This window comes from Helobdella robusta (genome assembly GCF_000326865.2).
Source record: "Helobdella robusta unplaced genomic scaffold HELROscaffold_111, whole genome shotgun sequence".
In the NCBI taxonomy this organism is placed as follows: Eukaryota; Metazoa; Annelida; class Clitellata; order Rhynchobdellida; family Glossiphoniidae; genus Helobdella; species Helobdella robusta.
Genome location: NW_008703624.1, coordinates 103,003 through 164,750, shown reverse-complemented (window position 1 = coordinate 164,750; position 61,748 = coordinate 103,003). Strand labels below are relative to the sequence as shown.

The window sequence follows — 61,748 nt, the reverse complement described above, 5'->3', positions numbered from 1 at the left end:
ATATTGTTATTTCCTTTGGTTATCAGGTTGGTCAGTTTTTTTATGAAGTTTTAGTTTTGATGATGAATCTATCTTTTATAATATTGTTATTTCCTTTGGTTATCAGGTTGGTCAGTTTTTATGAAGTTTTAGTTTTAACACCAAAGTTAATTTTTACAACGTCAAAGTTCATCTTGACAAAGTCAATATTTCCCTATATATACAGCAAGGAGCACTGATGATGATTCATTCGGAATCGAAATATGGCCTTATTTGCAGCATGAATTCGAAAAATAAGTTTATTTTGAATTTTAATAAACTAAACGTTCACCAAAAAACTTTAGTGAGAAAAATCGAAAAAACGAACTACAAACTTATTAACGCCAAACATTCGGTAGAATTTATAGAACATGTGTGTGTATATATATGTGTGTGTAAGTGTGTGTGTGGTGTGTATGAGTGTGTGTAATAAATTCTACCGATTTATTTAGTGTTTATTAACTTATTTTCAAATTTTTATCTGCAAAATTAAATCTGTTCAAAACTGAAACTTTATTTCTATTAACAAACATTTTATTAAAATTAATGAAGATATATCTATTTCGACGTTAAATTGTCATCATTCATAATATTTTCGGATTCCTTGTCTACTCTATCAGCCCTGAAGCAATACAAACCTCTAAATCCATTATTAATTCAAATGCAAAATAAGATTCATAATATCCAGGATAGCAACAAAAAAAAATATTTATAATGTGGATCCCCAGCCACATTGGAATTGAAGGAAATGAAAAGGTAGATCAGATGGCTTCTCAAGCTCATTCGATGCCATTATCTAGAGTACCAACTCCGACCAGTGATTTAAAAAATTTAACAAACAACCTTATTGTTGAAAAATGGCAGCAGAAGTGGAATAAAACATCAAATTTTTTAAAATTAAGTATGCCATCAGTAAATAACAAAAAGCTCAAAAATAGTTATTTAAATCGTCATCTTCAGGCTGTTATCAATAGATTAAAAATAGGACACTCAGCAATCACATATTCCTGGATCCTCAACAAAACAAGCCTGTGACAAAAAACTGTCTATTCAGCATATATTAACTGATTGTGAAAAATACGATCAGATCAGAAGGAAACTCGGGGTTCCATCAAATGTAGAATTGCTCTTCCAGAATAGAAGCCATGTCTTGATTTCATTTGTGGAGTAGATAGATTTCATCAACAAAATTTGAAGTTTTTTAGATGACACAGCAAAATAATCAGTTTCTAATGATTAAAGGGCGTTAAAATAGCCGCATCATGCTGAAACGACGTTAAGCTGCAATAAAAAAAATTGTCATCGTCAGTGCATTATTTATTGATTTACAACTATTATTATTATAGTTTTAATATTAATAAAAATATCTGCAATAAAATTCAGAAAAGGAACATGAAATTGTTATGAAAAAAAATGTTTGTTCATCAATTATGGTCTCCTTCCAGCCTTTACAAAATTATCTACGATCAACCGGCGTAAAGCTAAAAATTCGGTAAATTATATCAAATATATATACATATATACATATATATTTATTTACGATTTAGACTACCATAAATACTATTATTTATAAAGATCATTGCGTTTTTAGCATTATTCGAATAATGCGAAAACGCAGTGATCTTCGTTTGTAACGTTTGTAACAGCGGTATTTGAGTTCATTCAAATTCTATTATTAAAATTATATAAAAATTTTTGGCAGCTAATATATTCAAAATGAGCAGAAAAAAATTATTTACTGTCATCACATTTTGTATCGCAAATTTTTTCAATGGTCTGTTTTACTCTATATTGGCTCCATTTTTTCCAACAGAGGTTAGAATTTTTTATTTTTCTATAAATTGATGACATTATAAATAATCATAATAATAAAATAAAAAATAATAAAATTAATAATAATAATAATAATAGTTATTATTAAAAAAAATTGTAAGTTCTCATAATAATAATAACAATCGCCTTAACCGTCTATCATTGCATTTGCATAAAATTATAGTAGTTATTATTATTATTATTATACGATTATAGTTATAAGTAATGATAAAACGACCATAGTCATAATGATATGAATTATATGATGAACGGTAGTAAAATTACGTATGTAGAAAAGGATTTTTATGCCTCCAGCAAAACGGCCTTATTTGTAAGGGTTTTCGTACGTAAAAACAAAGATTATTCCATGACAAAATTTTCAAGAATAATTTGATAAAATTCATTTATGGGCGGATCTAGACAACATTGACAACGGGGGCCAAAAGCTGGGAATACTTGACAACTTTTCTTTTTTAGTTTATCACCCAGTTTTGTTTCAATTGTTCTGTTTAAAAGGGTGTTTTCAAGTATAAAAAAATAGTTTTAATGTATGAAAAGTAATTCAAAAAGATATGTTGGCTAATTTTTTAAAAGATGTTAACATAATGATTGTTGAGTGTTAACGAGAGCCTAAATCCGCCATGGCTGATATTAAATGAAACAAATTATTAAGTTTCTAAAGTAACTAAGAATAACCATTAAGTATGTACATGTGAACACATTCAAATATACTCACAGTAAAATGCCAGCAAAATAATGACTGGACACTTTTTGAATTATGATAACGAAGTAGGTTAATAAAAGTAACATAAACTAACAGGTAAAACCCTATGTATAAAAAAAAGAGATAGTTAGCCATCAAATTAATACCAGAAACTAAAAAATCGATGTAATTCATAGTAAATTTTTTTTCAACTTTTCAATGTTTTTACGTGGTTTAAGTATAACAGATTGCAAATGTTAAACAAGCGTGAAAATTTGTATTTGTAATAACAACTCAGTTCCAAGCAAGCAGATGATTTTATTTTATAAAACATAAAATCAAATGAGGCTAAATAAAATAATAAATTTTTTTAAAATATAAAAAGAGTGTTAAAAATAAAGGACAAAAGTTTTTTTTACAAATTTTTCACTTCTTACATTTAGTAATTTTTAGTCTTCATGATTTTTCATATTTGACCTTTACAAATAATGGTAAATCTATTTATAATTAAATATAATGTTTTACTAAAAAACAATTATTTTTAAAACGAAAATATAATAAAATCGCAAACTAATAATTATGCAATTAAAACTGCTACTACTTACACTATTAAAACTACTACTACAAAAATACTATTAATATTTACTACTGCTTTCACTACAATTGCTCCGATTACTATTACTTCTACTACTACTACTACATCAAAATTCTCAAAAAATGTAGGCAAAAAATTGAATTAAACTTTCGATTTAAGTGCATAGTTCTTGTGACTAGTTTTAGACAGCAAATCTGTTATTCATCATGCGACTTCTTATGTTCTTCACATATCATATATGACTGTTCCATTAATTAATTATTCTTTCATTCAAATTAAATATTTATAATTTTTGAAGATGTAGTTCATTTAATCATATATAGTTCAATTTTTCATTTAATTTTAATTAGAAACATATTTAAAATGAGAAAAAACAGTTATTAGTATGCCAAATTTGTATAGCGTTTCTTGTGTGATGATTATTGAACATTTTATTAGTAAATATTTATTATTTAATAAACAGTTTTGAAGTCAAATATTGTGCGTTGAGCCATGGTGTGCTCCAAGGTTCAGTGCTATGACATCTATTCTACGTTTAACATTCAATAATTCTTATGAAACAGAGTCTCATTAATGATAATGTCACTTTATACAGCGTCACGGCAAGCGCCTGAGGCGCATTATTGTTATTACAACAAAACATACTGTGCATACTAATCCACGTGAATCAACGCATCACCAACTTTCGCATTTGACAGGCGGGGATCTTTTCACCATCGAACACGAACACTGTATCAACAATTCCAGGCACCTTAACCATTACGCCCTCTCACAGCCCATACTACCAGATAAAGTGCATTTTTATGGCTTCATTTCGTATAATTCAATGTGCGAACTATTAAAAAACCTTTTTAGATTTTTATTTTTTTGCCAACATTTAGAACTCATTGCCCGTTGATATAAAAATTAGAGTTGCTGCAGACTGTGTGGTTTATTAAAATCGTAAAAGAATCGTTTTTTAACAAAACAAAGCACGATTAGCGGCATTAAAGTTGCCCTCTCCAAATGTACATTACAATACATTTTATAAACGTTGGTTTTGCAGTTGATTTTAAATCTTCAAGCTGTGCAATAATAAAGATTTGAATGAATTTATCATAATGTATTCTGACACCCAATGTTAACATAAGCTAATAAATTAGAATATGAACAAAAAAAATGAAAGTAGTGAATTAATTATAATTATAATGAGTGAATAAATTGTCCGTTTTTAAAATTATTTAGGCTCAGAAAAAGGAAATAAGCTCAACACAAGTTGGCCTTGTTTTTGGATCATTTGAATTAGTTCTCATCATTGTTTCACCATTTTATGGAAATTATGTAAGTCGCTTCTTTTGTAGAATATAATATTAATGTTATCTTGTTTTCACTATAACATAAACATTTTCTGTTTAGTAAAATGACATGGCTGGTGATGATTATAAGGATAAATATATATATTATTTTGCTTCTGCTTCAATGTTAAATTGCAAATTGTGAATTAAAAATAATAAAAAACTCAACAAATTCAACGAACAAAAATGTATATTTTGATGATTTTTGTAAAATTTTCCAGCATAATGTGTGCAATTATTTTTAATGCATGTATAACCTCCATGCAACATCTTTATTTTAATGAAATTTTTTGAGATAATAATTGAAAAATTAAAAATGTATTTTCAACAACAATAGTTAAACAAGATTGGAGCAAAGTTTATGTACATAACAGGAATTTTTGTCTGCGGTGTGTGCTCTATATTATTTGGGTTTGTCTACAAATTTTTCAGATTAAATTAACCTAGTTCTTATTCAGTGCAATAGTTCTAATATTATTGTTTTAATAAATAATAAAATAATATTTCAAAAAGAATTATGGAAATCTTTTTAAATTAAATAACCAAATTAAATGCAACGTAGCATAATTGACAAAGCGCCCAATGGAACCCCTTATTTTGTTCTTTGCTTAATCGTTCGAATGTTTGAAGGACTTGGTGCGGCTGCATTCGGAACTGCAAGTTTTGCCATAATGGCCTACAATTTTCCAAAGCATATAGCCACTATGTTTGTTAGTTGGTACTTACATAAAAATTGAAAAATAAAAGTGCCTTTTTTGACGATTTGATTTTATTAGGGTACATTAGAAATGTTTACAGGGCTTGGATTGATGGCAGGGCCACCTATAGGAGGCGCACTTTATGAAGTAAACGGTTTAAATTTTTCAATATAATTTTAACTGATGTTGAAACTGATCAATTATCAAGCGAATATCATTAATTACGCAAATAAAACTTAAAATGTTTATTTTTCGTTTTATGATGATAGTTAGGCGGTTTTGCTTCTCCATTTGCAACACTTGGATCTTTTATACTGGTGATTGGACTTATAAGCATTTTCATGCTGTCGCCATACAGAGGTGTTTTATTAGTCAGAGCATCGAACTGTTATTTTTTTCGTTTCGGCTTACAGTTCGGTTCAATCAGTAAAACGAATTTCGGTTTGGTTCCGGTTTTCGTTCCTGAAATATCGTTTTTTTTTTGGTTTTCGGTTCCGCTCCGGAACTTAGTTTTTTCAAGCATAATTCCTTGAATAAATGTAATGGACATCCCACTATAACCACTATGTCAATTTGAATTAAATTTTACAACCTAAGAATAATAAGAAATCAATGACAAAAATGATTTTCAAATGTTGTTGTTAGTATTGAAGGAAACGTTTCTAATATTTTTTTCAACAAATTAAAAGAATCACAACAGTGATATTTTGAAATCACTCATATAAATATAAGACCGTTTTAAAAAAAAAGATGAAAATTTTTTCTGATTATTAATATATTTTCTAAAATGTTTTCATTTGAACCACATCTGCAGTCTCTGTGGATAAATTTTTATCCAGAAAAAGATCATTCCACGCTCACTTGCGTAGCTGGAACTCCAAGCACTACCTTCGCTAATTTTTATAACTGAGGATATTTATCTTTATTCTTAACACTGAATAACACATTTTTTTGTCTAACCTCTGCACATTTTCAAACTTTTTTAAAAAATATTCTATATCAACATCACCAGACGTTGGAGAAAATTATGTTAATATCTTTTAAAAGAGTTTAAAAATAATAAGAGTTAATATTAGATATAGATCTTATTATTTCCTTCTCTTTATTTTTTAGAAATTCTTTAAATTCATCCACAGGCTCATCAATTCACTCACTTGGAGCTATAAGTTCTAATTCATATTCTTCTAAAAACACTAGTTTATTTTAAAGTAACTTTAGATGTTGCACTGCTTCCATTTTTTTTGACAGAGAAAGCAATATCTAAAATCTTAGATTTAGATAAAGTGATCTCAACAAGCTTTTATTGTTTTAATAACAACTTTTCTTTTACATTCAAATTTTATTTTATTCTTTTACATTCAAAAATTTATTTTTTTGTCTCAACCAGTTCCATAGTTGTCCACATTGAGAAACAATAGGAGGTTGGTTGAAGCAAACATATATAATATCAATTTAATTATTGTCACAGTCAATACAAGTAAAAGACTTTGGTGCTTTTTTTCTGAACCCTGGCAGGCATTATGATACCACCTCAAACATGTGACCTGTTCACACTGTATCCAATTTGTTCTACTTGTATCATCAGAATACTTGATCCCATATGTTGAACAAGGAGTCTGGTCTTCATAGGTTGACAGTGCATTTTTTCTATTTTTTTTTTGTTAACTTTCTTAGGATCTGTTATAGTAAAGTCCTTTAATAAACATTTTTTTGGTTTTGTTCTTCAATGTAGGTGTTAATTTTCTATTATTTGTATTATTAGCTTCCAGAAGAGCTTTTTCTGGGGTGTCAGTAGCCATGAGACTTCTTCCTTTTTTTTTCTACCTATGTTGTTTGTTTTTCTATTTCCTGCTTTTGGATATCCCTTAAACTGCTCCGGCGTTAAAAATGTAACAGGTGCTAGCTGTCCAGTATAGCTAGACGTTGAACTTAATTTATTATGAGTAAGGTCCAGATTAAAAATCCTAAAAGGATCTGCCAACTGTGGTGATTTCAGGAAAATCTTTTCTAAATTTTTATAAAATTGACCAATGTTGTGTCGGTTAAATGATGTAGCCCGTGAAAGTCTGCATTCTTTAGGCTTCTAATACTAAGAGATGGATGCAGCTTCACGAACAACCTAAACTACTCTAAACCTGCGCATTCTTCAGTTTTCCATGTTGTTGGAAATCTAATTCTATTAATTTTGGCCATCTCGTATGCAATTTTTCTACACTCTTTTGTTGAAATTCCATACATCATTTTTGAACTTGTCAAGATATATTCTTCCAGACTTTTTTCTGTTCTGTCGTAAATATTCTCCGAGTTGCATAGTTTGGTTTGAATTTGACAATTTCTCCAGGATGCGCAGCTGATGCTTTTGTGACATAGCGGGCCAATGTTTGGAATGACAAGCCATGAACATGAGCTACCTTTTGTAAAGAACCACCATCCATTACTTCGCCTACAGCACGACGCATGATTTCTTCCGAAAACATGTCATTGCTGGTTTTTCTTATCCTATTTCTCATTTTTGTCTGCAAATCAATTATTATAATAATAATATAATCATTTAATAATTATTCTATTAATTAAAAAATCATGTTTAACATCAGTTTTGTTATTGTCTCAAGGTACCCCAAACGTCTCACTGTGCCCCATCGTTGACATAATTATTTGACGTAGTGCCGAAACCAATTGTAATAAAAATTTGGCTTCTATATGAACTAATTCCTTATTGAAACGTCAAAGTTTCATGCAGGAGTGATTACAGCATCATTACAAACAATTGAACAATTACATTCCAAACCAAATATTAACATGTCTAGGAATCTGTCAAAAAATCAAGAATCAGAAATAAAAAACTCAACTCACGATTTTCGTCGCAGAAAATTATATTGTCAAATACCGGTTCTACTAAAATACAGATTAGGTTAACTCTAAAGAAAAAATTATGTGCCGCTTAACAATTATTTAATTTGTCTCACTGTACCCCATGTCTCAACGTATCCCACCCTCCCCTAGTGACTGAATAAATGTGCTTGATGTCCATGTTATATTCATTCAGCATTTTTTCAACCATATTCTTAATGTAGACTCAAGTAACTCTGTCATTCCCAAAGTAAAGTTGAGTATTGATCCCTAAAATTGACCTATTTAGACGAGTGGTTGTATCAATTTTTAAAGGAATCATTTGATTCTTAAGAATACAACTTATTTTACCAATTATACTAGATGCAGTTTCTGGGATCATTAATTTCACATTTTCTGCATTTATGGACAAATTGTTTTCTATCGCGGACATCACTGGATGCAGAATTTTTTTTAAATCCTGAATAATCCATCATTTCAAACGAACATTCATTAATTGTCATAAGTTCAATACACGCTTCAACGACTGTTACTTTATTCAACTGAAATTTGATTTTACGAATTTGTCTAAAGTTTCTATACGATTATCTGTGTGATTGGTGGCAATTGTTAAGTTTTAGGTTTTATTTTAAAACATTATGATTTATGATATACATTTATTTTCTTTGGACCAAATGTTCTTTGCTTTGTATGTAACTTCACTTTTCCTTTTCGGTTGATCCGGTTGATAATAAACAGGTCAAAAACGTTGCTTAGTTTATTTCTCTTCTTTTAATGTCTTTCAATATTATACCAATTAATTAAACGATCTACGTGACAAGAAATTTAACAGGTTATGGGCCCAGATAACGTTTTTCTTAATTAATTGGTTTGACAAAAAAAATTTAGAATAAAGAAATATCGGAAGACTTCTTTGTGAAGACTGAAGAAAAAACACTTGCTTCTTCATTCTCTGAAAGTCGATATTTTACTTCTAATTAAAAGTTCATCTTTTGAAAGACAAGGAAGAAATGGATCTAACAAAAGTGCAAATCAAACACCTAGAAGGCAAAAGTAATTGGTTGAACTGGAAGTCGAGAGTTTGTATAATACTACGCGGCATTCCTGATGCAATGAACGTAGTAAATAGCAAATTAAAAGTTCCAGATGAATTAAACGATGACTGAAATAAAGATGAGATAGCAAAATATCAAACTGTTTTGAACAGATTTAATAAAGCAGATTGTAGTGCTATGATTATTCTGTCAACCAACATGATCGATGATACGTATGAAAAAGTTCGTTCATTCAGTAATGCCAGAGATGTTTGTTCAGAACTTCACAGGTTGTATGATAAAGTTAATGAAAATAAAGCATACAACTTATGCATGAAGTTCTTTAGTTATAAAATGGATGAAGGTGATGATGTTGTCACTCATGTTACAAAACTCAAGAATCTTTGGAAAGATTTAAAAGTTGAGTTAGGAAAAGATGAAAACAGTGACTTGTTGCTGATGTGTCAGATAATTGAAACTCTGCCAGAAAAATATTTTTCATTTGCTGCAAGTTAGAAATTGTTGAACAAGACTGAAAGAACAGTTGAAACACTCGCAGATCAATTGTGTAGCTATGAGAGATCTTTGGAAGGCAAAGCTGAAAGTAATAAAGTATTATTTGTCAAAGCAACAACTAAATGGTCATCATCACTAAACATGAAAGGTCAAAAACAAGATAAATTTGTCAGCAAACCAAAGCGGCTGATATGTCATTATTGCAAATTGCCAGGTCACATTGTAAGAAATTGTAAAAAATGGCATTCTGATGGTAGACCAGCAAAATCAAAAAATAACAATCTACGCGATGACAATAAGTCACTACTTGTTATGGAATCAAGTATTTTTGCAATTGATGAGTCAGCAAACACTGATGAATGGTTTTTTTGACAATCGTGCAACGTGTCATCTAACTTTTCGAAAAGACATATTTCAGTTTTGAAAAATTTTCTCAACCGAGTAAATTATATGCTGCAAATGGTGATGCTGTAGAAGCTTTTGGAAAAGGAATCATTCATTTTCAAGTGAAAGTGAATAATAAATGGCAAACTGTTAAACTCACAGATGCCTTGTATGTGCCAAAAGTAAAAAGAAATTTGTTCTCAGTACTTGCAACTCAAGATAAGAACAGAAATAGCTCTTTTGTTTCAACCTCAAGAAGTTGTCATCTACTTATTGACAATGTGACAAGTGTTGTTGAAATAAGAAACAACAATGGAGGTTTGTTCAAACTTGTTGCAAAAACTGTTAGACCGTTGAATTCTGAAGTTGAAGTTAACTTTGTCAATGATCAAGATGCATTGCAGTTATACCATGAACGAATGGGACATCAGAATAAGAAACGTGTTAAAATGCATCGATCAAGAGATGTTATTTTTGATGAGAAGGTTGTCAAACCAAATTCAGTGATTTTGCAAGAAGAAAGTTGTTCAGATGATACAGTTTCGATTGATGTTGAAATCAAAGATGAAAATAAAAAAACTTTGATTAAAGAAAATATTTCAACATATGAAGATGTTCACAACCGTAGTTCAGTTTCATCTGATTAAAAAAATCAATCTGACTGTTTTAATCAAAAGACCAAAGGTATGGTTCTACGTGACAGGAATAATATCAAAAAGCCATCTCGTTATGATCCTTTTGTTATGTCTTCATTATGTGAAGTATTTGAACCAGAGGGCTACAAAGATGCCATTCAAAGTGATGAAAAAGATGAATGGTTTAAAGCCATGAACAGTGAAATGCAGTCATTAAAGGAAAATCAAACGTGGGATTTGGTAAGTCTTCCAAAAGGTCATAAGGCAATACCACGCAATGGGTCTACAAGGTAAAACACAATCCAAATGGTTCTGTTGAACGTTTTAAAGCCAGGCTAGTGGTAAAAGGTTTATCTCAGAAAAAGGGAATTGACTATGAAAAAACATATAGTCCTGTGGTCAGAAGTTCAACTATAAGAACACTATTAAGTGTTGCTGCAAATGAAAAAATGTCACTCATGCAGTTTGATGTGTCAACAGCATTTCTATACAGCAAACTAGACTAGATGAAGATATTTACATGGAGCAACCCGAAGGTTTTAAAGATAATTCAGGAAGAGTCTGTAAACTCAAGCAAAGTCTCTATGGACTTAAACAAGCTCCAAGATGTTGGAACGAACGCTTTGCTGAATTCTTGAAAAGAGACATTTCAAACAAAGAGATGCAGATACTTGTTTGTTCATTAGAATACAGGGAGAAAAGAAACTCATACTTGCACTGTATGTTGATGATGGACTAGTTGCAGGAACCGATAAAGAAGAACAAAAAATTTTTGAAAAAGAATTAAAGTCAGAGTTCAAGATAACATCTAAACCTGCAACATATTTTCTTGGATTAGAAATTAATCAAGATGAGAAAGGAAATATTAAAGTCAGTCAGTCATCGTATACTAGAATGTTTCTTGAAAAGTTTGGAATGAGCCAGTGTAAATCCTGTACAATTCCGATTACAAAATTTGAGGAGTTAGATGAAAACAAAAATGAACACTAGGAAATTAAATTTCCTTACAGATTTGCAGTTGGTGCATTGATGTACTTGATGGCGGGAACAATACCAGATATTGCATATGCAGTTGGAGTAGCATCCAGAAGTTTGGAGAAACCCAGCAAGTCCAATGTAGCAAATTTTCAGATATTTGCAAGGAACACCTGATGTCGGTATTGTTTATAAGTCTGGTCAAAACAATACAGTTATAGCCTACAGTGATGCAGATCATGGAGGAGATAAATCTAGTGGAAGATCGACATCAGGTGTAATCTGTATGTTTGGAGAAAGCTTGATCAGTTGGTTTAGCCAACGTCAATCCTCAGTTGCGATTTCAACTACTGAAGCAGAAATCGTTGCCGAAAGTGAAGCAGCTCGTGAAGTGATATGGCTCAAACGATTGTTGAACGACATTGTAGATCTAAAGAAAAAGCCAGAAATTTTTGTCGACAATGAAGCAGCCATTCGTTTAGCACATAATCCAGAACTTCACAGAAGAACAAAACATATCCACATTAGACATTTCTTTGTCAGAGAAAAGGTTGCAGAAAAAAAAGTTTCAGTTGAACTAGTTGCGACAGAACTTCAAGTTGCTGATGCCCTCACAAAACCAATGGTAGGACTAAGACTTAAGAATCTGATGTATGTGATGGGCCTTCAGAACATTTATGTAAAGGTCGACTAATGTTTTAAATAAAATGAGAAGGTGTTAAGTTTTATGTTTTATTTTAAAACATTTTGATTTATGATATACATTTATATTTTTGGACCAAATGTTCTTTGCTTTGTATGTAACTTCACTTTTCCTTTTCTGTTGATCCGGTTAATAATAAACAAGTCAAGAACGTTGTTTAGTTTATTTCTCTTCTTTTAATGTCTTTCAATATTATATCAATTAATTAAACGATCTACGTGACAAGAAATTTAACAGCAATAGCTGTCGTTTCATCATACTTTAACTTTTTTCTTTGCTGAACACTATCAAACTTCTCATAATGATAACTCTTCAAATGACGCTCCAAGTTGGCAGCGTGATCTCCTATTATAACAGCTTTACAAATATTATAATTGTCCATTTTATCATATTTAAAAATTCTCGGTTGGCGTATTCTCGGCTTTGTCCCATTCTAAATTTAAAATATATTAATATAAAACTCGTCTTTAAAAATTTCTTAAAAGCAAAATTTGGTAAACTCGGAGATAGGGGCTCCTAATTGAAAAAAACATTAAAATGTTTAAAATAAAAAACTTCTTTGTTTGTTTTTAATATAATTGTTTATTAAAGAAACGTAAATTGAAATATTAGAAGACACGTTAGTCGACAAAAAGCGAAAAGCATACACGTGCAAGTTAGTCAAGTTAGCAATAATGTAAGATTGTCTGAAACTATGGAAAGTCATAAATATATTGAAACATATATAATATACATATATATTATTTCAATATAAAGAACCCTTACCACCCTTAAAAACTTTCACTTTTTATTGTTATTGTTTTCATTAAAGTTGTTAAAATATTTCCTTTAAATTTTAGCATCAAACCGTTATTTATTTCGTTACGGTTTTCAGTTTCAGTTAAACTAGCAAATAATATTTCGATTTGGTTACGGTTTTTGTTCCGAGCTAAATTTCGGTTTTTAACGGTTTTCGGCTACGGTTCAGTACCGGTTCGATGCCCTGTTAAAAATATAAATTTTCATGAAAAAATTAACATCAAAATTCTATTTGCTAAAAATTTTATTACAGTAAATGATTTACCAAGGAAAGACAGCGTTTTTAAATTATTGAAATACCCGGTCATTACGTTGACGTGTCTGTGCTTGCTAGCCGGTTCTTGTAGTATGGGTTATCTTGATGTTTCATTGTCGGTACACCTTACGAAAAGTGTAAGCATTTGTTTATTAACACATTTTTGATCAATTTTAATGTTCACATTTACACACACAAATATACAATAATTTGAATATTTTTGGGGCGTTGTCATTCTAAAGTTCTTTTTTATAACAAGTTAGTTCTTATTTAACAAGTTACTCTCAATCGTAGACCGATACAGTTTATTACTATTATAATTATAATTACTATTATTAAAAGACCATTTATAATCGCCTTGTAAAGAAAATATTAAAAGCAAAATAGATATGGGAAAAAATCAGCTTTTAGAAAAGGTAATAAAATTCATTAGTTGATGCATTGAAAAAAATCAGCGATTTAAGTTAAAACGCAAGTTAATTGACGACAGAGACATGTCTTCGTGGTTGAAGACATCCCATAATAAATATTTTTGTAGGAATTAAGATTAAATTTGCCAAAATGTATATAAATATTTTATTTTCAAATTGGTTCAGCCAGCCTTTTAGAGTCCTAGCAACAGTATCATTCGATATAATATAGCTGGTTTTAATATGAAAATTAATGAAGCTAAAGCAAAATAATGCTCCTTGATCTAAATAAGTTAGAAAAGTATTTCTAAATTTAATTCATTCACTGTTAAACGCAAAATATGTTTCAACAAACAAAAACAATACAAAAACAATAAGAACAGAAATAGAAATAAAAACAAATCTATAACAAAGCAGATTGCGTAGATGATAATAAATCATTAATTGTGTGAGACTTGGAAATTGAGAGGAAAATAATAAAGAAAATAAATAAATGAATAAAAACGAAAAAAATTGTTGAGATAATATTGCTTTCAAAACATATCTAATAGTTGAGTAGAAAAATAAGAAATATAAATGAATTAAACTAGATTTATAAGTAGATGATGCCTTGTTGGAGGAAAGAGAGTAAAAATGGTTGAATGAATATAAAGTTTTAATGGTGAAATTTAGTTAAGTGTGCAGCTAGCTATTAGCCACAGAACTGGATGTAAATTGTAGGTATCATATTAAGATAGTTTATGTTTCGTTAGTGCCGTTTCTTAGAAAAAAGTTACTATTTATTGTTTTTTCCCCCTATACTTTTTCAAACTAAAAAGTTACATTAAACATGGCACGAATTGATTTGTATTAAAAACATTTTTCCAAAAAAAAAAATTATGCATTGTTGTAATTGGCTGGTTTGATGACGAGTTTGTTTAATCCCAGTGAAAAATGGTGGCAATATAATTTTCAAATTATCGATTTATTTATTTACAAAACAAACAATAATTAATTAATTAATTATTCAATAATCAACTTTAATTATTTTCACTAATAAAAGTTAATGTTCACAAACTATCGCTTTCCAAATAACAATTCACTAACTTTTATCACAAATACAATAAAAACGCAGTCAAATATCAAATATCGCTTTCGACACTGACAATCAATCGCTTCTAATGTCAAATACTCGGCAACAACGACCACCATTAATTATCTCGCGTGCCTTTATTTACCCGTTTCACCGACGCTTCTCGAACTTCCTATATATATCGCCGACTGAATTTTCTAGTCCCTCCTCGAATTTTATGCGTTCGTAGTGACAACTAGCCCTCTAGCAAATATATTTGTGACGGTTGTAACAGTACGTTTTTTTTATAAGCACGATATCAAACCCGATAACGCTAGTCGTTGAACATACACTCCATCACTATCTCACTGGTGCCCAATTCACGTGGTGTAGGTAGCGTTAGTGAAACATAAAAATGCTCGAGGTTTGAAATATTGAGTCTATTTGAGTTTAACATTATCACGTAAATATAAAGGATAGTGAAGTGCTAGCCATTTCTGGAAAATGATCATTTTATACTGCAATCCAACATACTGTAAGTTTTAGTAGTTTTTATATTAGTTGCCTTTTTCTGAAACATTAATCAGTCTCAGGGTGGCGTAGCCAAAAAATTGTGTAAAGTTGTTTCAAAAAACAGTGGTTTCTTGTTAAATTTAACATAATTTTATTGTTATTTGGAGACTGAAACAATATCCACTCCTAATTTTTATAGATTTATGTAAAATATTTGTTCAATTTGCTTTTATTTAACACTAGCTACATATTGTATTGTGGGTGCTTCAGCTCCAAGTCCCCCCTTTGACCATGCTTTTGCATTTTCAAGACTTTCAAGACAAGCAACTTATATTATTGCATTTTAATCGAAATTTTTTCGATGTCGTGTTTAATATTTTTTTCAATCCCATTAAAAGTCTGATTCTTCTGGGTTTTTTTGAATATTGAAAAACAATTTTTAATTTATAACAAATTTTCTACTAGAATTCAAATGTTTTCAAAATTTATCGCAATCACGTTTTGTACATCTACTCATATCATTATGTCTTCTTCTTTTTTGTGCTTTATCCTTTCAGGACATTGGCAATCATCGACCTCCACAAAACCCGATCTTTAACACTCTGTAAGAGTTGAAATGTGGTGATATTCAACAAGTGACACAAGGACTTAAGGATGGATTTGGAGCCAGAAAAGTTTAGTGGTGGGTTGCTTCGGTCCACATCTCTTTTCTTATTCAAAGGTATAGCCAAAAATTGTTATTGGAAGGGGACTTAAAGTTGTTGCAAATTTGCTTCAACTATCCCTTAGCTACACCTCTGACCTTATTACTTAATCAGATGTGTAGTTTAAAATTTTGACCGCGATCTCTTTTCCCTGCAACCTTTCCAGTAGTTGTTAGATTTTCAATTCTTTGTGACCAAAAACTTTAACTGCCCCCGTCGGATTATCTGTAGTAATTTTTTTTTTCATAACCGGACTGTTTTAACATATCCTTATTCAAATTATAAGAGGTTTAACAAATTTTTATAATTCTTCTCAAAAACTACATCTCAGCAGCGTTAATCTTTTTTTTCATTTTTTTTAGAAATTGTCCAGGACTCATGGTCGTAAGTTAGCACAGAAAAAATGTAACGCCCTAACAGTTTTAATTTTGTTGATATTCTGATTTTACTGTTGATGAGGATGTTTTTCATTTTAGAATATGCATCTTTTGCCATAGATATCCCTCTTTTTGATGTCCATATCACATTTACAACCTGAGGTAATCAGACTTCGGAAATAATTGTAGCTGTTGACTTGTTTCACTTGTTTACCATTAATGATTATGGAGCAGATCGGGGCGGTTTTGCTTTTACTAATAACCATGCACTATGTTTTGTTAATGTTAATTTGCAAGCCTTTCCTTTAATTCTCAAAAACCAGTTTGGAAACAATTGTTTGCAGTTTTTCTATTGAATTTGCTATAAAAGCTGTATTATCAGCATATCTTGCTTTGTTAATATTCACGCCTTCCATAAATATTCCAGGTAGATCTTCTATTTTTTTCATGATGATCTCACTATAAAGACTGTGCATGTTTGGATAGAATACACAGCCTTGCCTAACACTTTTTTTTATTTCGACAAAACTGGTCACCTGTTACCAACTTTCATCGCTGCCCTTTGTTCCCAATAAATGTTTTTGATAACTCTAGTGTCATTTCCATTAATGTCCAAATTTTTTCAATATTTCCATAATCTCCACGTGTTTCACGCTATCATTAAAATATAAACAAGTCTTTCTTCATTTCAATCACTCGTTCACTAATTATTAGTAGCATAACAATAGCGTTTTTTATGCCAGAATCCTCTAAAAAACCACATTGGACATTTGAAATTTCAGATCTGATTTTGCTTCGGGCTCTCATCATCAGAATTCTTAAAAGAAGTTTTGTAAGATGACTCATCAAGCTGATTGTTTGATGTAATTTACATTCTATTGCATTATGTTTTTTAGGCAATGCAATAAATACTGACTTGGATAGATCTTTAGGAATTTTGCCGGTGTTATAAATTTTATTAAAAATTTCTGTCACTTTTTCAATGCCAAATTTATCAAGGCATTTAATTTCTAAAGTATCTCTTTGGTCCTTCTAAGTCTTTTTTAATGGGAGGCTTTTCACCACGGAAATCATTATTAAAAAGATTGTTAATGTATTTAGTCCATCTTTCAAGTACTTTTTCTTTCTCTAAGATTACTTCACTGGATTTAGCTTTAATGCATCCAGTAACGGTACAAGCCTGTTTTCATGTGAGTTCTTTGATGTTTTTATACATTGCATTTATATTACTGTTTTTTATCTTTTTAAGGATTTTGCACTTGCCATTTAATCATTTTCCCTTTGCCTCTAAGCACATTTTTTTTATTGTTTTCAGGATCTATCAGGATTGCAACTTTTTACTTTTCTTTGTTCATCCATCAAAGATTCGATGTAATCTGTTATCCATTTCTGACCTCTTCTTTGCTCCTTCACAGGTATAACTTCTCTTACTGATTTTATGAAGGCATCTCTAAATATTTTATATTTAGATTAATTTACGTTTTCCGTCAATAACTAAAAACGATTCCGTACTTCAACGTTATACTTGACCTTTATCTCATCATTTTGAGACAGACCGACAAAATTCAAACATTTTGGAGCCACTTCTCTCTTAATTTTCTTTAACTTAATCTTAATTTTACAAACAACTGGGTTATAATTACTGCCACAATCAGCTCCATGGTAATCTTTGTATTGTAAAACAGCATTTTGAAATCGTCTACTTATTGTACTGTAATCAATCATATTTTTTACTTTGTTTCCGGGACTTTTCTAAGTATATTTTCTCTTTGGGTGATTGTCAAGCCAGGTTTTGGTAATAAATTGATTATTTGTGACACACCATTTAATCAGCATTTCTCCTCTTTAATTTCTTTCACCTATACCATGAGAACCAACCACGTCATGCATTTTTACTAAGCCAACTTTTGTTTTCAAGTCACCCATCATAACAACAATTTCTTGAGATTTACATGTTTTTAAGGCATCATCAAGATCATTGTAAAAAGCATCAACGTCTTCTTTATTGCTTTCAGATGTTGGCGCATAAACTTGATTAACAGCTTGATTAAAAAGTTCTGCGTGTATTTTAACTAACAAAACTCTATCTGACACCACCAAGAAACAATTATGTAAATATATCATTTTGCTATTTTATTAATTCAAATTAGTTCAACGCAATTACACCATAATAAAAATCATTAATATAACATTTTAAACGCAAAATTAAAGTTTTCGGTAATAAAAATTAATATATACACTCGCATTCAGTTGAAATGGATTTTCATATTGGCTAATGTTCAATGAATAAAAAATAAAAAATTGATGAGACAGCCCTGTACTAAAGACTATAATGTAGATAGCACTAAACAATCTTTAATTTTGAACATCTTATTTATGAGTGGGGAAACAAACCTTTAACGGGAGCCAGACCAACAATAGCAAAACAAAATATGGCACTAAAACGCTCCAACATAGCACTAATGATACTGCAAATGTTCAGTCTCTAGCGGCGTTTTAATGAACTATCATTTTTAAGCCCCCACTCACACTTTTTAAGTAAGACTAGCACTAACGAAAATTAGTACAGCACTAACTATATTGCAAAATTAAAGACTAGCGGCATTTGAGGGCTCCCATTTTTCTATCTTTTCCAGCCATACCTAAGAGGGGTGACTAGCGTAGACAATAATTGATACAGCACTAAAGAGCACTAACGTGGAAATAGACCTCAGTGAAAAGCCTAAAATGTGGCTCATCGACTTTTTGATACCGTATAAATAATATTATTTCTAGCTAATGATAGACTTTTTTCATTTAAAATAAACAAAGTCACATAATTTGATATATCACAGAAAAATTCTACTCGTAAAAGAACATTCCAAAATAATATGTCAGTAATTTCACTCTACAATTTTTCACTAACTTTTTCAATTATTAACAACTGCATAAAAATTTCTTACCCTACTAACAGTTCCATTTATCTCCATTTTGGGTTGGCTTGGTCTTTCTCGTTGAACCACTAGCTTATTCTATAATGTCGCCAATATGGGGAAGAATTGTAGAATATAAAGTAAGAATATGCAAAATTTTAAATTCTTATATTAATTTTTTTCATCGTTTGTCGAATTGTTTCGTTACAAACAATTTTTTTCAATTGGTTAATGAAAAAATTTAATTTTATTCAATCACTTTAAATCAGTTTTGTTTGCATTTAATTTTAACATTGTTACCAATTTTAAATAATTTATTTTATTTTCTCTTCAGCATTTTTTACAGGTATTAACAACAAACACACAGTGCATTTAAATTTTCGTGGATCATCGTATCACATACACTGCATGTGATAAGCGGGGATTAGCATTCGAACCCGGTTACTGCAATAGCAGTGACAGGCACCTTACCACTGCAGCATAATGATTTCACCATCAAATATGTATATGCTACTATTCAATGGTGTAGCTTGAGTTTGAAAAGCTTAGTCCAGGTTAAGGTCACTGATAAAATTTTATTGACTAGTGTAACTAATTGAAATTTAGTTCTCTTTCAGTGGAAAACACAGTTAATTTAATTGATTAAAGATCAACAAATCCCATTGTTCCTCCTAAGTATTAATCAGATATATTAATTGAACCTAAACGCCCCGGTTTACGATCGTCTTCTTCTTCTCGCTTTTTCTTAACTCGTGTTAAACACCCTTTTGCCAAATTTACTTTTGCTTTTTCTGGTCTTTTTCTCTGGAACTCTCTACCTACTTCTCTGACTACTTCTCCATCACTTGTGAAGTTCAGAGCGGATCTCAAGACCCATCTGTTTTCAAAATTCATTGAGGAGCGCTGTTGAACATCGCGGAAATAGCGCTTTATAAGCTGATTGATTGATTGATTGATTGATTGATTGATTGATTGATTGATTGATTGATTGATTGATTGATTGATTGATTGATTGATTGATTGATTGATTGATTGATTGATTGATTGATTGATTGATTGAGGTGCTATATTGAGTGTGGAGGTGAATGTGATGCCTAATATTTTTAATTGACTTGTGCGAGTGATTGATGGGTGTTCAGGAAGTAGGCTAATGTTATTTTTTACAGCTATTGTGAATGATGAGTTCGAATGATTTTTTGAGATTAAGTGACAGGTTGCATCGTTTTGACCATGTAGTTAATGATTCAAGTTCTCATTGGATGTTGTTTGAGTTTGATGATAGGATGATAAGGTAGGCGTCGTCAGCGTATTTGATGATTTGATTATAGCCATGAAAAGTTTTGAGAGTAGAAGCATTGATGATAAAGGTAGATGGTCCAAGAACAGAACCTTGAACTACGCTAGGGTTAATAGGTAGAGTAAATGAAAGAATAAAGCTAAAAAAAGTAGAATGACTTCTATTAGATAGAAAATTTATTACGATATTGTAAATGTTGTCAGGTAGAAGAAGAGAGGTTAACTTATTTGAAAATGAGATGTGATTAAGAGTGTCAATAGCTTTAGAAAAGTCGAGGGCAATAAGATGAATATAGTTATTATTTTTAAGGAAAGATGTTATTGTGGAAGTAAGAGAGATGATATCGGATATAGATGAACCTGTAGGGCAAAATGCAAGCTGATCTTGTAATAGTGGTTTGATGGATGGATGGTTGAACCATGGATAGATGAATGACCTAACGATTAATTTTTCTAGAATACGTGAGAGTATGGAGGTGATAGATATTGGACGATAATCTATTGGTGATGATAGATATTTTGTTTTAGGAATTGGATATATTGTGCTGGATTTCCATTGTGATGGGATGAATGAGTGCATTAAGCAGTGATTGTAGAGTGAACTTGAGGTGCTGGAGATGAATGGAGCGATGATCTGTGAAAACCATGCTTGTAGATTGTCTGGACCTGTACCGGATGGGCGAGCCTTCGCTAGCATGTGCAGGACGGAGTATAGGGTAAATTGTTGATGTTGACGACTATTTGTAGGACGGGTCGGTTGACATGGAAGCAAATTTGGTGTTGAGTGTGTTGGCATCAATTTGCTTTAAGGTTGACGTGTTGAATGATTTGTCAGAGCCTCTAATCTTGTTTACTTGGCCCCACATGGCTTTGCTTCCACGCTTACTGTTAGTGAAAGTTTTTGAGTTGAAGTTGATGATTAGTTTATTGATGTATTTGGTAATTGCTGCGGTTTTGAGGATGGATCCTAATTTCATGATTTTATTTTTTTTGGCGAAATAGAAATTTGATGAATGGGCTGATAAATGGAAAGTCTGATGATCTGATTGTGATGTTTGATGCTGGGCAGTACCTATTATAAGTTGAATTGATGATTTTATAAAATTTATCAAAACAGTGTGGCAAAAAATTGTCAATAGAGTTAGTTAAGATCGTATTATCGTTAACATTGTTATTATTATTATTATTGGCACCATTGTTAATATTATTTTTATTGTTACTATTATTATTATTCTTAGTAGGACTATTATTAACATGGTTAGTTTTAATATTATCAAAATTAATTGTATTATTATTAAAAATTGCTGGCAGAAAATTGTTGGTGGTGGTAATGTTGAAGTCGATGATATTATTGAAGTCGATGTTGTTGAGATGTTGAAGGCAGGCGCTACTCTGCGAAGGATGACGACGGCAAAATGAGATGACATTTCTAGTGGTGTTGTTTCTTGATGTTGAGTTAGTTGGTGGAGGTGGAGGAGCAGCAACCACCCCAAGATGATGTGTTGAAACATGCGACCTATAAATGTAAGTGATGTCCAGGTTTACATTAATCCCATATATCCTGTCAAGGTTGTGACCTTGGTGGGTGGGGCCCCAAAATATAGGGTGTAAACCTGTTTGAAGGATGGAATGATGGTCGAGTTGATTGAAGTCACACCCAATGATGAGTTTTGAGTCGCTCTCCAGCGCAGTGTTAGAGAGTTCATCGATGTTACCCATCATGGTGGAGACTTTGTATGATGGATGATTTGGTGGATGATAGATGGCACAGATGAAGTATGGTTTACTGTCAATAATGCACTTGAGACAAAAGGTTTCCAGTGTATCATTAACAGCATAAGGTGAAACGATGTGAATTTGAGATGAGATGGATGATTTCAAATAGATGACAAGGCCTCCTTCTCGCCGCTTGCCAGGGCGGTTTTTTCTGAAGGATGTGTAGCCATCTATTGCGATCAAACCATCAGGGTGATCTGGCCTAAGCCATGACTCGGTGATGATGATGATGTCAGGGTGTAGATGATATACATCACATCTCAAATGCTCAACAGCATGTGGCTTGACATTGCTAGTGACATTCAAAATGTAGATGGTGGGTGGATGACATGGGGTGATTTTGGCCGGGTTTTAAGTCGGGGTGAATTTGATGTTGAGATTGGGATGATTAAGTGAGGAATGTCGACTGAGGTGGTTTCATCTTTTACGGGTTGATGAAACTAGTACTGGTATTGCTGATGATAAATTAGTGCTAGGTAGATGGGCTGGGGCTGTTGATGTTGAAGTTGTTGTAGATTGTTGTAGCGATTGAGGTAGATGGCCCGGGGTGTTGATGTTGAAGTTTTTGTAGAGTGCTGTTGCAATTGAAGAAAAGTGGAGAGGTGTTGGTGATGATCTGGGTTCTAAATTTTGTTGAGGAAAAGAGTTTTTTTTAGGTGTCTTTTGATGGCGAATTTGTCCGGTAGAAAATCAAGCAATTGTTGGCGTGTGTATTGGATCATTCGATTGAGGATGTGAGCAATAATTAGTAACCAAAATGTATTACAGCAACGAAAACTTTTACAAAATTTTAAAACGTTGTCAGAAAAAATTAATTATTGTTTTATTGAAGGAAAATAAGCAAAAACTTTAGTTTATAACGGAAAATTTAGAGATTGAAAATCCAAAACACGATGTCGGGTAAACCATAGACATCGCAAAAAACGTTAAGTTGTGAATTATTAGCGGTCGTGCGACATCTAGAACATTTAAGTGATTGGAGTATCATTTATTGGTTCTATTACTGTTGGCATTCAAATTAGAATTTAAGCAAGTCTGTGTTTGAAGTTTTAGTGTTTATCTATCATAAATCAGTGAACTTACTGTAGATTGAATAACTGACGATAGTGCAAGTTACAACAATATATACGGGTTTTGTAAAAAATTTAGCCCCATTTTGTGTTAAGGAAAAATTTTTAAAAATAGTGGTTTTGTTTATATGTGGTTAGTAAGCGTAGTAATAAATATGAAAACACGATGTTATGATATGATGGATGTTGCAAAATTGACTTATAAATATTGTCTTATTAAAGTACATGGCGTTAGCCAAAACAACCTTAGCCAAACTTTATTTTTTAATGAATTTTGACTGAAGCAACATTGTCTTTTGAAATTTTTTTCAAAATTCTCAATAGTATTTTGGCAATTTTCAAGTTGTGATGGTTGTTGTGATTTCAAAGACTGTCATAGCCAGAGATGGTAAAGAGGATGAGCTCTGGACATGTATAAAATACTTTCATGGCGTGCTTCAAATACAGCCTTTGACAAAATCCAGCACCTGACTTTCACGAGGGGATTCTGTTTCAACTAACAAAAAAAGAGGCAAAGACGATTAACTGGCACTTTAAAATCATTTGCTCCGAGTAGATGGGACTTGCTGGTTTTATTTGGAAACCCATCTAAGAGAAAAAAAATTTGATTACAAACGCTTATTGCCTTGTGGCTATACCTTTTTCTGAAAAGGGCTAAGCGATGTAAATTTGGCAAAAAATCAGAAGTCAAAGTCTCATAGGTGGCAGATGACATATATATTAACTTCAGCAACAAGCTGTATAACCATTTGATATTTTTCTGTCCACTTTTGCTTTGCGGAAAGGGAAAGTTTGCTGCCTAGAAAATAACTAATTTTTTTAGTTTCTTTACCCAGTGGTAATTTACCTTTTATATCTAAATTTATCTGATATGAGAGAAATAATCAATAAGGCATTGACTACAAACGCTCATTGCCTTGTGGCTATACCTTTTTCTGAAAAAATGGGAAAGATTTTTGCATCTTTTTGAACACAACTTCGCCGTGAAATCTGGAGTAATTGCTCAATGCCGACTGAATGGAACTATAACATGACTGTTCCGCTACACAAAGGCAAAAGTGATCCATTAAATTGTTCATCATATTGTGGTATATGTCTGTTAGAACACTCTCTGAAAATTGTCGAGAAAATCATTGAGAAAAGATTAACGTCGTGCATCACAATCGGAAATTATCAATTTGGTTTCCTAGCGGGGAAATCAACAATTGATACAATTCACATCCTTCGGCAACTGCAAGAGAAGTACCTCGCAAAGCATCAACAACTATCACATTTTTATAAACTTTGAAAAAACATTTGATCGAGTTCCCCGTGAAGCAATCAGGTGGAGTCTACGTCGACAACTCATTCCAGGATATCTTGTTCGACTGTAATGGAAATGTATACCAATACTAAGACTCTCGTTAGCACAACGGTTGGAAACACAGATGCATTTGACATCGGCGTTGGAGTTCACCAGTATAACTGTGATGGAAAAAATCACAAAGCCGATACGTACTGGTGACAAACATTTGGAATCTAATATAGGCTGATGATATTGTTTTAACAGTCACGTCTGAGCAGAACGCAGCACAGATGTTTGAAGATTGAAACACTAGACTGGCTGATCATGGATTCAAAGTCAACATCAGCAAAACCAAAGCAATGAACACTGGTGAATTCATTCAATCCACAGCTACTGGACGATGGTCCTGCTCAGTTTGTAAAGCTGGTGTTGGTAACAATTCATTCAAGTGCCAGCAGTGTAACCAGTGGTGTCACAAACGTTTTTTTTTAAAATAATTGGTAATTTATATATAGTGTCCAATTTGTTTGTCCTGCTTGCATCAATCCACAGCAACAAATTTAAAATAGCAACGTTTTTGAAGCCATTAAGGTAGAAAAAGTCACATCGTTTCAGTATCTAGGGGATGTTCTGGATTGTACTGGAACAGCTGAAGCTGCCGTTCGAGCACGCATACGTGCAGCCTGGAATAAATGGCATCTCCTTGCCTCTATATTGATGCGGCGTGACATACCACTACGATCAATACTTTATAAATCTGTGATACGTCCGGTGTTGTTATATGGTGCAGAAACATGGCCAATGACAACCAAACTGGAACAACAACTTCACCGAACCGATATGAAAATGCTCAGATGGATGCAACAAATTAGTTTGAAGGACCACATCAAATCTACCGAAATCCTGCGTCGTGCTGGTTTAGATGATATAAAGGACGAATGCCGGCAACACCGTCTGAGGTGGTTTCGTCATGTCAAACGAAGTGGAAACAGTGCCCTAACTTTTCTTGCAAATGTTGAAGTATCTGGCACACGTTCCAGAGGCCGTCAAAAGAAGTCCTGGTCGCAAACAATTGAGCAAGACATGAAAGCTCTAAATTTAAATGAAATGGATACAACTGATCGCCTAATTTAAATTTAAAATTGATGGCAAAGAAAACAACATCCTACCTCGGGAGAGCTGAGTCTCTGGACGTTAAACGATGATTGATTGATTGATTTTTGAACAGCTACTGCCAGCTTGGACTAAGAGCTCCTAGTCAATAAAGTGCTGTACCGTCATGGCTGACTTATTCCACTGGGTGCGTGATCTTAGAGATTATAAGGTTGCCGTTAAACCACATCACCAAAATACAAACAAAAACCTAATCTTCAATTTTTTAGCTTGCTAGTTCACACTTTACCAATTTGCATCAGTTGGACGATATGAGAAAAATAGCCGTCATAGTGACGGGATTGATTAAGCTCAACGGTGACATCGCTTGCCTCCAGGAAACTCGCTTTTATAAGACAAATCATCTATACTTTTTATCAGTAGGATGAAAGTAAAAAAAAAAGTAAAAAAATTCTATGCAGTCAAGAATAGCTTTCCCACCAAGGGGCGGTTCGAAAAGATGGTATCTCTGCGTTTATCAACTGTCTCCGGCATGGACGATATTGTCACTGCAAATATCTCAACGCTTTGTTTTACGTCTGAAGCAAAAGATCGTAAGATGTTGGACGGCACCATGTCCGGAGTGCCCAGAGCAAGCGCTTTTTTTGTGAGAAAACAATAAGAAAAACAAAATCCATGATTCACCCCAATGCAAGGATAGGGGTGAATCATTGGAATTGGCCGACGTGTGTAGGAAAGTTTGCCATAGGTAAGCTAAATGAAATGGTTAACGTCTTTTTGAATTCTGTTTTCTCATAGACTTTTTGTAACAAATCCATTTTTCAACGGTAAAAAGATCTACCAGGTTTCGTGGAGATACCCGCAGATCAAACACAGGCATCAGCTCGACTTGTCTATCACCATATTCGTAGATTTCGCTGTTTTTAAACTTACTAGAAGCTACCACAGTGCAGAATATCATTTGGATCACGCTCTTATTACATAAAAGAATTAAATATTTTATCAAAATAAACTTTTTAATTCAATTTAATTGTATTCTGAGTTTAATATAAAATTTTCAGCCTAAAATGTCATTATACATCATTTCATTCGGATATGTGATGGCCGGACTTTCGCTATTTTTTATTGGACCGGCTCCATTTTTTAATATTCAGTGAGTATATTTTTAAAAATAAACAATAAATATATTAAATTAAAAATTATCTATACATGTATTACAATATTCAGACCACGTTCTTATCACATCTTTATATTCAATTCAGCTGTTGTTATCTATTTCAGCTCATCTAGCATTCATGATTTAATTATTTTTAACTTTAACAATAAATATTTACAGATCAAATTTAGTACTATTGATCCTTTGCTTGATTTTTGGTGGTCTTGGTATAAGCACTTTGACGATAACATTTCAAATTATAACCGAAACTACAATGTTAGTCAAACATAAAATTCAGTTGGTAAACAACTGCATTTAAAATAATTTAAATTTAAAAAGCATTGAATTTTTATTTAAAGAGCTAAAGGATATCCTGATACTTTGTCAACATACGGATTAATATCAGGCCTAGTGAACTCTTTTTTTTCTCTAGGGTTTTTTCACAACTTTTTTAGTCACAATATATAACATACATATATTCTAAATAATACTTTAGTGCTTTTATTGGACCATTAGCTGGAGGATGGTTGTTGGACGTTTTGGAATTTGGTTATGCCTCCTTTGTGATAGGTTGTGTTACTATGCTAACGGTAACTCAAACTTATTTTTTATTCAATTGGTAAGCCAATTTATAATGTCTGATTAATTTATTTAATAGGCGTTTGTTTTGATATTATTCACCGTTTGCCAAAGAAACACCGTGTTCTGCAAGAAATAATCAAGAAAATTTACAGTAGTATAAATAACATAAATTACACATTATGCTTTAAAAATGTAAACAGTTTGCGAATAGCAAAATAAAAAAATAAATATTAAATGTTTTATTTTAAATATTTTTTGAATAAATTAACACAAATTCGATATTCATCTTTAATACCGAAAATATCAAACCATTAAATATGAACATGACAGGGTCAAGGCCAAATTAACCAATAGACAAATGAGACAGATATCTAGGGCACGGAATTTTTGGGGGCCCGGATTTATACTTATCAATTATCGCAGATTTATTTATTATTAGATCTCCTATTTATTTAATGGGCGGCGCGATGGTGTATTAGTTAAAGTGCCTGGCATTGTTGATGCAGTGTCCGGGTTCGAATGCAAAGATTCCCGTCTGTCACATGCAAAAGTTTGTGATGCGTTGATTCACGTGTATTTATGCACCGTGTGTTTTTTGTAATAATGATAATGCGCCTCAGTCGCTTGTCAGGGCGCTATATTAAATGACATTATTATTATTTCTTTTGAATATGTATGAATATATTGTTGTAACCTTTGACGCTCGTAATTGCCAACGCCGATGTTATAACTTCAAAGATCGCTATATTTCCGACACCAGTGTTGTAGCTTCCAACGATGGTCAAGTGTTTGTTATTCCGTATGTTCAAGATTTCTGATAGATGAACACAACTACTTTCAACGCAAACTTTGTTGAACGTTTATTTATAACAGTAATAGAAACATCAAACTATTCCAAGTAACTACATAAATCACATTTACGACTTCGCTTTCTCTGCCGGATACCTGACTGCAAACTTGACTGTCAACCAATACATTATTGCGTATATTGCTATGCTTCTTCTTATGTTAATACCCCAGTTCTTCACCATATTATGTAGATTGTAGACGTGTGTTATATGTTTCTAGCATGTTAGGAAGAGTGTTGTGTTACGCTTGACGCCGGTTCGCTATCCTGTTATTGCGTTGAATGCCGCATCTACGTGAAAACAGAGAACTAGCAGATCACTGATTTGATGCTCACGATCAAACTCGATCATCGTTAAATTAGTGCAAAGTGGTGACAATTAAATTGGTGACTTTTATGACTTAGTTATTAGATTAGTTACGATGATTAGAAATACTATGTTAAAGTAAATTAAACACAAACTCACACATTTCGGTTTAATCATTCTTTATTCTAAGTTAAGCAATAAAATGTGAAACGAGAAGAATGAATCGAGTGAATAGAACGAATAGACCCTTGTCTTATAGAACCAATAGACCATTGTCTTATAGAACCAATAGACTTCTGCCTTTCAGAATTAATTTACCTCTGTCTTTGGAGAATTTACCTATAAACTTCTCTTTCTCTCTTTTGTTTGACGCTGCATGTCCTTATATAGGAGAGAGTGGTAGTTTGTGCTTCTGCATTGGCGTCTTAATGGCTGTACATTGGTCTAATTACCTCGTCTGTAGTTTCGTGATGAATTACTGTCTTTTTTTCATGTCTTTTTTTTTACTGTCTTTCATGCGTCTTTCTTTTATTTTTTCAGTGTTTCTTAGTGTGTTTTTGTCTGGGTATGTGTCTATGTGTATGCATTTTGCTGTGTGCGTTGGCGTCTTAATTCTTAATTTCGTATGCGCAAATGATTGTACATACATCTGACTACCCCGTCTGTACTTTTATGGGAAATTATTTGCATGCCAGTCGTGATGAATTACGGTCACGTGCGTCTTTCTCTTATTTGTTGGGTAGTTATCTGTATGTGTCTGTGTATGTATCTATGTGTATGCTTTTCGCTGTGTGCGTTGCTAACCTCGTATGCTCAGAATGCCTGCACATTAGTCTAGTTTTTGTCCGTGTTTCCTTCCGTGGAAATAAGTCGTGGTAAATTACAGTTCATAATCAGATTGTGTGTGTCTGCGTGTTTCTATGTGTGTTAGTCTTTGTATTTAAGTGTGTGTGTTAATTGATTGACATAATAATATAGTCTAGATTTTTGGTATAGATTCAATATTTCTTTACAATTTTCTATGGTTTACAATCCAAAGATTACAAATATAGCAAAGATAACAATAATTATGTTTTTTCTAAGAAAATTATTAAAGCAGCTGCATTTCAAAACGTGGTTGTTCATAAATCATATTCAATCTAGTATACAAGTTATGAAACAATTTCAAAAAAGTAAAAATTTAAAAAGACAATAACTATATTATATTTGCTGCCCATATTTTATGAATAATAAAATGGGGTGCGATAAACATTTGCAAAACGCAAAATCAGACAATAATGAAATCGGAAATATTTACGTTATTTGTAAATTCGATGCAAAATGTAAAACATATTGAAAGATTATCAAATTTGTTATGCATTTTTTAAAAACTGAAAATTGATTAAACAATCTATCTCATTACTCATATCCAGATGACTTGTTATTATAAAGTTAGACCACGAAATAAAATGAAGTGCAACAATATACTTAAACGGCAAAAAGCACATTTAGAAGACCTAAGATAGTTGTGTTTTATGTGAAGAATAACAAAGTTATTTGATACAAAGATGTTATAAGCTAATATATAAATATGGTTCTTATTGGATATGATTTTCTGATAAAATCTTCAATTTTTTTTGTTATTTAATGAAATCTCCAAATTTTTCAAGAAAAAAAAACATTTACTGTTATTCTGTTGAATAAATGAAATGGGGTATTGGCTAGCAGCAAGTACGTAAGTATTGTTATAATACTCGCTGTCGTAACCGATTTACGATGCGACGGGTTCAAATCTTCGATTGAATAAAATACTCCAAACAGTTATTAGTTATTAAACTTTATTTACAGAAGAAATCAACTAATCGTTTATTTCTAGCAAATTCAAATTAACACAACAATTAACTTTTAAATTGTTCAAAATCTATCGCTATGACTACGTCAACAAACAAATCAAATATCGCTTTAAATAATTCACCAAATCGCTATTCACATAATCACAGAGTCACGAATTTACAAAATCACGAATTTCACTAATCGCTAATCTTCTTGCGACGTGCGCTTATATACTCTTCGCAAGCGTCGTTTCTAGATTCTTTTAGATGGTCCGATTCTAGCATGTTCTAGAATATTCTAGTGCGTTCGGTAGCATGGTTATAACAGTATGTATAGGAGTGAGAATTTGTCGACATTCTCATTTAGGTACGTTAATTTAAACACCTAACTCGCTCTTGGTTAGACGCGTTTCGACTCTTATTGATTCATCAGTAGCCCAAATTAAAACATCACCTTCTGCACATTAAGCAATTTTATTCAATCTACAACTACAAATACACATTTCTTTTCTTCATCAACCAAACTGGCCTCAAAATAATCCAGATAATTATCAAAATAGCTGTTCCCAATTTTAGAACTCATTCCTCTCCACCTAAGTGTAAAAGCCGTTACAAACCTACTATTATTAGAGCTAAAATTTCGTTCCTTCTTATTAATGTTAGATTCTGACACTACCACATAGTATTACAAAATGAATAAATAAGCAATAATGAAATAAATGTTTCAACGAATGAATAAATCCATTATCCATTTTTATTATTTATTATTATTTGGAAACTTATAAAGCGCCGATTATAACACTTACAGTGTTCTCATAGGCGCTGTTACTGCTCTATAAAAAAAGCAAGTTTCTAAAACTCAGATTCAAAACAAGTGATTTTAAGTTCCCTCTTGAACTGACCCAGTGATAATCCAATTTGACGCAAGCAACAAGGAAGATCATTCCAAACAGATGATATCTTACAGAGAAATTACGCAAACAAATCTTAAGCCTGGTCACTGCCGTGACCAACGTATTAGCACTACTTGATCTCAAATCATAGTCACTCAACACCTCCTTTGTTTGCAAACATCTATCGGCCAAATATTTGGGTGCCAAATTGTTCAGACATCTAAAAACCATAGCAGCAATTTTAAAAATAATTCTCTTATTAATAGGCAGCCAGTGGAGGCCGTTTAAAACTGGCGTAATATGGTCACACCAGCGACTGCCGGTAACAATCCTGGCGGACCTATTTTAAACTGATTGCAGGATGGCTATTTCTTTTTTAGAAACACCATACAAAAAACTATTACAGTAGTCAAGACGTGAATGAATGAAAGCGTGCATAAGAGCGCATAAACTTTTCTTAGTTAAACACATTTTAATTAGTCTAAGGCGACGAAACTGAAACATGCACATGGCAGACACTTTTTTCACCTGTTCACACATATTCAAATTGGCGTCGATAGTAAATCTAAAAACAGTTGAATTCCTGCAAAAATCAATTACAGTGTCATCAATTTTAACTGAATTTAAGTCAGTCTGTGACAGTCTTTGCCACGTACCAACGGGAAGTAAGTTTGTTTTGGACTTATTCATTTGAATGCCATTTTGGTCCATCCAAACATCAATCTTAGAGGACAGTTATCAAGTCTTTCTTTTAAACCAACAACAAAACTAGGTGGAGTGCTGGCAACCAACTAAATGTCATCGGCATATGCAAATGCCCTGAAACCAAATTCATTCACCCCATTTAGTACATCAGCCGTGTAAAGCATAAACAACAGTGGGCCCAGCACAGAACCCTGCGGTATCCCAGATTGTAAAAAAATCACTATCAGACAGGACATTATTAAAACAAACTTGTTGAGACCGATTGAAATGATATGACCTTAACCAATCTAACGCTGAACCAATAATACCATAACTAATATAAAAACGACGAAGAAGAGTATCATGCTCAACGCAATCGAAGGCAGCACTCATATCAAGGAGAGCTAGTATAGAAATCTGTCCAGCATCTGAAGCGTTAAATAATTCTGATGTTACTTGTAGTAACAACGTCTCAGTTGAATGGTGCTTCCTATAACCAGATTGATTAACCGGTAAAAGATTATTTGCGTTCAAATGACTTATAATTTGTTTAGCAACAATTTTTTCAATAATTTTAGAAATAAATGACAAAGTTGACACCGGTCTATAATTGTTGACATTATTGATGTCCAAACCCTTTTTTTTTAAGAGGGATAACTATTGCATGTTTATACTTTGTTGGAAAAGTCCCACTAGACAAACTCAAATTAATTAGGCTTGTAAAAATGGTAGGAACAAATCAATGTGCTGCGAGTCGATAGCAAATCAAGCATTTATGTACTGTGTACATAAATATAGCCCATGCGCATAAACATTTGAGTATCACCATATTTACGATTAATGCGGCTGTGTACAAAATTTGAATATTTTGAATATTTAACTCAACTTGTAATTTTTATTAAGTAATTTCATTATTTATCGCATTTATAAACTGAAAAAAAGATTATAGATTACAAAAAGCTAGTAAAAGCTAAAATAATATTGGTAATTGGATATGTATACGTATTAATGCATATGTGAGTGTGATTCAAAAAAATTAGTGGGTTAGACTTGATGGATCATCTTTGTTTATGCATTGTGAAATGTCTCGATAGTATATCGGTGTATATGCATTGTGAAACGTCTCGATAGTATAGTGGTTTTAACACTAATAAACAAATGTTGTTCACTCACACATTCGTTAATAGAGCATTTGAACTCGAATATTATATAATAACACTTAAAAAAAGTAATGTTTTTAGGGGTGCAGTTGTTCTTTAGTACTAAATATGATGTTCAATAGTTTTTGTAGTAAGTCCTGAGTTTAATACATTTATTATAGTTGATTGGTGCAACATTTCTTTTTATAGCTTGCTTATATATATATATATATATATATATAATATAAAAAACATACAAGATTGCAACAACGTCATTAAATAAAGGAGATAAAAACAGTACTTGATAAAAAAATCACGGAAGATATTCTGGATAAAAAAATAAATTCACTACAAGATGGTCTTAGAAAGTCGTATTCAGATGCTGTGAAAGATGTTGTTGGGAAGAAGGTTGAAACTGTAAATAATGAAGTGATGAGTATGAATGATGGAATTAAGGCACTAAAAGAAGAGGTCATTAATACAAAGAAAACAATTCAAACAATCAAGTGAGGTTGAAGAAAGATCGTTCAACTTTATAATTTTTAAATTGAAGGAAAGTAACAACCTCGGTTTTAATGATAGCAAAAAAGAAGATGATGAAAGGATTATGCGCATTCTCAGTGCAATAACAGATGAAAAATTTGATATGTCAAATGTTGTTAAACACTACAGATCGGGCAAGAGATCGGATAATGTCAGGCCGCTGTTGGTTAGACTGAAGTCAAAGGTTTTTTGAAAAACTTAATTATGGAAAGTCTGAATAATTTGAAAAATTTAAATGATGATCTGAAGGGAATAGGTATTGGCCACGATATGAAAAAAAATTAAAGAATCAAGTGTAGAGAATTGATGAATTTAGCGAAAGAGAAGGAGGCAGCTGATAAAGAGGATTTTGTTTACAGAATAGTTCGAATTTGAGAATAGTTCGAATAAAAAAAGATTGCACTGAATATGTATTCTTTCGATATTGCTGGAATATTTGAGGAACTTGATGACATTAAATATTTGATAAATGATTTAAACAGAAAAGTTAATGCAATATTTTCGGTAGGGGCAATGGGCGGATATGAATAAAAAAAAGTGGAAATTTTGGTAATGTGAATTTTGTCATTAACTATAGGGAAAGTAACATGGTGAATGATCAATTGGGTGGTTGTGGTGGTGATGATGATAGACGTGATGGTAGATTTATTGATGATGGTCGAATTAATGTTACTTGTGTCGGGGATGATGATGGAGTTAATAGCGGTAGGACTGATGATATTAATGATGGATATTTGAAAAAATTACGTCTAGGTCTCTTAAATATAAGATCAATAATTTCAAAGACTGACACTATTATTACATGAAGACTTAGATATTCTTGTGTTAACAGAAACCTGGCATGGTTCATCAGATGATGTTTCAGTTAAACTAGCTATGTCCCATGGATTCAGGTTTGTTGGTTGTTTGCGAAGAGATGATCCATATCACGGGAGGTTGATCATTTACTTTCGTGATCTCTTTAAACACAAAAAAATAGCTTTGCCGGAATTATTAACATTTGAGGCAATTGTGTTATATTGACAGTAGGCACAGTACTATTTGCATAGTACTATTTGCATAGTACTATTTGCCATTTATTGACCAGGGTCGCAGTTGGTTTCTAAAGCATTTTTTCAAGAATTGACCAGTATCCTGGAGAACATAATGCTATTGAGTGATCATGTAATATTATTAGGTGATTTGACCGTGCATGTCGAAAGATATGATGATGTTAATGCCAGGCTATTATCGAATGTGTTTGACATGTTTTCAATGCAAAATGTAATAAAAGAACCTACACATATGCATGGTGGAACGTTGGACTTGGTGGTACCAGTAATAAATATGCCTGTTACTCGTGTTAGGGTATATCCTTGTGGTGTAATTTCTGATCACAGTTTGGTTTCATTTTGTTTGCCAATAGCTTGTTCTTCTTTGTTAAAGGTTAAAAAGACTGTACGGGCATGGAAGCGTGTAGATGAAAATTATTTGCTTACCTTGATTAATAGATCTCCGATAAATGGTGCTTGTAATGACAATGATGTAGATAGAGCAGCGGAGCTCGTCAACAATGAAATGATGAGAATTGCTAATACTGTTGCGCCTCTTCATGTTGTTGAAACAAAAATGGTTCCAACTGCACCATGGTTTGATAGTGACTGTAGAGGAATTAAACGTGATTGTCGAAGGTATGAACGCACATATAGGAAAAATAAATGCATGGTTAATAGGCAGAACTGGATTTAACTGGATTTAACTGGATTTAACATAACTAACAGTTATGGCGAGTTTTAAACAAGGTTTTATGTAACAAAAAAACTAACTCGGTTGATGTAGCAAACAATAAAATTACTGCCAGTGAATTTGCAGAGTTTTTCAGGAAAAAGATTGAAAACATTAAAAAAACCATAATAGGGCATGACGTATCTTTTTCAGTTGTAAGGTTAAAGAACATCAAATATTATCGAATTTTTGGAGTGCTCAAGTGATGATGTTAAGGCAGTTATTTTGAAAGCTCCCATCCCGACGAGTCTTTTCAAAAAACACATTGAACTGTTTTTGCCGTACTTGACGGATTTGATCAATATGTGTTTGAAAACTGGAAGTTATCCAATGATTTTTAAAAAAGCAATTGTTACACCGCTATTGAAGCAACCATCGTCCGATGCAAATGAGTTGAAGAGTTTTCGTCCTGTGTCAAATTTGTCGTTTATAGCAAAGATTGTTTAAAGGGTGGTTACAAGACAGATTCTGCAATACTTGGATGAAAATAATCTTCCGTGCTTTCAGTCGGGGTACAGAAGGTTCCACTCTACAGAAACGGCACTGTTAAAGCTGTTGCCAACGTTATTTCAGGCATCAGATTCAAAGCAAGTGACATTGTTAGCTTTACTTGATATGAGTGCTGCCTTTGATTGTGTGGATCACAATATACTTGTTCAAAGAATGTCAACAAGATATGGAATTTCAGGCACTGTGCTAAGATTTTTCAAGTCGTATTTAAATGACAGATCACAGCAGATATTATTTGGTAATGAACATTTGGATGAAGAAAAAATGTTAACTGGCGTCCCTCAGGGATCGGTGTTGGGGCCATTTCTCTTGTTGTATACTGCTGATGTGTTTGACATGATGGAAAATCATAAGATGGAGTGTTATGCGTATGCAGATGATATTTAATTAGTGTCATGTGCTCCTGTTGAAAAGTTTGATGATTTAGCTGAAGGACTGAAAGATACGTTGGCTGCAGTAAATATTTGGATGTCACAAAATGGAATAAAATTGAACAAAGATAAAACCAAGCTAGTGCCAATTGGTACATGGCAGCAGACATCAAAAAATACATCGAGATGTATTAGAAATGGATAATGCCATTGTTAAATTTGAAAGATCATCCACAATTTTGGGCTTCACACTTGATGCTAATCTGACCATGCAGGATCATATACGGGGTGTCGTAAAGTCATGTTGTTTTCACCTACGTCAGTTGCAGCGCATTAAGAGATTTGTCAGCAAGCCCTCTTTGATGGCATTAGTTCATTCATTCATTTGTCCACTCACGTTTGGACTACTGCAACAGCCTACTGTATGGTGTTTCAGCGAATGAAATTGCACTGTTGCAATCTGTACAGAATAGGGCAGCTAAAATAGTAATGGGTGGACGAAAGTATGATCACGTGACTCCATTGATTAAGGATTTGCACTGGTTGGTAATTGAAAAGAGGATTGTTTTTAAAATTTGCTTATTAATGTTCAAGTGTTTAAATGGTTTGGCACCACGATATCTGACGGAGATGTTTACACTCAAAGATATGACTGCTAAGAATTGTGTCTTGAGATCAAACGATTAAAGTTACTTGACAGATCGGATGTCAAAATTGAAGATTGAGTCTCGTAACTTTGCTGTATATGGTACGAAAATGGAACAGTCTTCCATGCGTCATTCGTCGACCAGGGATGTCACTGTTGCAGTTTAGGAGGGAATTGAAAACACACCTGTTTTGAAGATTAATTGAAGTTGTGAATAGTATGTTGCATGTTGCTTTTGTTGTTTATGAATGTAGCTTATCGATAATGGAACATTCATTTGTTTTATGCTGTTTTTTTTATTTACGTTTTAATTATATAATTGAGTTTTCGAGTACGTAATGTATGTGGGTGTTTTATGAGGGGATGTGCTTACGTTGAATGTGTTTTGAATGTGAGGAGATGTATGTGTTTCGTATGTTTCTAATAATTTGAATCGATTTATAATTATTGTGCTGGTGGTTGGGTATTTATCTGTTGGTTGTTCTGAATTATATGTTATCGTGCATCTTCTGAGCGTAATTGTGTGTGATCGGTGTGGATAAAGTGTGGATGAATGTATCTATGATTTGGTTTAAAATGGTTGCTGTTTGGTTCTTATATGGTTGTTACATTAATTTGAGTGATTGGGTATGGTCGAGAGTATATGTGTGCATCTGTGTATGAATTTAAATGATTTATTTGTTTTGTTTTAGTTCTTTTTACAATGTATACTTATGTTTATTTTCGAAATATTTATGTTTTTGTTTGATCACTTAAATGGACAAAAATTTTGTGTGTATATATATATATATATATATATATATATATATATGTATATATATATATATATATTTACAACATTCTATAAATTCTACCGAATGTTTGGCGTTAATATGTTTGTAGTTCGTTTTTTCAATTTTTTTCACTAAAGTTTTTTGGTGAACGTTTAGTTTATTAAAATTCAAAATAAACTTATTTTCCGAATTCAAGCTGCAAATAAGGCCATATTTCGATTCCGAATGAATCATCATCAGTGCGGTTGATGTTTATATAGGGAAATATTGACTTTGTCAAAATGAACTTAGATGGAAATTAGGTGTCAGGTTTCTTTATTGGCTGGTCACCTACTTTGGTCTCCTTTTCTTCATCGATAGATTCATATTCTTCTTTGTCACTATTTACAATGCTAGTTTTTATTACTTCTTTGTTTTCATTGATGGTTAAGCGTCAGGTTGGGAGTGAAGTTGTCATTTTTTGTTGTATAGTTATTTTTGGTTTATTGATGTCAATTAGGACTGCTTCTGCAATTTTAAGATGCGTGCAGTTGCTCTTCTGGTATATTACTTTGGTGTTGCTGTCGAGGATTTCACGGCTAATAGTGATTGAGTGTGTTGAGTTCAAATGAGATTTGATAGGACCACTCTGTTTATGCATCGTAAGCCTTCTAGTCAGTGAGGTAGTAGTAATCCCGATATATGATTACTACTACCTCACTGACTATATATATATATATTCGGAATGCACCGGATTTAGGTTTTTCAAGTCCGACCGGGGCCGGACTTGGCCGGATTTAAAATTCAAGAACCGGCCGGAGCCGGGGCCGAATTTTAGTTACCATTTTACATACGTTAGAAAAAAATACTCACATTTATGGTTATCTACATGTTGAACATCAAAAAATAACACCAAGCAAATAGTTAATTAATTCAAATATATGAATAGGGTTATATTCCAAGTTATGAATAAGCTGTGTGATGCGCCAAATTCTGTACATAAAGATCAGCTTATAATTTATGCATAATTCATGTTATAGCATAAAGAAAATTGTCCAGCTCACCTCACAATTAGTGATGTTGATATAATGTGTCATGTATGCACGTGCACAAGTTCTTTTACACAAAGATCAGTTTATAATTTATGCAAAACCCATGTTACAGCACAAAGAAAATGTTCCAGCTCACCTCACAATTAGTGATGTTGTAATTATGTGTCATGTATGCCTAGTCTAACCTTTAACATACCATGTTTATATATATATATATATATATATTATGTAGCTATATGATCCGTCATATACATTTATATAGTATATACACGTGCACAAGTTCTTTTACACAAGGATCAGCTTATAATTTATGCATAACCCATGTTATAGCATAAAGAAAATTTTCCATCTCACCTCACAATTAGTGATGTTGTTATTATGTGTCATGTATGCTTAGCCTTTAACTTTTTGACATAAAATTAATTGAATTCAATAAAAAAATTTCTAATTATAACCTTTTTAAATGTTGATAGACGCTTAAATCCGGCCCTAAATCCGGCCACCAAATGCAGGATTTTGGCTGGAGCCGGGGACGAACTTATAATATTATATAATTATTGATGAAAATTACATCATGTATGACGTCAGTTAACTTCCAATTGAACTCTTAGATTTTTATATCGGTTGATCGTAAATCATTTTCTTTAGTTCATTTTTAAATTTTTGAACTAAATTTTTTTAGTTTAAAACCAAAATTTTTGTTTATTTCATGCATGATAGAACAAAAAGCTTTTTTTGTTTGATATGTTGTGTATGTGCTCATTGCTCAGATGCTCAAATATATATTTATATATATATATATATATACTGTGCCTCTACTTTGTTGATTCCTTGTTTGTTTAAAGTAAATACTTAATGCTTATTTAATTAGTTTTACAATCTTCAACTTCGTTACATATAACACTTTTAAGTGTTTTCATTATCGATGATTCCTCTGTTTCTAAATTTATTGGTAGGAAGAATTCCAATTGCCCGTTGTTGAATATTTATTATCTGATATATTTGTTCTATGAGTATTGATTCGGCTAGTCATAAATTATAATGATTGTTATATTAATGTAAGATTTCAACATTGTAGTCAAAGATTTGTCTATTAGTTTTAGTCTTTAATATGATTACAACGACAAAGTAGAAAGACATTGTTGACAGTCAATTCAAAATTTGAACACACATTGACTAAATTATTTTTTTAAGTTAAACTAGGAAACTAAAAAAATTGTTAAACTATTAGTCTGCAACTATTTAACTAAACTATGCCCATCACTGTAAAAAGTTAATAAAACGTTTATACTTGCTTACCCCTTACTCACGATTATCACTCACTCGCGAGTAAACCGCTTCTTTCACAACTGAGAATCTAAGGCTTGTTTAAAATATTGGATAATAATGCGTTGAGAACCTTGATAGTGCGTAGTTTGCAATTCACCTTTATATATAAACAAATATGTAACAATAAAAAAAATGTTTGCTGATGGGTCAGTGGGCCAAAAGTTTTGACCGATTGACTCATCCAAAAACAGTGATCCATCTGACCCATGGTCAGTTTTGTTAGGTTTTAGCTTTAGTTTTTCTTTAAATAAGATTTATTCGATATTTCCAGCATAGAAGTTTGCGAAAAGTGCTCCCAATGGAGAGCCCATTGCTACAACGTCTATTTGCTGATGTAGTGTGTTACCCGGGCCATCGAAAGGCGCTTCTTCTAACCAATAAATTTAAAAACAGAGAAATCATTGATAATGAAAACACATAAAAGTGTTATATATAACGAAGTTGAAGATTGTAACTCTTTGGTAACTAAATTTTTCAATTTTTTGAACAATTATTTTATCAGTATTATTCAATTTATTCAAACTAATAATAAAATTTATAATTATTTTAGACTGCATTTTTTATATATACATTTACATAAAAGTTTTTTTCGGTAAGCTTCCCCCAAGGGGAGCCTATTTACCAATATACAACACTTTCTTATGGGTTGAAGCAGGGACATACAAAAAAGTTTGCCAAAAATTAAAGAGTGCTAGAGCAGATAAAAAAGGATAGATTAATGGTAAATGTGAAAAGGTAGAGACGGTGATTGGGCAAAACAAAACAAGAGAGGCGTACCATCTGGTTAACCAGTTAAAAGAAAAACAGAAAAATAGGTCAAAGATTATTAAAGATAAAAACGGAAACATCCTAACAGAAAGTAAAAAATTAAGGATAGATGGACTGAATATATTAAAGACTTATTCACAGACAAAAACACATACAAAAAAGAAACGCCTGAAATTTTGAAAAGCAGAAAAATAATCAATGAAGAAGAAAGTGAAATAATGAGGGAAAATAAGAAATTACAAGAGCAATGAGTAAAATGAAGAGCAACAAAAGTACAGGGAAGAATAGTATTCCGATAGAACTGATAAGAGCAGAAGGACAAGTCGTGTGTAAAAAAGTTCACACAATCTGTCAAGAAATTTGGGAAAGTGGAAAGTGACCAAAAGAATGGTGCAAGTCAGTTTGGTTATACAGCCAAAAAGGGGAAACCAAAAAGACTGTAATAATTAGAGATCAATTGCACTTATTCCGCACATATGCAAGATTATGCTGACTATCATAAAAGAACAACTGGAAAAGGTCATAGAGCAACATTTGCATGAAGAACAAGGCTTCAGAATGGACAGAAGCATGATCCAACGAATTCTGATGTTGAGACTGCTGATGGAGGATGCAAAAAGTAGCGGTCAGACAATTTACCATTGCTTTGTTGATTTTAAGAAAGCGTTTGATTCTGTCTGGCATGAAGGTTTGTGAGCAATATTAAAAAGTATGGGAACATCAGAAAAGCTGGTCAAAGTACTGAAAGGACTTTATGAAGAATCAAAAATGTCGGTAATAATAGGTACAGAACTTGGGGATTGGATAAAGGCAGACATTGGAAGCAGAGAGGGCGATCCAATATCACCAATACTATTCATAGCATTGCTAGAAAGAGCAATGGAAAAAATGGAAAATTCAGAATTGGGTAGAATTGATATAGGAAGGAGAACTGTCAAAAATCTCAAGTTTGCAGACGATATAGACCTTCTAGCTTCTAGTGAAGAAAGTCTATAGAAACTAATTGAACTAACACATGTTGGTAGAAAAGATCACGGGTTGCATATCAACAAAGACAAAACAAAGGTGATGATTACGGGAAAAGGCAGAAACAACAATGTGGACTTTCAGATAGAATCAGAAAAACTCGAACAAGTACACCGGTTTGTGTATCTTGGCAGTCTTATAACCTGTTACAACAACTGCACCAAAGAAATTGACAGAAGGATAGCAGTAGCTCATGGAATGTTCGCATCATTGAAGAAAATATGGAAAAGTGGAAATATATCTATAAAAACAAATTTGAGAATGATAAAATTTTGCGTTTTTCCAAGCTTGCTCTATGCTTTTGAGACATGGACAATAAAGAAAACAGACAAAGACAGATTGGAAGCATTTGAGATGAAGTGTTACCGAAATTTGTTGGAATCAGTTGGAGGCAGAAAGTAAAGAACGAAACCATCAGAAATCAACTTGGAAGACAGAAAAGTGTATATGACAAAGTCAGAGAAAGAAAATTGGGATTTTTCGGACACATTTGTAGAATGAGAGAAGACAGATGGTACTAATGAGGAAAAGAGATTGGAAGAAAAAAATTGGTAGACCTGTTAAGAAATGGATAGATGACATTACTGAATGGACTGATGTTGGTATCCTGAATTCAATAAAACTGGCCAAAGATAGAAAAGGTTTTTGGAAAGAAAAAAGAAAAAAATAAATGTAAAAAGCATGCTTAGATGTACACCATCGGCCTTCACGGTCCCCCGATGGACAAAGGAGGATCATTGATTGATCGATTGAAGCAGGGATATGCAAAAAACCTCAATTTTTCAACTTTTAATTATTTTCGGTAATGTCACTTTTATTTTTTTAAATTTATACCAAATAAAAGTTATTAATTACCACATTGAATAACAATTTTAAAAAATAAAATTTTAACATTTTAAATAAAAGCAAAATTCCGAAATTTGTAAATATACTATCGCAACTTTTGACTCGAACAATAAAAAATCACCCTTCAAATCTGATATATTTATTCTAGTTATGGTTATGTGCCTTTACCATCATCTGTGTAATAGAATTTGTGATATTGTTATATGTAGTTCTTCAGGTATTTGTAGTATTTTTAACAAAGGAGCATTAAGTTCAATTGTTTCTTTGTGTAATTTTTATGTTGGTAGGATTTTTATACAGCCTGTTGTTATATGTTTATTACAGAGTTTCTATTTTCTTTTAGAGGCTTAAAAACTGCAGCGCGTTAACTGTCTTTGATTATTATTTTATTTTAGTACTATTAACTACATATATAGAATGAAATAAATTTGTCTTTGCGTTTTACATGAATTGACAAAAGTTGTAAAAGGCAATTAGTATATTGTGGCTCCAAAGATAATTATCATAATTAGCTAACGGAGTCAGTCATTGGTACACCAACACTTGCTATTAACGTACGTATTAATGCTTTTTTGTATTTTAATTTGGCTCTCCATAAAATTTTTCAAAAACTGTTTTTATTAAAAATGTGTACGACTCTCTTTACAAAAATCTGTTTGCTGTTACTTGCGATTTCTCTCCGTTAGTGTTCTAAATAATTAATTGATCTTTTACTTGTGCAAAAAATAATGGACTGTGGCAAAGTATCATATGATGCCTAACTACAAATTTTACATGGAGTCTGTCATCATGACGGTGGCTTGTTTGGTTTTGTCAATTATTTGGTTTTTGGTAATTTATGTTAAAAGAAAAGTAGACATGTTTCATAATTGTAACAATCTGAAAATTTTACTGATCACTGCTCATCCTGATGATGAAAGCATGTTTTTCGCTCCAACGGTTTTAAATTTGAGCCCCAATCACATTTTTTATGTGTTGTGCTTGTCCACTGGTTAGTTTTATAGTTTTTAATTTTAAAGGTGCTTTTATAATATTAATTTATTTATTTTAAACTTTCGCTGAGATATTTCTCTGGCCTTGAATTCTAGATTGTTTGAAAAATTAATTATTAATAAATCTATTTTATCTTTCAAAAAAATGTATTAGTTTGTCAAAAGAACATAATTTTTCTCATTGTTTAAACTTTAAATTTAATTAAAATGTTTTAATAAACGATAAATCATGACCATGAACTTGTTGGACTGCTATAAAAGGCGTGCGAACGGAAAAATATGTTCAAAACATTTTTTTATTGTTTTAACAAGTATTTATTTGTAAAAATTTTCGTTACTTTAAACAAATTTTGATTTGCGCATCGTTACACTAATATTTATTATCTTTGGCAAGAATTTATTTTCCTTCTTCCCTTGGTGAGCGGCGAGGTTTTTGAAGATTTGTTTTATTTTGATTGTTTTGTTTGATTTTATTGAATTTAATAAAATTAAGTTTGTTAAAAAAAAGTACCATTTACTGAAGCGTAGCACTAAAGTAAAAATTAAAAATTGTAACAAAAAATGTCTTCTGGAAAGCGCCAAAATTGTTGATCTTCAATTGATCAACAGTCAGAGGTTTTTATATTTTAAAAATATTTTCAAGCCTTAATTTCAATTAATATGAATATTTTATATTTTAAATTTTTTATATATTTTTATATAATGTTAATTTTTATATTCGACAATGGTTACTGCATTAAGTGGGTCTGTAAGCACTATGGAATTGAAAGCCATCTGCAAATTTGAAAAAAAACTGGGACATGACTTAACCAGGCATCCTTGTTGTATGGTTGCACTGCAGCAGTTAATGTAGCATACTGCAAAAATCGGAGGGTAGAAATAGTAATCCTTACAATAATTAAATTTTGTTTATTGTTGTTTATTGATTGTGATATTACTTTAAAAATTTAATTTATTGCGATATTTTAAAATTCAGTGATAATTAAATTTTCTTTATTGTTGTATGTTGATATGATAATAATACCTAAAAATTAAATTGAAATTTTTAATAATGATTAATGGTAATTACATTTTGTTTATTGATAGTGATAATAATATTAAAAAAATTGAAATATTTAATAATGAAATGGTAAATTTTTATAGCAAATTTTGTAATTTTGGGAGTTTATTATTAAAAATATGTGTTTGGAACACAACCATGATGTTGTAACATCCATATTTGTTCTATATGTAGATAACTGATGCCTTGCAGAAGCTGCTTTGGGGCAAGCTAAAAATATGTTGGATGCTGGTGCAAACCCAACACTTGTAACAAATTTCCTAAATCAATCAAACTTTCCTGCAGCAAGAAAAGATGCATATCATTTGAAGCATGGTTTTGTCAACAGTATTGGTATAATAATCTTGGGTCTTTAGGTAATTGTTTCGTCTTAACACATGAACAATATACCTGTATGCATTACTGTGTAAATATGTGTATATGTCAGTGTGTGTTACTATATGACACTTTATGTAATAAACTTTTTATTTTTAAAATTGTCATTCTATAACAAAAATGCTTTATATCTTAATAAACGTCAAATTTTGCGCTTCAACTGCGTCCTGTATCTTCAATATAGCGTCAACTTTGTTGTACAGACTTCGGCCATCTCATCGAATTCGTCGTGCGATTCTCACGCTTTTCACTGTCTAAATGTCGTATTCGCCCGCTCGTGATTCGCACGCCTTATAGCATCTCAACGTCGAATTCGGCGTGCGGATTGATTTCTATTTTCATCTCGACGTCAAATTCGTCGTGCTATTCTCACGCTTAAAAACCGTCTAAACGTCATATTCGCCCGCTCGTGATTCACACGCCTTATAGCATCTCAACGTCGAATTTGACGTGCGGGTTTTTCACGATTTATAATTTCAAACGTCGTATTCACCTGCCTGTGAAGGCGTCCCTCCACAATCCTCCACGTCCCTCCACAATCCATCTGCCCAACAGGTTTCACAGCATCCATATCTCAATTTTTTTCAATCCCAAATGTCGTCTTATTGGGAGATGTCAATGCACACGACCCACTGTGGTATTCAAGTCTGGAGGACACACAAGGAGAAGCCCTAGCCAGTGAAATCGAAAATTCTGGCTGTGGCACACTCAACTTGGATACCCCAACGCGTCTTCCAACATCCGGCCAACCTTCATCTCCAGATATCTCTGTCGCCTCAGATACGTTGATCATCAACATGGAATAGTCCACGATGACCTCACTCTCATCAGATCATCTACCCATTCACATCAGCTTACAAACAACAATTCAACATACTAACCCACCAAAAATCAGATTCATAAATTTCGCGAAAGCTAACTGGGATGGTTTCACCATAGAATCCGAAGCCGGATTTTCCAATCAAGTTTTCCTTTCCAACCTATCGTTTCGTCGTATTCTACAGGACGCAAGTGACCACAACATACCTTCCGGTAGACGAATTTCATATACTCCAGGTCTATCGAAAGAAATCACCGACCTAATGAAAAGACGGGATGATATCAGAGCTACAGATCCAACATCTAAGGACATAGCAATTACATCAACAATAATTCAACACAAAATCAACAAATTAAAACAATCACGTTGGAAGGATAACCAACACCAAACGCCTCTGGAGCACAATAAAAGCTTTTAGCGGCAAACCAATTCAATACCCCAACATCGCTATTAATTTCAACAACAGGTCACTAACCAACAACCTGCAAATAGCCAACTCATTCAATAAAATTTTCACATCAACTACTAAACATTCATCAAACAAACTAAATAGAATCACCAACAAAGCCGTCAAGAAACTTCCGCTTGACGGCTATCTTACACTAACCCCCAATCAGGTTACAGAAGCTATTAAAACTTCCAAACCGTCCAATGCAACAGGACCAGAAAACCTGACAATATTTCACCTAAAACACCTCGGCCCAAAGGGAATTTCCTTCCTAACAAATATTTTAAACGAATCCCTACGAACCTGTAAAATTCCTGAAATTTACAAGAAATCAAAAATCATTTCTCTACTGAAACCCGGCAAACCAGTTAACGACGCAAAATCATATCGTCCTATATCTCTTCTTTGTCCAGCAGTTAAAGTATTTGAAAAATGCCTTCTGCTGATCATCTCGAATCACCTAACCTTAGCGAGACATCAGCATGGTTTTCGCCCACTTCATTCTACAACAACAGCTCTCACCACGATGGTCACCGACATCGCAAACGGCTTAAATCAGAAGAGGCCAGCTCACCGAACAATCTTAACAGCATTGAACCTCACAAAGGCCTTCGACACCGTCAACCATCGCATCCTAATCTCCGACCTCATGTCATCATCGCTTCAACGGTCAATTGTCCGCTGGTTGTCAAACTATCTGCATGGACGCATCAACAGAGTTCCGCCGACAATTTTCAAAACAACGCACCATCCGCTCAGGAGTGCCTCAAGGTTCTGTATTGTCACTAACTCTGTTCAACCACTACGTCTCCAAAATACCTAACCCTCCTCCAGACATCAAAGTTATCTCTTATGCAGACGATTTTTCAGTTTACACTACAGGTCCGAATGTAGATGATTTGACACTTCAGCTCAATTGTTACCTTCCAAAGCTTTACGACTTCTTCAATAGCAGAAATTTGGAGATTTTCACCTCCAAATCCACAGTCACCTTCTTCACCACGCACACCTCACAGTATCACCATCATCCAGCAGTTAAAATAAATAATTCATTACTACTTGAACATAATCCAAAAATATTAGGCCTCACTTTAGACACGATGCTGTCCTTCTCACAACACCATAAAGAAACAGCATCCAAGGCCTCAATATGAAATAATATTTTAAAGGCACTAAGTGGTACAACCTATGGTCAGGACATGGAAACTCTTTTACAGACCTACAAAACCATTGGTCGTTCAACAACCGAGTATGCCTGTTCTGCCTGGGCATCTCTGACATCAGACTCGAGTTTCTCACGTCTTCAACGCTCGCAGAATGCTGCCCTACGTTTGATTACAGGTTGCCATGTCATCGCTTCAGAACGGCACCTTCACTCAGAAGGTAAGATGTTAACGGTAAGGCAGCATTCGGAGCTAATTCCAAGCTAATTCGAAGCTAATCACAATTCCTACTCCTATGCCATAATCCTAGCCACCCGTGCCATCATATCATCACGCAACAACATACTCATCGCAACATAAAGACCACCCTCCTCTCCAAATGGTCTTCAACAACTCATGCGGTTCTACCAACAACCATAAATAGCGATTCTCTGAAGTCCGCTCTAAGGTTAAAATTTAACCTAAAAGTCTCCCATGGATGATTAGTTAAACTTTTATTTGGTAAAAATCAATTCTTATGTTTTTTGCACTGAAATTTAAATTGAAAGATAAATTTTTATTAACAAAAATCTGTTTTTTTTATGGTTAAGTTTGAAAATTTTTTTACAAAAAAAGAACTTCAGAAATTAATAAAATTGGCACCATTTACACATAGATTCATCAATAATAAACCATAAAATTTTACAGGCTCTACATGATTAGCTGAATTTATATTCACACAAATTTCTTTGATCTTACACAAAATTGAAGTAAAAGAGACTGGTCTATAGTTTTCAGCCAACATTTCGTCACTTTTTTAAAAAAAGAAAGTAACATTAGCTGACGTGAACTGAATTGATAGTCGGCTGGTTGCTAATAACTCTTTGAAAATTAAAGTCACTGGTAGAGCAAAACACACAGCACAATTTTTTAGATGTATTGGATGAAGATTATCAGTATCAAATGATTTGTATGGTTCAAGACTTATTAACTTACTCATAACAAATTCATAGCTGATATCATCATGGTCGACGCTAACAAAATTAGTGAGGCTTTTATTAAATTAAACTTCAAATGATGGAAGTTCATCATCTTCTATAACAAAAACGTCTTGAAAACATTTATTTAATAAATTATCAATTTCATTTCGGTTTTGCATTATCACACCATTTAATATTCTGAGTACTTTGATTTGATTTGAGTACCTCTTCGTCGTTTAAATATTTGTAAAGCAACTTTGGTTTGTTTTTGGCTATTTCTTCCAGATTCTCTTCAAAAACTAGTCGGCTCTTTTTGGTTTTAAATCTGACTCAACGAGAATTGGACCAGGTTTAGTTGCATCTTTAGATCCGAGTCTCCCTAAAGCACAAGTGTTACGTCATTTTCACCAACAATTTCAAAAATATTTTCATCTCTCTTTTCAGATAAATTTTTTAGTCGACTCAGTTACACAATAAATGATAACGTTTTTCCTTCACTTTTTTCTCATTTAACTCACTGACTACCGAATTTGTGAAAACTATTATAACTATTAAATTATATAATTATAAAATGATTTCTTTGTGTTCTTACTGTCTTTAGTCACAATTTTGACCCATTCATTGCTAATGTTTGAAGATTTCACTGTTGTGATAGCAGTAGCACTTTCCTGTTTATATTTCAATTTATCATTTTTTATTCGAACTTTTAGTTTCATTACTTTCAAACTGTTACCCCGTTCCGAAAGTGACAAAACATATAACGAAATCACCACTCATGCAGCTTCCGGATGCTTCCAAGTGACTACCTTGTCTGAGACTCGGTCAATTTTTCAATTAAAATCTCCATCAGAATTATCAAAATAAAATTCAGCAAAATTAAACCAAAACTTACAAATTCGCTACACTTCTAAGCTGAAAATATAATAATTTTTGTAAAAACGTGCAGTACCTATTTTATCGCCAACATATTTTATTTAAATTCATTGTTCAAAACCTACAAAGATTGTGCACTGTGCAGGGTCAACTTTGATTTGACATGTTCCTTTATATATTTTTAATGATCTTTTTTTTAATTCTTTCGTCCATTTTGTACATTATTGTTTCTTGACATAACAGGCCTTTATTGTACCTTTCAAAGTCACCCATTAGGCCACTTTCACCGTTATTTGGGTATTTGACATCTCAAATTCATTACCATCAAACTGTTTGAAAGGATTGTTACAGGAATTTGAAAGGAACATGAATTATTGAAAATGATCAAAAAATATTATTTAACATTTAAAAAGGGTAATAAGTTTAACCTTTTTTATTGTTCTGCTATTCTCGATCTAAAGAATTTTTTTCTTTTTTGTATTTCTGAATTTTTAGGAATAATACGAAAGTACTTGGGTTGATGTCTCAAAGTGGATACAGTTGAATTTTTGGCACTTGAAATTCTGAACTTTATAATTTAACATTTGTTTCATTTCTGGGGTCATTTTGATGAATAATTTTATCGTTAAAATGGCATTAAATTGATTGATCAACTAACAATTTTTAATGCTTACTTATTTTCAGGAAATTATTACAAAATTGGATATAAACGTGAAGAAGAATTTAAGAAAAGTTGCAATATACTAGGTGTCGATGAAAACAGAGCATTTATAATTAATAACGAGTAGGATTAAAGCTGATATTTTGTTCGCTAATTTATTTTTAAATTTTTATACCTTCCACAATTATTAGAATTTTTTAGAAGAAAACATTGATATTTTTAGCACTAAGCCACTTTTTTGCCAAATCCAAAGTTTATTTGATTCTTAATTGGCTATGCATCAAATGTCACCCATTCTTTCAGTTCACATGCAAATGTTAATACAAATGTTCAAAATTTTCAAAATGCGTTTTTGCTCTGGAGTTGGTTGAAAGTTTTTACCGGATCATCCAATAAACTTTGTATGCTTCTAAATACAATAAATTATTTAAGAAAATTGAACTGCGCTTCTATGGTTTTACGCAAATTTTGGAATTCATCAATTAAATCAGCCAGTTGTAATTTTATTTAAAATTGGTCAAGCAATATAAAACTTTAATGTTTTTTTTGTAACAATATTGTTATAACCGACCCCTTTATCTTATAGGGTATGGTTATTTCTCTCTACGTGGATTCTCGGTTCCTAAGCAGATTTATTTCAGATGACTTTATTAGAAAGAAAACAGTGCTGGCAATCACTTGTGTGTATTGCCGTAATCGATCACTCGTTCGTTCGATCATTAAATCGTTATAACACAGCACAATAACTAATCGACAGGTAAATCTCGGAATAAAGCTATTCGTCAGTAGTTAAGTTTCTCTTGTCCGACTTTTGTTTCTCTTACATTGAGTTCTCTAGTCCTGGTATTCTTTACTGCAGTGAGCTTCCAGCTATCGGAATCTTACCTCTGCCACCAGGTGTTTAATCTCCTGAAGATCCCACTTCTAACACCAGTGTCGTAACCTCTTCGACCTCGTAACTACCAACACCGATGTTATAGCTTCAGTACTCGCTATATCTCCAACACCGTGTTGTAGCTTCCAACGATAGTCAAGAGTTCGTTTATCCGTAGGTTCAAGATCTCCGATAGATGAACACAACAACTTTAAACGCAAACTACGTCAAACGTTTATTTAATACCAACATTAATAGAAACAATAACTTAATCGTAATAACTACATAAAATCACATTTACGTCAATTGTGCTCCGTTTTCTGATTACCTGTATTCCTCGTGTTATCTCCTCATCCTTTTTTTCGAGTTATTCTCTTTTTTTATACAGCTTTCTTTTACAATGCATATACATTTTACAATACGGCGTACCATAGATAATTATTGTCATAATTATGGAGCGCTGTATTTATAACAATATTTTGTTTCTGGATCATCTTCTTTAGCTTGGCTTTTAACGTAAGCAACTTTATCTTAAGCTTTAAATACACTCTATATATTTTAAGTGCACTATTTTAACGACAAAATGTTAAAACATCCACCCCACTTTATTTGGTTTAATAATAACTATTGGCAAGGGGTGCCAAGAATCCCTGGGAAGTATGCAATAGCGGAGGGATGTTGCAGAAAAATTCAGAATGGCCCCTCTATGAAGACATGAAAGCTCTAAATTTAAATGGATACAACTGATCGTCTAATTTGGCGCAAAAAGTTGATGGCAAAGAGAACAACGTTCTACCTCGGGAAACAGGGTCTCTGGACGCAAATCGAAGATTGATTGATTGACAAACGCCAATTGGACATCATTTCTCAGGGCATAAAAACTGCTGCCCAGTTTGCACATGGCCTTAGTCTTCTTGGAGGGATCATTGTCGCTGTTCACTGTTGGTTTACATATGAAAACACGTTTTGTATGCGGGTCATGATCTCATTTTCGTGCCAGTTTTTCTATTTCCAACATTTTTTCCAGGTAAGAGAAGCTCATAACCACAACTGCTAATTCCATCTTTTGAGGTTATTTCTACTATTCCCTAACCATTTATCTACTTAAGGTTTGAACTATAATTGAAAATCTACCATATTTTTCTTTATTCTCACACTGTTTTTTTTTTATTAGTTTTCTTTTATCCGAATCAATTTTTCAAACCTCGTATTCTGGTCGGCCATGCGTTATAATTTGTTTTGGACAGCTGGTAGCATTTCATAATTTTTTATTTGTAACAATTCTATTCGCTAATTTTTTTAACTTTTGAATATAGAAATTTAAAAGATAATCCAGAATTGGTTTGGAATTCTACGATCGTTTCTGATGTGGTAAAAGGTTATACAATCAAATATCAAATTAATGTTGTAAGTTACATTTTTAAACAATATTTATTTTAAAACTACGAACTCAACTAGATTTAAAATTGTCCACTGCAGTTGTTTTGCTGAACGCACACGGTGTACGTATGCAAGTCATTGAGTTTTGGATAGATAGTATTCGAACCAGGTCATTGTGCAATGACAACAACGAGAGACATGACACTTTTACCAAATCAGCTAACTCAACAATCATTTTGTAAACATCCGTTCAGATTTTATGATTAAAATGCTGCGTAAACAATAATATTGCGTTATAAGAGTTCATCAATATTCCAATTTTTTAGTTGATAACGTTCGATGACTATGGAGTTAGCGGGCATTTAAATCACATTGCTATACACCTTGGAGTCAGGTATCAATTAATTACATCAAAACAAGATTTTTTTTTATCAGCCAATAAAGTGACTAATAATATTTAGCTGCATATTGGGTTGTCATTAATATAATTGAATGGTTAAATTAAATATTTTAGAGGTTTTATAAATTTAGCGATGGTCAACGGAAGCGTGTGATTATGTCAACTTATACCAGTCGTAGACAAAATTTTGATGTAAGTACTGATGTGAGCGCCTTTAAACGCTCATGATGATGATGATAATATCATTCCAGTTCAATGCTCTATAACAAGGAAACCGTAAAAATTTTTACTCTTATTTTGATATGTTGTATCGGTGACTCAACTCTCATGTTGAACAGATACAAATGGTTGATGATGAAATCAACGATGTCAATCCTTGGGCTTGATTGTGAAAGATTTCTAAATCATGTTTGACGATCTTTTTAGCGTTTTATTTTAAGCGAGTACTAACCCGGTAATAATTTTCCTTAACTGTAAGCAAATAACCAATTATGGTCAATAGCTGCAAAGAAGTTTTAAAAAATAGAGAATATTAGGATTTTTAAGTTATCTACACCTCATTTCTTCTGAGACGAATTTATGCCATTGAACGACAATTGATAATTGGAATATGAAATCACAAATCGCTTTGATGAAAATTTTTATAAGATTGATAGATTGTCTTAGTTGAGGATTCGTAATTATTGAAAACATGGAGATTAGAACTAACTTTAACTGTTTTAGGAATTGTACTAGAAAGAACTTTTTTTAAATAACAGTTTGAATTTCACTTTTTACGTTTATATTTCATTTTTAAATTAATGGTTTCGTTTCGGATAGGAGAAAGGTAACTAAAACTAGAAATGCTAAGCTATTTGACTAATGAATTGAAAAGATAAAATTTTGAGGCTCTGTGGATATCTTCCACATTTATTTTATCTTTTTTACCTTTTTTATATTTTCTAGACTATTTCCTCAATACTCCAAAAGCTAAATTACTATTTGCAAAGCAGTTTTTATAAAAATTATTTTTAATTTTTCTCCATTGTAGTTTTTTGTTTTCAGAACTAGCTAATAATAGCTTTATTTAAGTTTAATGTTTCATACAATTAGATAAAATCGATGAACAGATTATTAAATTTACAGGAGATTGATGAGAGTTTACAAGATTCCAGGTACATCTGCAATTTAAATCTTCTCAACTAGATTCATCTGATTTTAAACATTATTTAATTTTGAAGGATTGTCTTTATTTGAGTTGAAAAGTGTCACTGTGTTTAGGAAATACCTGTCATTCGTTGACGTTTTATGTACAATGACTTGTGCCGAGTTAGCTTTCTTCTGTTCCTTCAAGCAATTTAAAAAGGCATTGGTAATTGGAACTGTCATATTTAACTGTTATTTTTAATAAAATGTTAATAAATATAATTTTTCAGGGTGCAATGCTAGCTCATTCATCTCAAATGACTTGGTACCGATTTTTATATATAATGTTTTCCAGATATATGCTAGTGAATGAACTAGTGCCAATTTCGTTTTAAATCTTAATGCTAATGAATAAATTAATTTGTTGTTTATTAAAATAAATTATTAATAAAAATGTTTAATGCAAATTTATGACTACAGTTAAACAAAAATCTGATCACCTTATCCCAAATAATTTCATCTTTATCGATTGCTTTATTTTGAATTAGTCTTCACGGACGTCAAGTTGCACTGGCTCGGACAGATCAGTGCAGAGAGTGGCTCACTAAAAGCAAAGGTGAACAAATGAAATCTCTGTATCGTATAGCAAAACAAGCAAAGCGTACGAAAAAGACATAGTTGGTGCCTCATATATCAAAAACGACAAAAATGAGATGGTTCTTGAACAACATGAGATCAAGCTACAGCGGAGAGAATACTTCAACCGTCTGTTAAACGAAACAAATCCCATCAATGTTAACTTTGACGTTCCACCCATCGAAAGTCCGATTCCAGACATCACTATAGAGGAGCTTACAGAAGCTCTGAAAGCTATGAAGGATGGAAAGGCAGCAGGGCCCTCTGGACTCACAAATGACATTATCAAAGCGTCTGGTACTGCAGGTATCCAAACGTTACTACAACTTTGCCGTGAAATATGGAGAAATTGCTCGAAGTGGAAACAGTGCCATAACTTCTCTTTCAGATGTTGAAGTACCTGGCACACGTCCCAAAGGCCGTCCAAAGAAGTCCTGGTCGCAAACAATCGAGCAAGACATGAAAGCTCAAAATTTAAATGAAATGGATACAACTGATCGTCTAATTTGGCGCAAAAAGTTGATGGCAAAGAGAACAACGTCCTACCTCGGGAAACCGGGTCTCTGGACGCAAAACGAAGATTGATTGAATTAGTCTTCACTGATATAGATGTCTCAAACATTGTGATTCATGAATTTCAAACATGTTTTTTATTTTATTTGCGATTAGATCATTGTAGTTATTTATTTTTTACCTCGTTACGTTGTTCCTTTGCCAATGTTTTGAAATGTCGATCATTCATTTCTTTCTTCATTTTTTTTCTGTTGAGCAGTTCTGGCTTACGCAGGACTGCTTACACGTCACTCCGTGCTTGGACTTTAAAGTATTGTAGTAACAAAAGCTGTTCACCACACAACATTCATACATATTTTGATTGTATGCAATGCAGACGCAGTCTTTGAGTTTCGGACAGACAGCTTTCGAATCAGGTCACTGCGCATTTCTATTATTTTAATTGAAAAGACGAATTTATGCTGTATTTATCTTTGTAGGTTTATTTTGTCTATACTTCTTGGACAACATTTTTACAGTCTTCAATAATTTATCCAGAAAAAAAATTGGATGTCCTTCAAATAATAATAACAATTTTTATAGCGCTAATGCAAGCAACTGAAGCTCTTTTTGCCAGGAAATAGATGCAATATGTTGTAGATTTATAAAAATGTTTCTATGATAAGCTTAAAGAATAAAAACTATCATCAATAAAATAATTCAGTTTAAAAAATGAGCAATAAAAATAAAAAGATGACCAGCTACAGCAGCGAATTGTAAATTGAGTTTTCAGTATTTTTTAAAGTAGTCAATGAAGTGCAGGTTCTTATTTGATGAGGCAGCGTGTTCCAAATTTATGATGAAATGCACGGGCGATGTTGGTTGAAGCATATTGTTGGGTAATTTTGGATATTTGGACGAGCGTTAGCATTTGTTGGGTATTTTGAGCAGGCCCGGTTCTTCCATCAGGCAAACTAGGTAGCTACCTAGGGTCGCTGATTTTAGGGGCCGCGTATTTTGCAAAATAACCTAAATAAGCATCAAATTTTTTTTTTAAATTGTAAGAACCTATCCAATAAACTAGGTAAAATATGGGTGGATAATATATAGGTTCAAAAATAATATAATGTAATATCAATACGTATATAAAAAAAAACTAGAAGAAACCCATATATCATGGGTAGAGTAGCCAAAAACATACATGTAGCTCTGCCAAATGGCTGGAACCGGGCCTGATTTTGAGGGCAATTAGGTTCCTTAGATACAGTGGCTGTGATGTTAGTAACGTTTTCATGGTTATTGTTGCAATATTGAAATTTATACGACATCTGACTGAAGGCCAGTGAAGAGACCTCCTGGTTGTTGATTGAGTTAGTCTGATGTACTGGAACTTTTGTGTTCAGTGCAATGCCCTTTAATGAGCACGACGTGCGCTTGCAACGTTTTACGTTTCTGTTAGAGACGTTTCTGTTACTTTACTTGCATGTATCTGTATCGGGAGTTTGTCGCGGTGATTAGCACTTATAAAAAAACTAGTGCCACTGGATAAATTGCTTTTATGATTTTTTTTCATGAAAGTAAAATAAGAAAAATCGGTTATATTTTTAAAAGTATAACAAAGTAAAAATGCCGTTCACAAAAAATTATTGGATAATATAGAAATACAAACTGTTAAACTAAATTTGTTGAAAAGACTCAAAAGTTAAAGTTTTTGCTTAAAAAATTGAGTAGTGAGGTGATGTTGCTGACTCGTAATTGTTGGTCTTCTGAAAGGATTGAAAACATTGAAGAAAAAATCCGGTGGTTTAGCAGCAGTTTAATAATGTGGTTGTGACGTCAGTAAAATGTTTTTATGTGGACGAATTTAACGTTTTTTCTAAGCTCTGAAGCAAAATTTTCATTTCATGAAACAAACAATTTCTGTAGGATTCGTACATTGGTTTAATTTTGTGATTGGTTTATACGTTGAATTCATATTAAACATTCCATGTTAAAGCATAACGATTCGACTTGAACGCAAGAACGACGCAGTAAAAATTAATGTTCAAATCACAATAGACAGCTTTGAAATGACTGAGCTATACAGCTTTGGTTTGTTCATCCATTGTTCTGGTGCGCAGTGCATCTACAGTCCGTATGTTATAATGCTATTTTACTTTGCAAAATATTCCATTCTTTATAAAGTGTCAAGCAGCATTTTCAAGCCAAAGTTTTTAAAATCTTATAATGAATTCCAATACGGGTGACGATAGTAACATGAATACTTTGATTTCAGAATTTGATTCTAATTTTTTTCAAGTCCATGATGAAAATGAATCATTAGACAACACAAAAGATACAGGTGAACATAATAAAAATGCGACTAAAATGAACTCTATCCCTGAAACTTTTAAAAAAGTCTTTACAGCTTTGTCGTCGAGGCCTGGTGAAACAAAACTTTCTTCGTCGGAACAACGGGAATTTTTGAAAAAAGTAACAGTAGGACCATTACCTCAAAGGTTTTTGGTTAAATTTGTTGGTAGTAGACCATGTAGTGGATTGTGGGGGTCGAAACATACCAGAGAACCTGTTGATAATATGGTGCAAGAACTGAGACAAATGGACAAAAAAGATGATTTGCCATTAATAAATTTCAAAATACAGGAAGATGGTATAAAGGTAAATTAAATCTCCTATTGCTGTTTTTTTTATTTTTTTTTCTGGTTATTTTTTTCACTTCTAAATATCTATATTCAATATACATAGGTATAAGTCACATTACAAAAACACAAGGTGGTATTATATTTTTAATAAATTAAGATTATTAGCAAATTCAAAATATTTTTTTTGTTATTTTGAAAAATTTTGTTAGGTCGGTTTAATTTGATATAACAAGTAATTACCTACAAAAATATTTTCAGATGGCCGTTCATCCAAAAAGCTGTTCTAGTAAAAAGTTTTCTGAATGTACTTTTATTCCTCTGCATTTTATTTCATACGCAGTCCAAGATTACCGCTATTCAAAGTTATTCGTTTTCATTCTTGTACGCGAAATGTCGAGTAAAATAAAAGTAACGGAATGTCATGCATACCTTTGCGATGGAATGGTGTCGTGCAGACAAATGTCTCTTTCAATGGCCGATGCCTTTAAAAAATTAGAACTACGCGTTAAAGACAAACCCGTAAAATTTCAAGTTGATTTAAAATTTGCAGACGTTGATACAACAGACATTTAAAAACATGCTTAATTTGTAAAATTTTTAACTTGTAAAATTAAACAAAAAATTATTATTTGTTTTTTTTTCAAAAAGATATTTTTTAAATATCTGGTTTTTTCGTGTATTAAACCGTACGTCATCTGTTTATGCGATATTTATTTGTGATATATATATATATATATATATAAATTGTATTGAAACATATTTTGTGTAAATAAAAATAAATCAAGTTAATCGCTAATTATACAAAAAATTTTATATGAGCTCTAGACTTCAAAAAATAGGTTCAATCTGGTTGTGGGAGTTTTTGTGGAGAGAAAAATTTGCGCGCACACCGTTTAGATGTAAGTTGTCAGTAAAACTGTGTTATTAAAAATGCTTGTTTATTTCAATCACGATCTGAATTATTTTAAAATCATATAATGTTATGTGTCTGGCATTAGAACATAAAGTTTGTAAAAATTTAATTAAGTAGAATTAAAGTTGTGTTGCATAGTTACACAAATACCACGTAAATTGCTAACAGGTTCCCCACACATGTGGAAAAATGGACCAAATAATGCTGAAAAAACCGTCCGTAATTCCGCAGCAAAGTGGCACATTAGGTTACACTCAATCAGTTTTTCAGTTAAATAATCAACATCGAGATAGTTTGTTATCGGAGGGATCTTTGCCTTTTTCAAAACTTTATAGGCGTCGAAAGAACAAAAGTCCCGACAATGCTCCTCTGTCTTCCTTAGTTATCTATCGAACTGCTGACGAAAAAAAATCGAAAAATTTCGAAAGAGATAGGGTAAAAGAATGTAATATTAACGGTGGTTCTGTATTGCAGAAAAGTAACGATGATTCCAAACGTTATAATTCCGGAGAGCAATGTCGCATCATTGAAAAAAAGCGAGGGAAACACCAATGCAAAGATAATGTCACCGGACAACGTGGTTTTCAAACCAAAGATAAAAAAATTGAAGAAGCTTGTGTTGTAGACAAGTCAAAAAATGTCTCTTTCCAAAATGGTAAAGAATGTAAAAAATGCAAACCAAAATTTAAACCTATTCGGTTTTCAATGGCTAAATTGTTTGAACCAACAGTTGTCGAAGATGACGGTGTATGCGAGGGAATTGCTGAAATAACAATTAACAATGCTGACAGAAGAATTGAAGCTGAGTTTTTGGGCACAAAAAGTAGAATTTTTAGAGCCCAATCAAAAATGACTGATATGCTACGAGACAAATTTTCACGCTGGATTTATTTGCCCGAAAATTGTAAACATTGATTTTAAACGCTGAAATTAAAAATTTTTTAACATCGAAAATTGTAAACCAAACAATAAAATTTATTTGGTTAATTGACTGATTGGATAGGACGGCGGTGAAGTGCTAAATTGAAAAAAATTGTATAAACATTGATATGAAAAATTAACATCTTTACTAATTAATTACTTACTAATATTACTTTTACGGTAAGGCCACAACAATTATGTTAAATATGCAAAATTGGATGAAAATGTCAAAAATATCGAATTTTTAATTTAATCTTTGAATTAAGATTTTGTTCATTTATTTAAAAAAAAATCTGATAAACGTAGAGGTTGATCTAGTCTAATCTGTTTGTTAGTTGTAGTTGATATGATTTGCTAACGAATCCTGAATATGATGGGCATTTTGAAATGCATTTTTTTTTGTATTTTATAACATTAAAAGGTCTGATACACCTAAGATTTTATGAGTGCTTTAAATGTTTATAGGCCTTTTGTAATGATGTTTTTGACACCTGTTTCAAACAAGGTGTCGGAGTTTAATAAAAAAAATTATTTCAACTCAAACTCAGTATCTGTTACCAACTTCAACTCCAGGTCCAATATTCCGACTTCAACTCCCGACTCCCATAATAATTTTTCAATTTTTGCTTGATAATTTTACTTAAATAACACTACTCAATGAAAGATATTTTTTAAAACATTTATAATCAACCAATAGAGTTGTTTTCTTTTGTAAAATTATCTCTTCTAAAATACACATATTAATGGGTTTTTTTATTTTCTGTTGTTTCTTGTTTTCTACATCTGAACATGTAAAAATATTACTCTGAAATTTTTTATTTTCTATGTCTTATTTAATGATATATAAATCTACTTGAAAAGCTACGTTCATACATTCATATATATTTATTTATTGCAAGAGATTTGTATCCCATAATTGAAGAAATTGTTTTTGCTAATTTTTTTTGTGAGAAGTTTTGTTCAAGTCATCTGTTACCAAAATTGTTCGGGATGAGGGACTGAAAAAGTCATTTTATAGTGTGTTATACTGAAATAGCGTTTTTTGCTTTTAATGTTTAGTTATTGCAGTTTTATTGAACCCATAACCAATGTATGAAAAACAAAATTTTTATTTGAAACTTAATAGAAAATAAGACTGAAGGATAAGTTTATTTTTATCTTTTTGCGTTCTTCATTTATATTTATACGTATATCGTCATTCTTCCAAACACAACAACAACAATATTTTAATAAGATAAGAGCTATATTATTACATTAAAAAATACAAGTAAACAAACTATTAAATAATCCAAACTTCAACAACTTAATTTTGAAAAGTTTAAAAAATTGAAAAGTAGGTGATGATTTTGTAAATTATTATAATTTTATTTGTAATTACGGTAGATCGGAAAATTTATACAATAATTTATCACAGCGCAAATAATAGAAAGAAATCATCGTAAAAAGCGAAAACTATCGTCAAACTAAAGAGATTAATCTGGATATGTCTATAGACTTGTTCCCATTGCGTTCTGCATGCGAAATAGTAAAAGGTTAAACCAATTAAGCTTATATATATATTTATATATTTGTATCTACGACACTCTTAACTTAATACATAATTAGGGCTTAGACTGTCGTAGATACAGTTGGTCAGAAATAACACTGCGTGTATGTATGGGTGTGTAAATATGTGTATATATACATATATTAATTGGTTTTAAACATAATAAATTTTACATATATGCTTATATTAATTGGTTTTTATATGTATGCATATATTAATTGGTTTTAAACATTATAGATTTTTCATATTTTATATGTTTTAAAAATTGATTTTTTTTAAATTTTAAAAAAGAAAGAAAAAAAATTATTTAATTTACATTAATTTAATCAAACTATGAATTTATGGATTACTTTTTTGAATGTTGGGGATTTCGCTTAGTTTAGATTTACTCTTTTGGAATGCCCCTTTATGTAACAAATTTATTGTTTGTTCATAATAAACGATTTATTGTTTATAGCTTTGATCGGTTTCTGGTTCAATTTTTCAATATTTCGTATCGTATTTTTATCATAATTTTTTAACTTATCAAATATTATTTTCTACAGTGCTTTCTGTGACCTCTTTCATTATAAAAAAAATTGGTTAAAAGTTAAGAAATATATGACCGGCAGTGTTTTAAAAGAA

The 61,748-nt window shown here is 32.2% G+C and overlaps 5 protein-coding genes across 5 annotated transcripts; all 5 read left to right on the top strand.

Moving 5' to 3' along the window:
- Positions 1-1,731: 1,731 nt before the first annotated feature.
- On the top strand, positions 1,732-27,442 carry HELRODRAFT_91778 (hypothetical protein; the record flags this gene model as incomplete). The annotated part of the gene is made up of 11 exons (XM_009013168.1): positions 1,732-1,833; positions 4,353-4,448; positions 4,800-4,873; positions 5,025-5,172; positions 5,239-5,307; positions 5,430-5,520; positions 13,309-13,448; positions 19,320-19,418; positions 26,880-26,971; positions 27,155-27,250; positions 27,334-27,442. Coding segments are annotated over 11 exons (1,116 nt in total), but the record flags the coding sequence as incomplete, so codon positions are not given.
- A 4,474-nt stretch (positions 27,443-31,916) lies between these two features.
- HELRODRAFT_183573 (hypothetical protein) lies at positions 31,917-34,065 on the top strand (the record flags this gene model as incomplete). The annotated part of the gene is made up of 4 exons (XM_009013167.1): positions 31,917-31,973; positions 33,523-33,708; positions 33,791-33,964; positions 34,030-34,065. 4 exons carry the CDS (start codon positions 31,917-31,919, stop codon positions 34,063-34,065), a joined length of 453 nt encoding a protein of 150 aa, XP_009011415.1.
- Positions 34,066-43,702: 9,637 nt separating this feature from the next.
- Positions 43,703-54,428, top strand: HELRODRAFT_116956 (hypothetical protein; the record flags this gene model as incomplete). The annotated part of the gene is made up of 7 exons (XM_009013166.1): positions 43,703-43,835; positions 50,219-50,318; positions 52,386-52,476; positions 52,776-52,843; positions 53,975-54,003; positions 54,070-54,200; positions 54,265-54,428. 7 exons carry the CDS (start codon positions 43,703-43,705, stop codon positions 54,367-54,369), a joined length of 657 nt encoding a protein of 218 aa, XP_009011414.1. The 3' UTR covers positions 54,370-54,428.
- Positions 54,429-57,571: 3,143 nt separating this feature from the next.
- On the top strand, positions 57,572-58,257 carry HELRODRAFT_125222 (hypothetical protein; the record flags this gene model as incomplete). The annotated part of the gene is made up of 2 exons (XM_009013165.1): positions 57,572-57,760; positions 58,003-58,257. Coding segments are annotated over 2 exons (444 nt in total), but the record flags the coding sequence as incomplete, so codon positions are not given.
- A 589-nt stretch (positions 58,258-58,846) lies between these two features.
- HELRODRAFT_183570 (hypothetical protein) lies at positions 58,847-59,572 on the top strand (the record flags this gene model as incomplete). Its single annotated transcript, XM_009013164.1, has 1 exon — positions 58,847-59,572. One exon carries the CDS (start codon positions 58,847-58,849, stop codon positions 59,570-59,572), a length of 726 nt encoding a protein of 241 aa, XP_009011412.1.
- Between the last annotated feature and the right edge of the window lie 2,176 nt (positions 59,573-61,748).